Below are 70023 nucleotides of genomic sequence, written 5' to 3'. Positions count from 1 at the left end.
CGTAACTCTTGAAATGTTTACGCAATTCAAGTCATTCTGAAGCAGAGAAGCAGCCTAGTGCTGATTTGCAACACTTTAAACCATGATTTTCTTTGCTGATTCATGTTGATCGCATTAATGGAAAGTTATGTTGTCATGTTAACATTTTTATTTTGGTGTCGCTAGCGACATCTCCTGTGTTTAAGGGTTAAACGAGCTTGCCTGTGTAAAGATGGTACCCGAAAGTAATAGAAAATCAACAAAAGCGGTAAAACAACTGATTAGGAATACTAGCTTGAACCTCACCTCAAGCAGCCAAGTGTCTAATCATAAAAGTTTTTTAAAACACAAGTTGAGATATTCTTTTTTTTGTTTTGTTTTACAAAAGTCTTACCTGAAAAATAGATAATTTCAAGATTTAAAAAAAAGGTAGCTATTCTCAGTTTGTTGCTGATAAATTATTATTCAGAGAACTTATGCTTCTACTTAAAACTTAATCAGTTTATAAGCTTTGCAGTTAATAATTTAGCTAATGTGATTATTGCAGAAGTATTGTCATCTTTTGGATCCAAGGACATCATTATCCAGGGCTGGGTTGGTCGAGAATCAGCTAAAAGTCACGTGTAAATCGTTTGTAGCTAGCAAGCCACATCACCACCACAACACAGCTAACAGTATAACTTCTTAACGGTTAAAAATAAAGTTTTTTTCATGGACTGAATTTATATGTAGGCAGAGAAAGATTTTGATCAGTTTTAGACATTTCTTAATCATCAAAATAACGCCCTACACCAGTTTCAGACATTAGCATGTCTGCTACATCAGCACGCCAAAGATTCGTGCTCGCCACCTTGCGGTCGGTCGTGGAATTACAGCCCCAAATAAACAAGTAAAAGGTAAACACTGAGGCAACTGTCATTCAGACTGTTTTTTTTGTTTTTGTTTTTACAGCATGGCAGTTAATTTTTAGCATAAATGGGGCCAAGTTGAAACCTCTTTTGTTTTCATTCACAGCTGCTCTATGGAGAGCAGGTTCTGCTCCTCATCCCGCATCCTCCACAAAGATCTCCACCTTTGAATCCCTGAGAGAAAGTTAGGAGTGTTTGGAAACCATGGAACCACGTTCTGTAAACAGTTCTGAATGTTTGGGCGCTTCTGCTGAGATGTCGGTGCGGCAGTCAATGGTTAGGACGCGCAGGCCTTCTTCTCCTTCTGCCTGAGGTGGATCTTCATGTGCCTCCTCCTCTCGTCGCTGCGCGCAAACTTCCTCCCGCACTGCTGGCACGAGAAGGGCTTCTCCCCGGTGTGCGTGCGGATGTGCGTGGTGAGGTGGTCGCTGCGGCTGAAGTTCCTCATGCAGATGCGGCACTGGAAGGGCTTGTGGCCGGTGTGGATGCGCAGGTGGCGGCTCAGCTCGTCCGACCTGGAGAACCTGCGGTCGCAGCTCTCGGCCGGGCATGGGTACGGCCTCTGGTGCACGGGCGTCTTACTGGGTCGGTTCGGGTACTTTCTGGGTCTTAGGATGGGCCTGAGCGGGAGATTTTGGTGGGCGGGGAAGGCGGCGGCCATCGGGCCCTCTGCGGCGGAGGATGGCGCCGCGAGCGTGAAGTTCCTGATAGTGTTGAGCGGTGTGAGGGGCGGGGCCACCCTGAGAGACTCCAGCGGGTACGCCAGGGACTTCCTGTCGGGAAAAGCGGCCTGGATGTCCCTCTGGCAGCTCTGCTGATAAAAGCCTCCATATTCAGGTATGATGGAGAGCAGCGCGCCATCAACAGGTGGTTTGGGGGCGGAGTTATAGGGCTGGTGTTGGTGGTAGGGCCCTGCGCAGGTGGATGGAGCCAGGTAAGCCCCTGCTGTTTGGTCCTGGTACATGTCCCCGCCGCAGGAGTAGGGCGGGTCAGAATGTGGGTGGGGGTGAGGGGGCCCGTACATGTGGCTGATGCCTGGTTGTCCGTGCGCCATGCTGCTTTGCGCCTCTCCTCCTCCTCCTGGTGCGTAAATGCCAGGTGATGCTGCGGGAGATCCGGACACCGCTTCGGGCCCCGCGGTGGTGATGTCAGCGCTGAGAACGCAGACGTCCCCCGGCGTCCACTGCCCACCTGCACACCTGGAGTCCACCGAAAACTTTCCGCTGAACGCCACGGGGTGCGCGCGTAAAGTTGCAACGTACTGTGCCAAGTCGCTGTGGAGCTGCAGACGATCACCTGAGACACACAAACACACACACTCTGTCAGGTTCTGACCTTTTTCATTTTATCATCATCATTATCATCATCATCATCATCATCACATGGACCAAACAAAGGTGAGCCCCAGTAGCTGACAGCCGCTCACCGCCCGCCTCGTTCGGCCTCTCGTCATCCTCCTCCCCAGCAGGCTCCTCTTTGAAAACCACAGCTGTTTGGGGAGTGGGCCCCCCCTCCACCGCGTACGCATCCTTAGGAATGGCGTCTATGATGCTGCGTAAAGACGCGGCGACTTCATCCAGCGCTTTAGCGGCCATTCTGCTGACTGTGAGCTTGCGCTCCAGACGCGCCTCTCATCTCCTTCAAACAGCTCCCAGAAGGCGCTGCGAGGGTTTTAAAGGGAATCTCTGGGGTTCCCGTGACGTCATTCACCAAATATGGACTTGACTTTGGGAAAAAAGGAAAAGAAGGGGGAACTCTTTGGTGGAGATAACCATGACGACGGCCGAAAAAAAGTAATGCAAATGTATTCAAACTCATCCGTTTGGTGGAAATGGTTAATTCTCATCCTTCACTGTTTTTTTTTCTTTTTTGTTTGTGTTTTTAGAAAAAACGAGGAGCGGAGGCATGCGGAATTCCGGCCTCCATAAAAGGATGCTCCGGTGAGGTGACAGGAGCTCCGGCGGCATATATGGCCGTTATCCGGGTGATCGGGGCTGAACGGGGCCGTGTTTGTGCCAGCTGAGCCCACACACTGACTGCGCAGACCCATTTGTTATCCCTGCTGCTTGTCAGGAACAGATCGCTGCTCTGACTGCGCGCGGCTATTGTTGGCCGCCAGAGATAGATGAGGTGATTAGCGGGAGAATAATTATCCAAACAGCTCGTTTCCCCGGAAAGCTGCTTTCCTCGAGCAAAAATGGATCAAATAAAAGTGTTTAAACAGCATTTAGGTTTGATTTTCTTCCAGGATGGGGGGGGGGGGGGGTGTAATTTAATAAATGTAAGGAAAATAAAAAACACAAACTTAAATTTAAGAAAATGTGTATTTCTAGGTTTTTACATCTTGACCTATGTAATAGTTTTCATAGAGGAAACCCTAAAAAGGTTGGAAAACCATGTCTTTATAGGAGACACATTTATGCTTAATGACGCTACAATGGAGTCAAATTTAGTTTCTGAGTCACTGAAGTGAAGAGGTGGGAAAACGTGGATTCAGCTATATGTGCTGCTCTGTTTTTGCACCAAATATTGATGGTTTTTAAATGTGGAAGGAGGAAATATCTTCTCAGCATCAGTCCGTTATGGCTTTTTGAGAAGGAAAGCCATGTTTTCTACTTTTCTGAGAAAATCTGAAGCCATACTTTTTATGGCGACGCCAAAGTGACACACTCTTTGACCTACCATAACTCTTCAACCGTTCATGTGATCAACGTGAACCAGCTGGATTTGACATTTCATCTTGGTTTGGTGCAAAGCCGCTTTTCACCCAGTCAGATTCAAGACTTACTCAGTGCATCAGTGCCCACAACTCAGAGGTGAATTTCTAATGAACTCCTGCCGCTCTGCAGAAACTATGTCCAAGAAAATCACTTTTTTTTAATGTTGGCTAAAAACAGCATGGTCATAATTAATATACCGCTGCTTTTAAAACAGATCAAAAGACGATCAGAGTGAGTCTTTAGGCAATGAACACATTACTACTAAGTCTTGCATATCTGCACAAAGCTGCTTCATGTCTCTTCAGAATCTGCTGGAATTACAGTAATTGCATAAACAGTTGCTGAAGAGTTACAGTAATTGAAACTGTCAACACTGTGTTAAAGGGTTAAATCAGTGGTCATTCCAATTTTAGCTGGACATGACTTTGCGGATCCTCCAATTGGTAAATGGCGTATACTTGTTTGCGCTTTCTACCTTCCTCAAAGGCCCAAGCGCTTTACAGTCACAAACGCATTCACCCATTTACACACACGTTCACACACTGATGGCGGCTCCGCTTCTGAACACTGGCAGTCAGTGTCTTGCCCAATCTTCCAATTCAGAGGTCGACCGCCCTACGATTTGCAGGAAATTGCTTATTTCTCTGCTTGTTTTTGGGGGAAACGCCCAGAAAGGCATATTTGGAGACTAACCAAGACACTGGGTGATAATTTGGTGAACTGACCTGGTTGCTACTACTTTAGTTTTAAAATTGCTTCAATCCGGATGTCATAGAGCTGTGTCACGAGTTTCTGTGTGGACTTCTGGCTTGAACTCAAGAAATCCCATTGACTGTATAAGAAAACTATAGACTGAGTGACTCCTCCCCCAAATGTTCCAAGCAAGATACATACCTGCTGGCTCCAAGAAGCCAAAATCCCACAGACTTCTATAGAGAAATAACAGGCTGTTACTCAGTCATTCTGTTGGTCAGAATAATCCTTATTGCTCTTAATGGCATTTTTTCTGTTAGTTATTCAAGTTATAAACTGACTAATCAGATGTCTCAATAAAAGTATGTGGTCTCATGTTAAACATTCAAAATGTTTGATCAACAGATTCTCACACTACCGTCAGGAGAGGCTCAAGAGCAGATGGGAAACAGGAGTCACAGAGATATTGCTTCAGTTTCTGAAACTATCCTTTATGGCGAAGGCAGCAGGAATACATTTCCAGGTATGACTGAATGACCAAAAAGAGTCCAAGAACAGAACATGGAGATGTAGGAAGTCATCAAAGAAGCAGAAGGAGATGGGAAAAATTTCAGCGCTCCACAATCAGAAGCAGACTTTTTGATAAAACTGATTCCATGGAAGTGTTCAAGGAAAAAGACACTGCTGATAAAAAAACAAAAAACAAACAAACAAAGAAACATCTGGATTTTTACCAAAACTATTGGATTGATATCTAATGGGATAGAGATTGAACTTGCTGGAAGCTGTACGTCCACAAACATCTGGACTTAAACTAACACACAACTTAAAACAAAAAACAAACAAACATCTTTGTAGTTCACATGCATGCTGCTTTAGAGTTTAACAGATGGAAACATGAATTCCAAAATTCAGTTCCCTTTCTTTTCTTCAGCTGTAGCTCTAGAACATTTGGCAAAACAATGATCCAAACAAATGCCAATTTCTGTCCTTAACGGAGGTTCTGCTAGTGCTCTGACCAAACTTTGGACCTGACAAAACAAGTCTGCAATGAAACAATTCAGCAAAGCGTTTATATGCATCATGAGAAACTCTCAGTTATTACAAACACTAGATGTTACTGCAAAACAATTATTAGCTATATTATCGTTTTAAAGGCCCAGGAACATTTGGAAAGCTTTTATAAATAAAGGGCGTTTGCCTTTTATCCGATTGTCCTTAAAAATTACATTTTCTGGGGCGTTAGAATTTATTTTGTCTTGTTTTCACTGACACTTCTCCATCATGTGACTACCACCTCTGACCAGCAGGGGGAGCGCTCTCCCCGTGCACGTGCTGTTTTACGGTGACGTAGGCCCTGCACATGGTTTTAGTTTATTAAACATATCAAAATGAAACAGCTAGATTATAATTTGTCGGTTATTGCGCCAGCTTTATTAAATGTACCACACGGAGGAATTTGTATAAACCAGGAAAAACAGTTAATCGCGTTTTTCCGCCATCTTGGAAATCCCCCACTACTGCAGCGGGTTAGCATCATCACGGCTAGCAAAGAGCACGAGCTTCCCACAGCTTCCCAGATGCCAGGTAAATACTCTTTATTATGTGGTTATTTAGCTAATTAATCATTTTATTTGCATCAGGAACGTTATGAACTTTAATTTACTTTAACCTATTTTAAATGCTCTTTTATAACACTCCCAGACCCTTCTCCTGAATGTTAAAAATAATAATCAATGGTAAACTGCACATTTAGCCACGGATTTGTATATTGATTACTTTTTTTATTATTGCACATGCAAATAAAAAAAAATAGATTTGACACATGTAGAAATACCTTAAACTAAAATAAAATGACTTGTTATTTTAAGAAATATTCAATAAAACAATTTTAGATGCAAAACCCAAAAATAAATAAATAAAGCTGCTTGCAACTTTTTTGGAGAATAACACAAATTGACTAGTTGAGATCAAAAAAATGTCTGAAAGTTATTTATTGAGAATATGTTTAATTGGTTTCCCAATAAAAAATATAGTATCTATTTATCAATTTTTGTGATGTTAAATACTTTAAGTGTGTGTGTGTGTTTGTGTGTGTATTGACCATTAATGTTTAAGATGACAAAATATACTTTATAATAATATTTCATAACTGATGTTATAAATCTATTAAACTAGTGAAAAATCTAAAGCTGTGATCAGAGTCTGAACTTAACCAATTTTTATGATGAAAATGAAAGCCTTTTTAAGAGTCAAAGCTCTGGTAGACATTCGAGTCACTGAGTCAACCAAATAAAAGTCATTTTTCTCCATAAAATCCAAAACCTAAAGCCCTCTCCCATCATCTTTTGATCTGTTTTCAAAGCATTCCCAGTGGTCTTTTAATTATTGTTATGCCTGTTTTATCCAAAATAAAAAAAAGAAATCAGAAATCGACCTCTGAGTTGTGGACGGGACTGTCCTCATCCTGACGCTGATTACTAAGCGATCCCTGTTTACATGCCCTCTTGCTAGCTTACAGCCTCCACACCCCCAATCTAACATTAGGGGTGCAACAAAAATGCAGAGCAATATTGGAGCTATCCATCCGTACAGTTTAGATCCAGATTCCAGCTCAGACAAGGAAAACAAAGACGTTCATGGATCTATTTGTCTACAAGTGGATGCATCAGAATAGAGCAGAGCAGGAAGCTTGCAGCGTATTTTCTACGCTATAAATGTGCTCTGTTTCAAACATTTTTTGATCTGCTCCTGATATACATGGATTTGAATAAAGAAATACTCACGAATAAAATTTTAAGCTTAATTGTCTTTATATAAAACACCAAAAACACCATTTTCATCGCAGTGGGACTGACCAAAAATCCTTCAGTGTAATATGTTGGTCACTTTTAGGCAGTTATTAAAATCCAATTAGGTATTCATGTAATGATCTGGAGTGAAGTGGATTATCATGTCTTAAATAAATTTAGCTCGGTTTGATGGTTTTTGTGTCGTCTGGGCCTGAGACACCCTTATTTGTTGACTGTTTTTTTAAATAATTAAACTTAATAAATACAATAGACAATTTATAGGCACTGATGGAATCGACAGATCATCAGAAACTGAAGTTTACATTTCAAGTATAATAGTTATAATTATAATTATAAAATAGTTCTTTTTTAGTTGGTTTTCTCTTGGCCTGAACCAAATCAACAACGCTTTCAACAAACATGGGCTGAACCAAAATGAAGCCTTTTTGTGGATCATGATTCTGAGTTTAGAACTAGAGTGACGTCTCTGTGTGACCAGAATCGAGTTCTTCAGCTGGATGTGAGCTGGACCTGCTGTTCCTTCTTCATGGAGTTCCTCTGGAGATGTTCGGCACGGGGCCTCCTGTTTGCAGCGGCTTGTCCTGGCTCGGATCCCGTTGCATGTTTGGTCTGAGCGTCCTCCTGTGCGAGCGGTCGCGGCGAGGAAGAGGGCCGCAGCCCTGCGAGCCTTTTCAACGCCCACAGCGACAAAAATGTTGCAGTGCATTGTTGCTGTGTGGCGAGCCGCCCACCCTTGTGGCAGATGGGGGGTTTTTGCTTCACACATGCCCGGCAATCAAGCAGCTCAGCAAAACACACGCGCAGGACGCGTGCACGCCAACACTCCCACACGCACAATTATGCTCCAAACTTGATTTATTTGAGATTCTGCACGAATCGGAGGCACGGAGTCCTCCTTCCTCCCCGTCCTCGCTCTCGCGCTGCTCCGTGGGGACGGCGCCCTGCTTCCACCCTTCGCCCACGCTCCTCCAGGCCGCCGGGCTCTGGGGGGTTTCTGGTTTTGTGTTTGGCGACTCGGGGTGTCAGCCGGGGGTCCGGCAGCTCAGCAGAGCCCACCGTGCCGATTAATCATCTGTCATGTGTGTTTTTTGTTATTATGGATCTTTGTCCTGAAAGAACGCTCAGATTGTCTTTGCTCAGCGCCACTTAACTGAGTTTTTTTTTCTTTCCCGTTTTTCAAAAGCAAAACAATTTAAAACCGATTTTTTTTTTTCTCTTGGAGGTTTGGGCGGGCCTCATCTGCAGGCCGAGCAGCAGCCGTGACCTCTGCGACCCCACACCGACACCTCGCCTCTGAAGGTTTGGCAGAAGGAACAAAAGGAGAGCTCTTTTAAACACCCATTTGCTCCGTTATCAGCCCAGATTTTTCATGAACAACTTCCTGGTCATAGTTTGTTATCTGAATCACCAGAAAATAGCCACAGATTCTTACATTAAGATAGTCAGAATCATAATTTTCTGCCAAAATTAGGTTTTGTTCCATCAAATCAGTGATTCCTGTGAATCTCTATTATCCCTAAAGTGAGTCTTCCTCATTCTGGTCGGCATCTCTTCCTCCTCCAGCCGATGAGTTGGTATCCGGAGCTGCGGACTCGAACGCCTGCATATTCATGGGAAACGTATCGACTGCTGAGTGCCAGATAATAGACAGACACATCAATGAGCTGCAGCCAAAGGCTTCCACACGATCTGCAAAACTCCGGAGGAGTCGGCTTCACCTCAACACATAATGAGCTTTGTGTTTCCGTTTGAAAGACTTCAGAACATCCAAACTCGACTCCCAACGTTTCATTCAAAAACACAAGAAAACAAGTTTAATTTTTGAGCCCAGTTCTACTAACTCTACACTCAGAAAGCCTAAAGAAACCAACTAATATACACCAAAATCAAACCAAAAGCAGGAATTTCAAGGGGTGTTTGATGTGGCAAAAAGGTGCTATAAGTTAAATACACAATTTTATAACCCAATCAGGTTATAACGCCAGTTTTGTGTTCAAGTTTCTGCTTTTTAATGCAATTAAACACCTAGAAAGCTCAGTTTAAACTGAAAAAGGGGCTAAAATTGATATTGCGGGACTTGTTTTTTTTGTGAAAACTAATGTTTCTGACAAAAAAAATTACATTTAAACAACTTTTAAAAATAAAAAACAAATATTTTCTTTAAATTCGCTGTCAGGAAAGTGATGAGGTTCAAACATTTTGTGCATTTCTTCCAAAAAAGATTAAATAAATAAAAAAACAATTTTAAAAATCACCAACGCTAAAAAAAAAACACAATTAAACCACTAAAGTAACTCATTTTATCAAATAAAAATTAAATTAAGTCAACTAGAATAGCTTTCAGGCTTGTGGAAAGACCTTTAGGATCCAAAGCTTTGTGGTTCTTCAGATCCTGACCATGATTCAGCTGATCTGCTGAGATCTGTGAGCACAGCGCTGAGCTCGCACAGATCTGCAGGCCATCACGACAAAAGAGAAACTCACCGAAGGCTTCCTTTCGTCGGGCTGGTCCTCCGGGCCTCCTCCTCTCGCTCCACACGATGGACGGTCCGGATGAGGGACGAAGCAGAAGGGTGACAGGATCCCAAAGGCTCTTGGATGTGTTTCGGCTCGCTGTCGGACCACAAAGTCACCCGCTCCTCTGGATTTGTGGCTCGCCCCCGGAAGAGGGTCATCGTCACCCGGGGTCCGAGTGGGCTGCCAATCACAAAAAGACTCAGAGAACTGGGAGGGGGGATAGGATTGTTCCCACCTCACTTTCCGTCCACCCTCGCAGTTAAAATTGTCATGGTAATGAAGTGGATTTTTGCTGGACAGCAGATTGTAACGCAGAGATGCTTCTGGGGGGGATATGGAGGCGTCGCAAACACCATTCTATAAATCTGAACAAACAATTCCCAGTCAGCGTCCGAGTGTCTGAATCCGTGTTTGCTGAAGAAATCCAGATTGTGGAACATTTTGATGCATTTCCACAGAGATCCTTCACAGATCCGTAAAGAAAACCTGAACTCCAATCGTCCGGAAACACCAGGTCGTCATCAGCAAACCTTTTCTTATCCAGATTCCAGTGGAGTTCAGCTTCATCTTCCTTTAAGGGGGGGGTCCATCCCTGAAGATCACCTGTATCCATCTTTCTTTTTGTAGTCCACCAGCAGGAGATTCCTTTTAGACTTCAATGCCTCCTTTGTCTTTTTAGCTTCTTTGTTTGTTTGTCTGGATTTTTCTGCTCTGCAGTTAGATTTTGCTTAAGACTTGGTCCATAAGAAATAAACAACAGCGCCAAAAGAGTGTGAAACTGTAGAAATTATTTTGTTTAATCCTTTTCTTAATTTGACTCTTTAATTATGAACAAACTCTTGGGTAAACTTGAAACGGTACAAAAAAGTCGTCCAAATCGCAATGACTTCATAATGGGAGCAAAAGCTCTTCAGATGTTGTAGAGGAGAAGATTGGAGCTGTTTTTTTTCTGCACACGTATGGATCTCCATCAACAATCCAGTCAGGAAAAGCATCGATCAGAGGATTTCGTCCTGTCCTAAAGTGTGACATCACAGAGAAAAGGATGATTTTCTTTCCTTAAGGTTTTTGCTAGATTTCCTCAGAGGTAGACACGTGTCTTGTTGCATTTAGATGATTGACTGTATCCCTGGCGTTTCAAACAGGAAGTACTCGCTTGTTCCAAGAAGCCAAAATACCATAGGCTTCTAAAGAGAAAGAAACAGCTATTACTCAGTCAATGTAGTTATCAGAATAACCATTCTTGCTCTGATAATTTTTTTTAACATGCTGTGGATCCTAATTTATTTATTTTTCTGCAGTGAAAGTTATTCCAGTTATAAACTGACCCATCAGATGCCTCAATAAAAACATGTGGTCTCACGTTGAATGTTCAAAACGTTTGACAAATTCCTCAGCTCGCTTTCAAGTGGTAGTGGTGTGGCCTTCCACCAAGCTCACTCCTGTTTAGAGAGAGAGGTTGGAGCAGAAATGTAAACTCAGACCAAGTTGGACCGGTTGCTGCTTACTGGCATCTCACTCCAACATGTCGGCATCTGTGTCACAAAAAAATGGCAACGGAATTGACTTCATTTGGTTGGAAGTAAGTCATTTTCTATGGGTGACGTCGAATTCACTCAGTGGAGTTCTCTGATACAGTCAATGGTTTTGACCAGGGGTGCTCGTTACCTCAAAGATAAATGACCAAAAAAAACCAAAATAATATTTTTTTTAAACTGTCAGCGAATCATCATCCTCACTGTAAAGTACGGGACTTTATTGACATGATACACGCTTTAGAAATGTCATGTCACCCCATAACACGGTACACAGCAGAGCATGAAACGTGATTGCTGCAGCTTTCTGTTTTCATAATAAAATGCATTATTTGTTCCAATTATGTATTTCTACAAAAATAATTATGATACAAACAACAAATCTTTCTCCTTACAAAGATTTGCGTACTCTTACTGTGCTGTTTTTGAATTATTAGTATATAAACATAGCATTTTAGGCTAAAAATATATATGTATTTAAAGAATAAAAATAACGCCCCTCTCAACCTCCGCGGGTGGTTTCTCCTCCAAGCTCGGGTCCTCTACCAGAGGCCTGGGAGCTTGAGGGTCCTGCGTAGTATCTTAGCTGTTCCTAGCACTGAGCTTTTCTGGACTGAGAGGTCTGAGGTCTTTCCAGGTATCTGTTGTAGCCACTCCTCCAGCTTGGGGGTTACTGCCCCGAGTGCTCCAATTACCACAGGCACCACTGTCACCTTCACTTTCCAGGCTTTCTCCAGTTCTTCTCTGAGTCCCTGGTATTTCTCCAGTTTCTCATGTTCCTTCTTCCTGATGTTTCTATCACTTGGCACTGCCACATCCACCTCAACGGCTTTCCTCTGTTCTTTATCCACCACTACAATGTCTGGTTGGTTCGTCATTATCATCCTATCAGTCTGGATCTGGAAGTCCCACAGGATTTTTGCCCTCTCATTCTCTACCACCTTAGGAGGTGTTTCCCATTTTGACCTTGGGGTTTCCAGTCCATATTCTGCACACATGTTCCTGTATATTATTCCAGCCACTTGATTGTGGCGCTCCATGTATGCTTTACCTGCCAGCATCTTACACCCTGCAGTTATGTGCTGGATTGTTTCAGGCGCCTCTTTGCACAGCCTACACCTTGGGTCTTGTCTGGTGTGGCAGATCTGAGGCTCTATGTCTACGTTCACACTGCAGGGCTCAATTCCGATTTTTTGAAAAAAATCTATTTTTTTTGCAAGGCCGTTCACATTGCCAATTAAATGTGAACTTTTGTGATCTCCTGTGTGACCGTGAAATGACCCAGGAGTGACCCACATGCGCAGAAGAGTACTCAATGGTGAAGGACGTCACGCGTTGTTTGCGGAAGTAGCTAACGCTAACAATGGATGTCAACAACACTGTTGTCAACAGCGAAGCTCTTTTTGCATTATTAAATTCATTTTCATAAAGAAGCCGGCAAAATTGCAATCTTCTCATTTTAAGAAGAAAATTAAAAAGGAGTATAGCAAGGTTTTTGGCCATGGTGTTTTGTGGAGCAGTGTTAGCCAAGTCGGTACAGAGAAACGTGTGGGTGCGGAGTCGCAACCAGGAGTGGTGGGATACTGATGTGAGTGGCTTCACTGATACAGAATTCATCAGTAACTTTGGAATGACCAGATCCACCTTCGATTATGTTTGTGAGGGCCTTCAATTAACTCTGTCACGAGAAGAGACATGTCTGCTGCCATTTCGCTGGAAAGTCTTTCAAAACCTGCCCGGTTGCGATAAGAGCCCTTGAGTTTGGCCTGAATAGAGCTGTCACCCCAAATATTAATCCAACCGGTGACCTCACTTCCCTTCCACTGACTGATCTCAGCCGCATCATCCACCATGGTTGTTTATGTTCTCGTTCCCGCCTACTTCAACACAGAATAATGATGTTTGTAGTGTGTCAATGACGTACGGGTCGGATACATGTGGCCTGGCCGTTCAGACGGAGGTCGCATTTCAAAAGATTGGATACGTATCAGATTCAGGACCACATACCCAAGTGGCCTGGGTCACATTTGAAAAGATCGGACCTGTGTCGTTCAGACTGTCATGAAAAGATCAGATACAGGGTGAATAGGGGCAAAAAAATTGGAATTGGGTCGTTTCAGCCTGCAGTGTGAACGTAGCCTACTGCTCTGGTGCTCAAGGCTTTTTTCTGAGCTGCCAGGATGAGTGCCTCAGTGCTGTCCCTTCAGGCCAGCCCTTTCTAGCCATTGGTAGGACTTCTTGATATCGGCCACTTCAGTTATGGTCCGGTGGTACATCCCATGCATAATCTGTCAAATTAAAGCGACATGTTGACACTTAAACATGGCACTTTACACAATTTACACAGTTCTGTACACATCATAAAGAAAAAACTCTTTTGAAGACCCGCTCCAAGAAAAGGTTGAGTTTATGGTGTTTTGAACATGTTCTTGTAGCATTTTTCTAATGATTTAGGGCATATAGGAGGAGTATTTCTTTAATCTATTTATGTGAGATGCAGAGCAGATAAATAAAAATCCGGCATTTGAAGAAGCTCTCAGTTGTGGCGCAGCAGAAATGGGTGGGCCAAAGTCTCATTGATAGCAACTGCACAGCTCCAGGATTGCTCGCTGTTTATGTTGCTCCGCTACTGTTAGCTTGGGGCTGTGAGCGGGTGTAAGTTAGTGGGAGAAATGTAAAGAAAGGGATGATGGGGCATCAGCAGAGGTTTATTCCACACCAACAGTCACACCCACTACTCAGAATTGAATTTCTGATGAACTACTGATGCTCTGCAGAAAAAGTGACAGTTTTTTATTTTTTTTATGTAGTGTAAAAACAGCATAATCAGAATTAAACCGCTGGGAACAGTTTTACATTAAATATGTGCTCTTGTAAATCATATAGAATTTTTGTATGAACTCTTAAGCTGTTTCTTCTCATCAAATGCTAAAATCATCTTTGAAAATGTTGATTGTAGAATTATGTAGTATATTAGTAGTATGATTATAAAATTATGGCATAATATTATATTTCTATATTATGGCACAATATTATAGAAATATAATATTATGGCATTTTTTTGTCCTAACTTTGAGGCAGTTATGACGTGTCCCAATTCACCTTTTCTGTTGTGTTTTTAATTTTTTGCCAGTTACTGAAAAAACACATTTATGATAGAAAGATATCATAAATATTAGGAATATAGTTGTTTCTTATTTTTTAAAGTGCATCTTGTCCCACAGCTGTGTGATCACTTTTTCTTCAGACATCAGGTTAGAAAAGCTTAAAAACAATCAGGAATCATATCAGTTTGAGGCTAAAATGAACTTTCAGAAAGTGTTGAGCAGATATGTTGCATAACTGTTTTCTATGTGTGAGCATTTCAGGAATGGTAATGTGGGTATGACCCCTTTGTCTGAGGGGGGCGGGGCCTTTAGGTATCTGTGCCCTGGGGCCAGCTTCTTCAAAAGGTGGTTATGTCCAGCTTTACTCAAATGCTCGACATGACCTCCAGTAGGACAAATGAAACACTATGGTTGTTTGTTTACATCAATTACCCTATATTTCATCACAAATAAATTTCTCTCCTTAACGTAATTCTTGTGATTTCTTGAAGAAATCGCTGGCGGAAGAGCTCAATTGAAAGCTATAAACATTTGCAGAAAAAAAAAACATTAAGGAAAAAGAAAAACATCAACATTCATTTTGGGGACAATGTCGCCATCTAGTGGTATTCAATCAGAACTTCTGTCACAAGAGTTCCCATGATGCTCAGCGTTGGTTGCGTCACATGTCGGTCTATACCAATCATATGTCTTGCGTTTCCGTTAGTCTCACGGCATTGGCTGAAGGAAATTTAAAACCGCTGTTTGAATGCTTCTCTTTACAAGCGTTCAGAGCGCGAGAGGAAGTGAAATTATCCTGAATTGTTCTGTTGGAAGGAGCGGAATAAGCGGCATTTACAGTTGTTACGAAGGAAACTGTTGGAGTATTTATTATAGAAACTTTCATTAAAAGAGAGTTTGATCTGTGATTCGGTAAGTTGTGCTAGCTTATATTAACGATCGTTTTTTTTAGTGGTCGTCTACGTTGATGCTAGCAGCAGCACCCTGCTCGGCTAATCGTGCTCGGGTTCTGTGCGGGTTCTAAGTAATGGTGGTTGTGTTTGCAGGCTGCGTTTGCCGGTGAGCTCGTCTTTCTGCAGCCATGTTTGCGAACGGCGGGGTCGGAGCCAAGCGGGATGAGAAGGGAAGAAACATCCAGGTGGTCGTCAGGTGCAGGTGAGAAGAAATCTGCTTTTGTAGTTTTTGCAGACAAGCAGCTGATCATCAATTAAGGTCCAGTGACGTAATCGAGGATGCTTTTATTTTATTTTTAGGAGTGTATTCAGTAATGGAAGCTGTCGTGAGTTTAAACATGTCTACCAAAAGATTTGAGATGCCGGATCCAAACTGAGAACTATTTATCAATCAAGCCTGCATTGTTTATGAAATGGCCCAAATATTAATACAAATATGAAAATAGATATTTGTCATATTTTCCCAGGTTTAAAGCTCAATAAATGAGAAAATTTGTTGTATCAAATATAATCCAGATCGTCAAAAATGTCACCAATTTATTAACCTGTCTTCCTCCGAGATCTGAGACTATTTTAGTTAAAGGCCAGCATTTGAAAGCTGTGGTAAAATAAGAGTTGGAATACAGTATTATATCAATTTCTATTTTTCTAAAGTTTTCAGTTGTACTTTTAGTTTTAAAACTAAATCTGATTTGTGTTTTTCTAAGACCCACTCTTTGTTTTTAGCTTCTTTTTTTTCCTGATGGACACCCTTTAAGAAAATTAAGCCTACTTTTTCTGGGTTTTTCTTTACTTGAATAAATCAGGAGCAGATGAAAATATTCTGTCCGAAAAAGATCACATTTGTGACGTAAAAAATACGCCAGGTGGGCCACAAACTCCCTGTTCCATTCTGATGCATCCCGTTGACACATCCATGTTTATCTTTATTTTCCTCATCTGAGCTGAAATCTGGATCTAAACTGTACACCTGGATATCTCCAATATTGCTCCAATGTTGCACCGCTAATGATAGCTTGGGGCTTTGAAGGGCTGTAAGCTAGTGGGAGAGCATGTAAACGGATGGATGATGGGAAGGGGTGGCGGGCTTTCTCTGCTAATGGTGGCTTCCTAAACCTGGAGTCACCTTTTCTAATGAACTACTGCTGCTCTGCATGTCCTAGAAAACGACAGGTTTTATTAGACTAAAAACAACATAATTGTAATGAAAAGACCACTGGGAATGCTTTTACAACAAATCAAAAGATGATCAGAGTGGGACTTAAACATCTTGTAACCCTTAACATCTACATTTTCTTTTCTTCAAACGGTCTTCAAAACTTGATTACAATTTTTTAAAAGTGTGAACATCATCAGTGTTTAAAAGCTGTTTGCAATCATAGTGGGATTTTAATATGTCCTGGTTTTCAGTTGTTTTTGTGGCTCCAGACTAATTTTTTCTTGGGTTGGGAATCTTCCGCAGCCTATAAAGGATGCGTCTGCTTCAAAAGTTTCCACTCTCATCCTTTTAAACATTCTCAGACCTTTTAACACTGTGGAGCGAAAGTCGTCGTATGGCGTGATCGACTGCGATCAGAACAGGAAGGAGGTGAATGTGAAGACCGGGGGGCTGAATGACAAGGCGGCACGGAAAACATACACGTTTGACATGGTGAGTCCCATCCTGGTTCCTTCATTGTTGCAGGGAACTTCTGGAAGCTGGTGAAGAGGAAATTACATTTTAATGCTGTGCTTGGGACTGGATGGGGAAAGAGACTTTTACAGCTGTGTTTGTCAGTGAAGGTTATCGTTCATCCAGGTGGCCTAGTCTTGAGGTCAAGTCAGCCGCTTCATCATGAAGCCACTTTTTAAGAAATGTAAAAGTTTGGCTGTTGGTGCAGAATTTGTTTATGTAAATTTGATTAGCATCTTAATTTTTAGCAGCTCTGCTGACCTGAAAGTGGTGCAGTTGCCGTGGTTATGTCTGTGACGTTCTGTGAATATCTCCCCCTTGGTCCTAAAGTGTTGAATTCCCATCTTGGTGATTCTGTGCTGTCCTCTTTAGGTCTTTGGACCAGCTGCCAAACAGATCGATGTTTACAGGAGCGTGGTTTGTCCCATTCTGGACGAGGTCATCATGGGATACAACTGCACCGTTTTTGCGTGAGTTGCCGCTGCTCTCCGCTGCAGTTTTATTTTTCTTTTCCTTTTTAATCTTTCTCCTAAAGTAAAGTATTTTTGTTTTTAGCTACGGTCAGACTGGAACAGGAAAGACCTTCACCATGGAGGGAGAAAGAAGTCAAGATGAGCAATTCACCTGGGAGGAGGTTAGAATCACTAAATGGAGCAATAATTTAAAGTGATCTTAAGTCTTTGCTCATCTACAGGCCAAAAAAAGGGTAGCAGTGTGTCACTCTGTGGTTTGTTTTGTTTAGGATCCTCTGGCTGGCATCATCCCCCGAACTCTCCACCAGATTTTTGAGAAGCTCTCTGAAAACGGCACAGAGTTCTCCGTCAAAGTCTCTCTCCTGGAGATCTACAACGAGGAGCTGTTCGACCTCCTCAGCCCCACAGAGGATGTCACCGAGCGTCTCCAGTTGTTTGATGATCCTCGCAACAAGGTGTGTGCCGTGAGACGAGGGGAAGTGCGGCCCTGAAGCTACTCTCTGTGTTGACGTGTGCTTCGCTTGTGATGCAGCGAGGTGTGGTCGTGAGAGGCCTGGAGGAAGTGACGGTCCACAACAAAGACGAAGTCTACCACATCCTGGAGCGAGGATCGGCCAAGCGGAGGACTGCCTCCACGCTCATGAACGCCTACTCCAGGTACCCGTCCAGAGGAAACGCACAGTCTGAGGTCAATGTCATAATGGCACTCGCTGTTAACACACACACTTATGTCTGCAGTCGCTCCCACTCTGTGTTCTCGGTCACTATCCACATGAAGGAGATCACTCTAGACGGAGAGGAGCTGGTGAAGATCGGGAAACTCAATCTGGTACGGCCTCCTGGAAGCAGATGATCAATAGGTCTTTCAGAAGGAGGTTCATCAGTCCTCTCCTCTGCAGGTGGATCTCGCCGGCAGCGAGAACATCGGCCGCTCCGGAGCCGTGGACAAACGGGCTCGCGAGGCAGGAAACATCAACCAGTCTCTTCTGACCTTGGGGAGAGTGATCACAGCGTTGGTGGAGAAAAGGCCTCACATCCCATACAGGTCAGGAAAAACGCTGTTCTCAGGACGCCTGCCGAGTCTTCAAACCTGGAGTTTCTTCTCAGTTTGGAATCATTTATACCAGATTGGAACAAAGAATATACCGTATTTTCCAGATTATAAACCACTACTTTGTCACATGTTTTCAACCCTGTAGCTTATTTAAAGATGCGGCTAATTTGTGCATTTGTTTCTAACTGCCGCTAGAGGTGCTAGAGCAGACAGGGTTAGAGTGAGACAAAGGGAATGCAAGTTTTTTGTAAATTTCCGCTTTGAAAATGGATAGGACAAAACAAATAATCACAGGAAATTCAATAAGAACAGCAGACGGTTTAAACTGCCAGTCATCTGAGCTGACTCAGAACTGACAGCGATGGAAAATTATCTGTGAACCATGTACCTCCTGACTGAATAGTTGTAGGAGGAGGCTATGAGAGAAGCTGAATGCATTCTCACATTTCTTGCATCAATCCCATTCATTTTGACACACCCACAAGCAGCCAAACAGCACGAATGTCATTTCTGCTCTTAGTCCCCTTAGTCATGGTGCAAAAAAAAGAGAAATCCATGCTCAGCCATATCCCACAATCCCTTGCAGCTATTAGACCCAGCGTCCAGATGACCGCCAATACAATATGACGCAGCTTTCAAGTTGAAAGCAATCGTTAAAAGCGGTGTGAAAAAATCCACCATCACCAACGGGTTTGGAAAAGCCGGTCTGCTGCGTGATGGAGAGGACAGCGCAAGCTCAGGAGGGAATCTGCCTCAGGATGAGAGTGACACTGACAGCGACAACGAAGGAGAGACTGAGAGAGTGTGGCCAAGAATGTCTGACGCTATTCCAATCCGACACTGAGGAGATAGACTTCCATGGTTCAGTGCACAGGAGGAAGATGAAGAAAGCTCTCAGTGACTTTTCTGTTCATGTTTTTCAAACCAGCCCTGTTAGTGCTGTGTTACGGTATGTCACTGTTGTGGAAGAAAACTTACAGCACATGCAGAGGCTTTTTTTTTTTAAACCAGCTGTTACTACCATATTGCTGCCGTGTTACTGCCGTGTCACAGGCACTGTTTGGAAAGAAAAGCTCAGGTATATTATTAAAACTTTGAAAACTCTTTCTGTGTACCGTCTTTCTTTGTAAATATCACGTTTTGAACCTTCCCTGCAATTACTCTATTTTCTTTCTTTCCTCATCTTCTTTCATCTTCCTTCGGTTGTTCACTTCCTCGTTCAGACCCCCAGAGCCTCCCTCCTACTTCTTGCGCATGCGGTTTTGGCACATTCACATCCTCAATCTACAATACAGTGTGGCGACCTGGAGGTTAACCCCGCCTTCAGCCCCTAAGACTCATGGGAAGTGGGGAATCGTGGGTGTAAAGTTTTTCACCATGACTGAGGTGGCTGTGAGCAGAAGTGACATCCATGCTGTTTGGCTGTTTGTTAGTGTGTTGTAATAAATAGGCTATAATACTGGTAAGGTGAACATGCAACAGTATGTTTATTTCCCTCTCTGAGCTTGTTGGTGATGTGCAGAATGTATACATGTTCAAATAATGTGTTTAAACATAAGCGCATGCAGCCATATACGAATTTACGGTATTTTTCTGCAAAACAAAGAAGTACACTAAAACAACTGATAAATACTTTACGATTACGTAATCGTGGTCTAAGTTGGTTGAGATGGTGGTGATTGAGATTGTATGGGCCTTTCACTAATACCTAGCTGATAAAAGTTGTTGAATGGAAGTTTATTATTCAAAATGTGTTTTCTCTTTGCAGAGAGTCTAAGCTAACCAGAATTCTGCAGGATTCCCTGGGGGGTCGAACCAAAACGTCAATCATTGCCACAGTTTCTCCTTCCTCCAGCAATCTGGAAGTATGTATGCAGACTCTGACGACCATATAGCTTTTAAAACAATAAACGTTGAATTTCTCTATTTTAAACCAATAAAAGGTGGTTTTACTGCTTTATGGTTCCTCAGGGATTCCTCCTGCCCTATTAAAACATGTGTATTTGTCCGGCCTGTAGGAGACGCTGAGCACGCTGGAGTATGCCAGCAGAGCCAAGAACATCATGAACAAACCTGAGGTCAACCAGAAACTCACCAAGAGGACACTCATCAAGGTAGGGGGGGGGCATCCAAACTTTGCTGCAATTTAGAGCAGATGTTACATGTGGGATTCTTTAAAAAGCATCTGACTCTGAGGACAGACTCCATAATTTTTCTCCGTGTTGAACCGTAAACAAACACTCCCTGCTTCTTCTAGAAAACTTTACTTTTTCTCCGGTCAGGAATACACGGAGGAGATCGAGCGCCTGAAACGAGACCTGGCAGCCACCAGAGAAAAAAATGGAGTATTTTTGTCCTCCGAAAACTATGAGTGAGTGACAGATTTGAATTTACTTGATCTTACCAACACATTTTTTTAATTGCTTTAGCAGGGACTTTATTTGCTGCAAATGTACAGAATTTCCTTGATAAGGCTGTGATAATGTAATGCAATAAACCTTCAATTTGGGACATTTCTATTCTTTTTCTCCGTTATGGAGGAAAAGTCTCAGTTAAAGTGAGTCTGGAGGTGATGTTTGTTCTTCATCCAGCCGTCTTCAGGTCAGAGTTGGTTTGATGCAGCTGCTTTGTCCTTCAGGAGCATGATGTCACAGATCACAGCTCACGAGGAGCAGATCACCGAGTACACGGACAAGATCGCTGTCATGGAGGAGGAGCTTAAGAAGGTAGCAGCGCCCAACCAGGCTAGAGTCAACATCCAGATTTATCCTGACTTTGAATGAAAACTATGGCAGTAAATCACCAATAAGAGATGGATCTAGAGCTTTTATTGAGAAATAACAAAAAGATTTTTAGGTTTGTTTTTATTGAAGGTTTGTAATTAAATAAAACGAGGAGGAGGAGGTGGTCTCCAGCTGAAGATCCAAATGTATGCTTGTAGAAATTTCACTCAGGTTTATTACCAACACAAAGACGGCTGATGTGAGAATGTGTTACTGTTTTCATCTCCGTCAAGTCTGACAGGTGTGGTTCTCTGCCCTGCAGGTGACTGAGCTGTTCGAGGATAGCAAAACCCGCCTGGAGAAGTTCAGCGTGGATCTGGATGAGAAGCAGCAGAGGTAGAGTACCAGGACCCCTTTGGCTTTCACGCGAGGCAGATCAGAGGTTTGAATAAGTTAAAAAACAGATTTTTTTTTTGGTTTCCAGGCTGGAGGAGACTAGCAGAACCTTGGAGCAGACGAAGGAGAAGCTGGTCCATGAGGAGTTCATCAGCTCAGAGCTCAACACCGTCCAGGAAGCTCTGTACAACACAGCCGGACAGGTAGAGACCCCAAAAGCCGGTCCTTCCTCCAAACCCCCCTCCCTGAAGGAACTCCACATGACAGCATCAGATGCTTAATGTTTTCTGTTCTCCAGCTCCTGAGTACAGTTCATGCCAGCACCAGCGACGTGTCGGGTCTGCACGACAAACTGGACAGGAAGAAACAGGTCAGACACTCCACTCCACGGATTCAGGGGCGGAAAGTTTCTCAACAAAGAACTGAAACGGTTTCAAGGCTGGAAAACATGTTTGGTTTTGACAAAAGCTTTGTGCAACTGAGGTCAAATACACACTTTTGTCTTTTTTAATGCACATTTAAACAAAGAAAACCAGAATCCCAGTTCATAACAGAGACTGGATGTCTGTATTGTTGACACATAAAAGCCCCCATGTTTTTTCTGATGGGGTTGTGTGTCGGTTTACATGGTGCAAATCAGGTTGGGAGTTACTGGTCTTGTGAATACTCTAACATGGCTAACGAGTAGCGTTTTACAAACCAGTTGTAGAGTTACTATGAACACAGTTAATAAGTCTGTCAGTCAGACTCTGTCTGAATCTTGTCTCACTTAATGCAGCTTATCGTTCAATGTGCCTTAAATATGACCTGTTCAAAAACAGACCGTTCATTGAAGGAGTGTCATATAGTGTGGAAAAATACAAAACTTTTTTCACTAAAGTTTACAAAAACATTTAAAAGGTTTAACCAATTTAATTTTTAAGTGTTGCAGAAAAACCTAGAGACCAGTGGGAGGAAAACACATTGAGAGATCGAAGATACTAGTGTAAAAGTAGTATTTTAATTTTCTTTTTTAAACACATGTACTTTTCTGCAGTTCATTGGCTGCTGCTGTCCGCTCAGATAAAGATCCATTCATGTCTGTTCATCCAGCATTGACGTTGTTTGGCCAGACTGATGGTCTGCTCTTATCCTGCAGGTGGAGCAGCACAACCTGCAGATGCAGCAGAGCTTCGCTCAGAAGATGGACGGCGCCTTCAGCTCCATGCAGCTCTGCGTTGAGGAGCACCGAGCCAAACACAGCCGCATGCTGAGCAGCTGCTCTCAGGCCATCGGTGAGAGAACCAGAAACGGGGCTCTGACTGTCTGTGACACCTGAGCTTCTGTTCTGAAGCAACATGGACCATGTGACTGTGGAGCCATGATTTTACCGTGTTATTGTAGTGATGTTGGTACTTATGGAGAGATTTGAAAACACAGCAATGATGGGCTGAAAATGTCACAAATTTGAAATTTCAGAAACCTGTGGAACTCTACTGCAGAAAATGTGGAGGATTTTGGAAACCACTGAAACTCTGCACTTTTCCAGATGGCTTGATTGTCAAGAATGAGGCGGCAGTGAACGGCGCCGTGACCACCATTGAGTCGTTTGTGGGTGGAGTCAGATCGCTGGTCAGTGAGGGCGTGGGTCGCTTTCAGGAGAAGGTGCAGCAGCATGAGGCGCTGTGTCTGCAGGACAAAGAGAGTCTGCTGCAGCTGCTGGTGAGCCGCTCTCCTGACCTCAAAGCCACACGTTTGGTTGGAAAAGATCATTCTGGAGGTTAAAACCTGTATTGATGTTTAAATAAAAATAGTTTTAGGTTAGAAGACACATGAAATGTGAATTTCTACCCTAAACTCCTACAAAAGTGTTAAATATTGCATCAAATGTAAATGTGAAAATTGTGAAAGACGCTTTGTTTTCATTTGTCTATTCTTTTAACGGCAAAATGTTACAGATTGAACAGATTGAAATACGACATTTCCACTTAAAAACTGCTGAACGGGTGAAGAACATTTGGTTGAAAATGCAGCCTTGAACTGCATCTGCTCTCTTCAGGAGGAACATCGGCAGGACATGGAGGACGTCCTGATGACCCGGACTCTGATGGGGCTGACAGCCGTCAAAGAGCTCGGTGACTCTCTGAAATCCTCGGTGGAGACGCAGCGAGCTTTGGCCTCTCAGGTGAGTCCACATCCAGCATCTTTGTTTATTTTGACTGAAAAGCTGCATCTGAACTCCTCCTCTTCCTGCCAGGTGGAGGCCATGAAGGAGGTGGGTGGGTTCCTCGGCGGTCTGGTCCAGGAGCTGGTGGGTCTGCGGCAGACGGCCGTCCAGGGTCTGGGAGCGCTGCAGGCCGAGCACGACAAGCTGGAGAAGGAGATCCAACAAGTGCAGGAGCGACAGCAGGCGGTAAGACGCCGTGTGGAGCCCGCTTAGATCATAGTCTCAAAATCCAACCTCTCAGAGGAGGAGGAGCACTGATGCAGCCTTCTGTGTTTTCAGAGCATGAAGGACACCATCCAGTGTCTGCAGGACCAGCTCACCCTGCTGTCCATGCAGGCCCAGCAGGACTTGACCCAGCTGCACTCGGCCTCCAGAGCTCTGCAGACTCCAGTGCTGCAGCTCCAGGAGAACATCAGCAGGTGAGTTTGAAGGTTTGGAGGATTTCTCCTCTGCTGTCTGAACGTCTGTAACGTCGGGGTTCTCTGATCTGCAGCGGCTGCAGCTCTGTAGAGGATCAGCTTTCAGGACAGGCCCAAGTCCTCCACTCCTCCTCCTCCTCCATCGCCTCCTCTCTGCGTCTGACCGCCGAGGAGAACCTGCAGTTTCTGACGGAGATGGACGGCTACTGCTCCGACCTGCACAGCTCCGTGTCAGGTACCACTTTTTTGCAATCTTCAGATGTACAAGCTGATTCAACCGGGTTCTAAATTTTTGTTAAAATTTGAAGCCATGTCCTGCTGGAACAGACTGTTCTTCAAAATGATGTCTGGGTGGAGCAGGTGTTTCTAGAAGGACGTCCCGCCTCCTGAGGAGTTCAGGGTTGACATCAGTGTTGCTGTGACTGCAGGTCTGGTGGAGCGGGACGTCCAGTGGAGCCTCAGAGCCGGGCAGCATGCAGACCACCAGAACCAGGAGCTGCTGGCCGTGATGGGGTCCATCTCCACTGAAGCTCAGGCCCTGCAGCAGGTACAGACTGTTCAAGGAAACATGGAAATGTTGGCTTCCAAGATCCCGTTTGTGTTTCAGCAATAACTCAATTCTGTCTCTTTGCTTGTTGCAGAGTGTTCAGACGTTCTGCTCCCAGCAGCTCAGGACCAATGAGGAGCATCTGTCTGAGCGGCGGGAGGACATGAAGCAAGCCCTCGTAGCCGTGCAGAAGCAGAACTCTGTGGACTGGAGCGTCCTGGACAAGCAGCAGGAGGAGCTGCAGGAGAACATCAGCAGGAGCCAGCATCTGGTCAGCAGCTTCCTGCAGGAGGAGCTGCAGCAGGACGTTCCCACCGGTCAGACCTTTAACCCTGACATTTCAGTCGCTGCTTAATATTCTGTTTTCAAACTCGTCCTGATGTGGTCTCCAGGTAAAACGCCTCAGCGCCGGGAGTTCCTCTACCCCCGACAACTCGGCAAGTCTGTGAGCCGCCGCGAGCTGCTGGAAAGTCTGAGGAAACAGCAGGAGAAGCTGCAGGTTGCCATGGAGCTGGAGGAGGAGGAGCTGCAGGAGGTGGAAACAGAAGAGGAAGAAAAATCGAACGAGTCTGAGCATGTACGTGCACGCTCTTCTGGCTTCCTAAGTTAGCAGAATCTCCTGTTTCCAACTCGTATTCCTATCTTTTGTGTGCAGGAGGAAAGTTTGGCCACAGAGCCGTCCTTTGACGAGAACCTGGTCTTCAATGAGAGCAAACGTGTCCCGTTCTTCAAGGTGAGCCGCAGTTGAAACCGCTTAAAGTGGATCCATCACATAAGGCTTTTAAATCTTTTTAATAATTTTAAAATGATTATTTTGCACACATTCCAGCAGAAAAAAGGAAAGAAGGTGAAGATTCCAGGCAAGTCAAAAGTCTTTGAGAACGATGCTCCCTCTACTCCTCAGAAATCCAAGCTGCCGCTGCGATGTCAGAACTGAAGCTTCTAACTGGTCCCTATTTTCATGTCTGTCATTGTTTTATTTTTTTACTATTTGTTTAAGAATATTGTTTGTTGAAATGGTCTTTAAATAAAGTCATGTGTGCTTCGTCTTGTACGTCTTGTTGAAAAGAAAAAGGAACTCTTGTCTTTTTTTAGTGCAAAATTAAGAAATCAATTAAAAAAAAAAAAGCGGAAATCTGGTTTTAGATGTAATGGTGAATTCCCTCAATTTGCTGGATTTCCTTAAAGACCCACTTCAACTATCTTTTGTAAATGTTTCCCAGTGGGCTGTTATGATGCTATTTGTAGCCACAAAAAAAAAGCATCAGAGCCCAGTTGAATCTAGGACCGTTTCTGCAGAATGGCAGTCTGTTAGCCATGTCCTGTTATTACAAATTCACCCAAATGGGTGGGACTGTTGGCGTGGAGGGGCCCTGACTCTAAGTTTTTTGCTGCTAAGCACGCTGTTATTTATAGCCCCTCACACCCCAACCTAAAGTTGCGTGGGTGTCTTTGTTTTCTTAGTCTGAGCTGGCATCTGATTCTAAACTATACGGCTGGATAGCTCCAATGTTGCTCAGCTTTTCTGTCGCACTGTTAATGTTAGTGGGGTTGTGAGGGGCAGTAAGCTAGCAGGAGAGAATGTAAACAAATGGATGACGGGAAGTGGGGGGAGGCTTACTCTACATCCGTGGTCCCCATCAGTAAAGTAAAAAGTGAGATATACAGGTTTTTTTTCTGTTTGTTTCTTCTATGAAGAGTCCCACATTAACATATTTAGTGCACTACATGAACTACATTACCAAAAGTATTCTGTCACCCATCCAAATGATCAGAATCAGGTGTTCTAATCACTTGGCCTGGCCAAAGGTGTATAAACTCAGGCATGCAGACTGTTTATGAAAACCATTTGTGAAAGAATTTGAGTTTGGGAACAACAACTTAGCCACCAAGTGGTAGCTCCATGATGGAGAGAGGAGTCAGCAGATCCTAAGGCACAGAGAACAAAGGGGTCTCAGACTTTCTGCACAGTCAATTGCTACACAGCTTCAAACGTCATGTGACCTTCAGATTAGCCCAAGTACAGAATGCACAGAGCTTCCACGGGAACGAGTTTCCACGGCAGAGCAGCTGCATCCAAGCAAGGTGCTGGAAGCAGTAAGTAAAGCACGCCGCCACAGGACTCTAGAGCAGTGGAGACGCCTTCTCTGGAGTGATGAATCATACTTTTCCATCTGGAAATCTAGTTGAGTCTGGACAGTCTAAGTTTCCACACATTGGACTGTAAAGATTGTTTCATCATTTTTTGCTGCCATTACACGCTGCGATCTACTTGGGGTTTTTTGCGTTGTGCTAAAATTAACTTACTGTATCTCAATCCAAATAATATTTACTAAGATTGATTTGATTATCGATTTATTTCATTTTGAAACAATATTTTAATGGTTAGTTTGATTCTGCTTCAGACAGATGGATCTGGTTGGATCGTAGGAAAAGAAATCAATTGATTCAATGATTAATCGATGCACCCCTAATACCATCTCTATCAACTGATATTTGGTTTTTTCATTATTGGACCACAGAGAGAATCTGTCCATATTTTTTTTTTTTGCATTATGATTCCTTATGAAGTATTTTGGTCCAAAGATCCTGTCTTATTTCCCATTACTTTTTTTAGAGTATTATTTGTGGTTTTAATGTTTGTTTTTCAACTAAAATCTTAATATTCTTTATTTGCTTTTCTCCACCGGTTGTATTTTTGTCCACTACATTTATAAAAATATCATTTGACGTTGCAGTAATTCTACTTGGTTTTGTGATTAATGGATACAGCCTTCTACTGAACACTGACATGCATCCAAAAAGTCTGAAGATTGTTCATTAGGACTTATTTTTGATAGATCCATACTAGAATCCCCACAGATAATTAGCGTTTTATTTTCATTTAATCCATTTAAAAGGTTTTCTAAACTGTCTGTGAAGGTTTCCACATTCAAACATGGTTTCAAAACATGAAGGAGCAACATGTCAGTCATTGCTATTGTTCTTTATTGTTTCTCCCCAGCATCACTTTAGCTTGTCTCTGGTGGTCCATTTAAGTTAGAAACACTTTTCTGTTTCGCTTGAATTTTGTTTTGCTTCTTCGGGATCCAGCTTTTCCGAGCACTTTCGGCTTTAGTCTTTGTTAGATCCTCGTTTTGGTCCAGTGCCTTTCAGTTTCTTGGCTTGATTCAGGATATCCACTTTGAGCTTCTTGTTGGTGTGACCGAATGCCCTCTTACTTTTGCACACCACATGGAGACTGGATTTGATAGTGGTTAAAAATATACAATTTATTAAAAACTTGACACAAGTTCCATTAAAAAGGTTAAAATAAACTCAGACAGTTGGACCACACTCTAACACTGCATGAGGGCAGCTGCCTCCAGGATTGCTTCAGCCCCACTGCACCTGTGGGTAGCCCCAAACACCACCAAGGGAGATCTGACCCAAACCCTCACCAGAAGTACCTGCTCAGGGCCCAAATGCACACAAAAACACACCACAACCCAAACAGTGATTAAAAAAAAATACAAAAAATAAGAAGTGCACCTGAGCAGGACACCACTAATTTATGGGCCGAACACAAGGGGGTCCCCCTTACACAACACCACGTATGGCACCCACCAGCTACCATAAGGATAAAAGGAGGAGGCAGCCACCTTCAGCCAGGTCCAGACACTAAGATACTAAAAATGAGCACAAAACAGTTTAAAAATGGATAAAAGCAAGGGTGTCAAGCTTGATTAAAAGAAAATTAAAAACAATGACTAAAAACACTACAAGCAAAACAGCAGTGGCAACTCTGCTGGAAAAAGAAAAATAAGTTAGTTCTCCCCTGGGACAAACGCATGTTTTACAAACCCTTATATTACCTCTCATGCCCCAGGGTCAGAACTCATGCCACCACCTGTTAATATAAATAGAATTTAAAATGTTGCAAACTCAAATGCTTAAAAACTTTAGTAAAAGGACTCAAATCATTAAAAGCTTTAGTAAAAAAGGTTCACATGTCAAGCTCACCCACCAAGGCCAAACCAGGAAACCAGCATCTAGATGGAACTCCCACTGCTGCTATTTATCAGCCTTGTGAGCCAATCACAGCTCAACAGACAGGTGCTGGCCATGAATGTTAAACTATGGAACACCATGAGGGACAAACCACCACCCACAGCCCTGTCTGTCACATTTTACCCCCCCCCTTTTTGTACCCGTGCCCCACAGATAAAAAAAAAACAAATCTACCTACTTAACACCATGGTCGAAAAACGGCAGTAATGCAACCCTCTAAGCCCAGCTACCTGGGAGTTCGTAGCCCCATCTGCCGGATTTAACACTGATGCTGGGAGATGATGCAGGTTTCTATGTCTTCCTGCTGTGGCGCGTGTAGACCTCCTCGGCCCTTCTGCGTCAGACCCAGTGGGTAACACCGGAGCTTGGAAAGGTTCTGTAGCAGGGACGCACTCTTCCTGAGATGTAACATTGTCCACAAGGTCACCTTGAAAGGGGGTTTGTGCATAGGATAGTTCAGGTTGGCCTCCTCTGGAGACGAGCATGACCCATGCACCCTGGTCGTCCTCCTCACCACTAGACTGCATTCTGGTTACCTGAGGCTCTTCCTGTATGTGAGGCAGCTCTGAGGCCCGATCCACATTGGCTGCCTTCATCATGGTTCGGTGCACCAGGAGAATCCTACCCAGATCTTGAATGGGTGCAACTGAGTACACAACTCCATCTGGTCCAGGGGCCTGTATTACCTTATGTAAAATAGGACTCCAGGCATCCTGAATCTTGGTGCGTCCGCGCATGGTGCAGTTTTTCAGGTACACTAGCTGCCCCTCTGCCAATGGATCACAGAGGGTTCGTCGGTCATGCCTGTCTTTGCGCTTTAGGGCAGCTGCCTCCAGACGTTCCCTAGCGCCATGGAAGGCCACTGCAAGGCGCCGCTGATGTACTCGCACCCAGTCAGTTACTTGGCCCAGTTCTGGCTCTTCTATCCTGCCCAGAAGGAAATCGACAGGCAGTTGAGGTTCTTGGCCAAACATCAAGTAGTACGGTGACTCACTTGTCGACTGATGAATAGTGGTGTTGTGACAGAACACCAATTGAGGCAGGTATTCTGGCCAGTGTCTTTTCCTCTCTGCTGGCAGTGAGCGCAACAGGTCATGCATTTTCCGATTGAACCCCTCACACTGCCCATTTCCCTGGGGGTGGTATGGTGTAGTCCGGGATTTCTGCACTCCGTACAGGTTACACAGCTGACCGCCAACAGCATTTTCAAAGCTGCGTCCTTGGTCGGAGTGGAGGCGAGCGGGAACACCAAAATGGAAGAACCACTCCCGAACAAGGGCGCTGGCCACCGTTGCGGCTTTCTGGTCTCTGGTAGGCACCGCCTGTGTGAATTTAGAAAACACATCCTTCATTATCAAGACATGCTCTCTCCTGTCTGGCTCCAGAAGGGAAAAGTCCACTGCTAATATTTGGTTTGGGCAGGAAGCCAACAAATGCCCCATGGGTGCACTGAGTTTGGGCTGAGAGGTCTTTGCCAGGATACATCGTGTACAGTCTTTGCACCATTGTTTAATGTCATCGCTCATTCCTGGCCAATGACATCTCTGCCTTACTAGCTCAGTGGTGCGTTCAATCCCCTGGTGGCCATGGTCATCATGCAGCTGCTGCAGGACTTCTTCTTTGAGGCACATAGGCAACAGCAGTTGTAGGATCTCCTCCCCTCCATCTGGCCGCTGTACCTTTCGAAAGATCAAACCATCCTTACTTGTGATCTTGTCCCACTGCCGTAACAGTACTCGAACCGGTCCTGACGGTTTGTCCCGAGCACTGGAACTTGGGGCTTTCTGTTTCTTCCAAAATTGAAGAAACGCACCAATAATTGGGTCTGCTTCCTGTAACAGTTTGAGATCATTTACAGTATATGAGGAAAAAGCAAAGACGGCAGACTGGGTAACCTGCGGCTCCTGTCGAACATCTTGATGTATAGCAACCGGGATGGCTACTCCTTCCAACATTGACCCAGTGCTCATCCTTGTCATTGCTGTGGGTGGCTGCCTGGACAATGCATCTGTATTTGTGTTAGCCCGCCCTGGTCGATATCTTATATCATAGCTGAATGCCGACAGCTCGGCCACCCAACGATGCTCAGTTGCCCCCAGCTTGGCTGTTTCCAAATGACTTAATGGATTGTTATCAGTACACACAGTGCAATGTTGGCCCCACAAATACTCCCGAAACTTTTCAGTCATAGCCCACTTATTCCAAGAAACTCCAGTTTCATGGAACTATAGTTTTTCTCTGCAGGGCTGAGGCTTCGACTGGCATAGGCGATGGGTCTAACCCTGCCATCCTGCTCTTGAGACAAAACTGCTCCAAGGCCTGCATGGCTTGCATCCACTTCAAAAATAAACGGGAGGTTTAAATTGGCAAATGCCAGAGTGGGTGAACTCACCAGTCTCCTCCTAAGCTCATTGAAAGCTGCCTCACATGCATTGCTCCAGTGGCTCTCCAGGGGTGGTTCTTTTCCTTTTCTGCCTGCCAATTCAGCAACCAGGCGATGTAATGGTGCAGCCAGCTTTGAAAACCCCTCCACGAACCTCCTGTAATAACTGGCAAATCCAAGGAAGGACCGAAGCTCGGAGACAGTTGTGGGGTGTGGCCAATTGGCCACAGCTGACACCTTGGATGGATCCGTAGATACCCCTTCACGGGACACCAGATGGTCAAGGTAATTGACTTCCTTCCTGAAAAAACGACACTTTTCCAGCTTAACTTTTAGTCCTTCTCTCTGCAGTCGACTCAGCACCCGATCCAGATGATTTAAGTGGTCCTCCACACTGGAAGAGAACACAATAATATCATCCAGATATAGTAGGAGGGATTGACAATGCTCTGCCCCAAACATCCTCTCCATCAACCGCTGAAAAGTAGCTGGTGCGTTGCACAAACCAAAGGGCATCCGGTTGAACTCAAATAGCCCAAATGGTGTGCAGAAAGCAGTCTTTGGGCGATCTCTCTCAGTCACCGACACTTGGTTATAGCCGCTAGCCAGGTCGAGCGTGGAAAACCATTTGGCCCCACAAAGGGCATCCAGAGACTCCTCAATGCGGGGAAGAGGGAAGGCATCTTTCCTAGTCTTGCGATTAAGCTGCCGGTAATCGATGCACAGTCGGAGGGAACCATCCTTCTTTCGCACCAGCACAATAGGAGAGGCATAGGGGCTACTACTTTCCCGGATAACCTGACTATCCAACAGCTGTCTCAAGTGGACCTTCACTGCCTCATAATCAGAGGGGGGCAACCGCCTATATCGCTGTCTGACAGGCTTGTCATCGAGCAAAGGGATGTCATGTGAAATCAGGTTAGTACAGCCAAGATCACTTTCAGACGCAGAGAAAACTGACTCATGCCTCGACAGATATGTCCTTACTTGTTCCTGTTCGGTCTCCGATAGCTCAGACAGATCAATGTTCTGTAACTGTTAACCAACACTACTAACATGACCCTCATGGACCTTGATGGAGGCTGTAACCCCAGACTCCTCTGGAATCTCACAAAATCCCTGAAGGGAGCCCTTGAACTGCGGCTTGGATTAGATTACCCACGATGCTGCGGGGGTACAGTTTTGTCTGCGTGAGCGCTACATTCACAACTGGAATAAAGACCGTGCCATTCTCTACACGGACCATACAAGGTGAAACCAAGAGGCCATCCGGTAACGGGTTACTAGCTGGCTCCAGCAGAACAGACGAGACATTGCCAAAGTGTGGTGCGCAAGTGGCTGCTACCAACTTAACTGTACCTCCCGGTATTAGAATAGGTCTGCGGCCTCTGACCTTGGCCAGGCCTGTTCTGACTGGATGACGGCAGGATTGATGACAATACTTTACCGCCTGTTGCCATGGAGGTGAAGCATGCACTAGGGGTGGAAGATCAAACAAAGAAGGCCCATGCTGACCAAATAGTACATTATAGCACTGATTGATTACATTCATCCCTAAAACACCAGGCACCGCATGACGAGGCTGGCCTGGGGGATCTTTGACCACTAGCCACCATCGCTGAGGAATTACTTTTCCCAGCACCTCAACCGTGAACTCTGCGTAGCCTGTGTAGGGAATGTCCAAACCATTGGCCACACGTAGGTGCAACCAATGACAGTGCTGAAGGTCATCCTTAAAATGCTCCAGGAAAAAGCTCTCCACCATGTGGACACCATTAAACCTGTGTCTAACAGACAATTCACAATTACCCCTCCCACTCTAACAGCTACCTTAGGGCACTGTGCAACAAGTGAGGTCAAGTTAGGGTCAACTGAATTCTCACTCTTAAGGCCCGTACACACCGGGACGAATTTCGCGCGCGATATTCTCCGACATTTAACGCCTCGTGACTAAACAAAGGGCACCAATGTGAGTGTTCACACCGACGCGAAAAAACGCCACGCGTCAAAGCGTCACTTTTTAAAAAACGCCCGGGGTTCGTTTTTTTGGTTTGACGCTCCGCGTCGAAAACTATACGACCAATGAGAACAGCGCTTTTGCACACGTGTATGGAGCTTCTGAAGTTACAGTAAAACACAACTTGGGGGCGCTCAAACACAAAACTGCCTTTCTGAGCACACATACCAGCGAAGAAGATAGACGCCAAGTAGCGTCTACACTGCCGCGAAGAAATAATGACGGACATTCTAAAATATCCCCGAACCAAGCACCAGTTGAAATATTCATGTTTTCTTTGTATGATTCTGACAAGCGTGTAAATACTTGCTCTCTTCTACTGAGTGAAAAGCCCCTTTAAGAAGCGTAAAGTTGTGCAGCGCCACCTTGTGTACAGGAGTATTTCTGTTTTACATTAAGCGCCATCTAATGTCAGGGAATGAAATTGCATGATCGCTTGGCTCATCGTCAGTGAAAATAGCCTGGGTGTAAACACAAAAAACGTGGCGAAAAAAGCTGGCGAATAACGCCTGGCGAATATTCGTCCCGGTGTGTACGGGCCTTTAGAGCCAGTAAGGTCCCCTTCCAACGTGTGGCTCAGCATGCTGGAGGGAACTAGTTTCCCACAACCTGGGAATTAAGACCACTATCCGCCTGTTGGGGCGATAGGGTAGAAGGGCTCAGAGTGCGAACGCGTTCATTATCACATTCTTTTGCATAATGACCCACTTGCTGGCATCGTCTACAAATGATGGCTGCACGGTTTGGACAAGTTTGCCACGGTGCCCTCTGTAATGTCGCCATAGCATCAGTCAGCTTATTAAGCTGCTCTTGTTGCTTTAAGATTAGAGCACGCAACTCCACCAGTTCAGGGCCAATGACACCAACTGAGGGAGGAGGGGCGCCAGGCTTCACATTTGAACCTTGCATAGCACAAATAGAAGGGACTGGATAAAGGCCACCACGACGATCCTCCCCTGGTCTACCTTCACGTTCCCACTGAATTGCTGTAGTCCGTGCCTCCCACATAGACATTTGCGGGGTTAAACGCACCAGCCTTTTTAACTCCCAAGAAGGTCTGAATCCAGGACATGTTCAATAAACTGGTCGCGTAAGAGTTTGTCTGATTGAGGCACAGACTCAGGGGAGGTCTGCTTAATCTTGTCCATGACTGAGAGGAGGGCATGAGAATACTCTTGGAGGGATTCACCCTCCTGTTTTGTTCTGGAGAAAAATCTCTCCTGCAAGGCTACATAAGAACTTGAACATCCATACAGCTCCTTCAGAATATTGATAATCTTTTCTGGGTCTTCCCTCTCACGTCTCGGCCTATATCGTACCTCCTCTTTAGCCTCACCATCTAAATGGTCAAAGATGAAATAAGCTTTATCAAGAGCACCTAGGCGTCTAGCACGAACACAAGCTTCAACTTCCTCCACCCAGTCATCAATACCCACCCCCACATGCCCCCGGAACACCGGACACTTTCGCTCCCTAGGGAGGTACATCAATCTGTCCAACAAAGCCGGGCATGGTGGGTCCACAAAGTCTCCGGGATTAGCCGGGCCGGCTGAAGCTTGCTGCTATAGCAGGCGATCATTGACCTCCTGAAGCTGGCGAACCTGGTCTCTTAACTGCTCCACTTCATCTACCATTGCTGTGATGGAGTCTCTCTGAAGTGCTGGGCTTGCAGTGTAGCACCCTCGTTATTCAAGTCCCACGGTGTGCCCACCGCTGTTTTGCTTTTAAAACAAACAAATTAAAAAAGACATTAAAAAAAAAAATCCAGATCCAAGTCTTAAATTCAGTAGAAGAACCCGATCCTGCCAACAACGCCACTTTGTATGGTGGCCCTGAAGTGCAAAGCATTCAACAAATCACTCGATACAAAAACATTTTTAAGATCACAACAATTAAAAAAAAAAAATTGTTAAAAAGCAGCATTACATTTTAGAAAACAAAACAAAATTTCAGAAACCAAAACTTAAAAACAAAAAAGGTTAAGGAATAAAGGTTCTTTATTCTGGTTACTGCAGACCACAACAAAAGCCATACAATTAATTCAGCAACTCCTGAATCTCTCCCGCCGAGACGAGAGCGTTTCTCCCAACTTTATGTTCCCCTGCTCCCGCGTCAGCCCTCCCATTTCCCTTATTCGGCCCATAGCTGAACCCCATTGGTCCAAACTACCTAACAACAGGCTGAGTGACAGAACTGAGAGCCAATCAGATCTCTGCATGATGCGTTTAGTGAACTCCAGAACTTTTAACGCGGCCCAACAGCCACCCAGTTAAACTTTGTCCGCGACAATTTGTTTAAAACTAAATATACAAATAAATGTGTGCATTTGATGTAATTTCAACAGTTTTAAAGTACAATAAACATGTGGATTCTATTTAATAACATTGTTATGCTGTTGCTAATAAATGATGAGTATTTCTCGTGGTAGTTTTGCTGATGGTCTAGTCTGGTTTATATGTGGGGAGTTTCTGCTTCATGCAGGCGTTGAGACGTTAAACTTGATCGTAGGTCTGAATGTTCTGTAGATGTGAGACAGACTGCTCACATGCAGACATGGAGCCAAACACACACTCAAGGCCCGTACACACCGGGACGAATATTTGCCAGGCGTTATTCGCCAGCGTTTTTCGCCACGTTTTTTGTGTTCACACCCAGGCGATTTTCGCTGACGGTGAGCCGAGCGAACATGCAATTTCATTCCCTGACATTAGATGGCGCTTAATGTAAACAGAAATACTCCTGTACACAAGGTGGCGCTGCGCAACTTTACGCTTCTTAAAGTCGCTTTTCACTCAGAAGAAGAGAGCAAGTATTTACGCGCTTGTCAGAATCAAACAAAGAAAACATGAATATTTCAAGCATCAGTAGCTCCAACTGGTGCTTGGTAAGGGGATATTTTAGAATGTCCGTCATTATTTCTTTGCGGCAGTGTTGACGCTACTCGGCGTCTATCTTCTTCGCTGGTATGTGTGCTCAGCAAGGCAGTTTTGTGTTTGATCGCCCCCAAGTTGTGTTTTACTGTTACTTCAGAAGCTCCAGACACGTGTGCAAAAGCGCCATTCTCATTGGTCGAATAGATTTCGACGCGACGCGTCGAAAAAAAAAAACGAACCCGAGGCGTTTTTTTTTTTTTTGACGCTTTGGCGCGTGGCGTTTTTTCGCGTCGGTGTGCACACTCTCATTGGTGCCCTTTGTTTAGTCACGAGGCGTTAAACGTCGGCGAAAATCGTGAGTGACGGGCAGCGGGTTTTACGTTTTTACAATCCCTGCGCGATTCACTTGCTGGCCGTGCCCACTGTCAGGGTTCTGACTTTTTCCTTAATAAAGAGAAGAACCACACAGGAGATGAGAACTTTTGCTAGACTTCTGCAGAAGGAGAATCGGTCTGTGACAGCGCGAACTGTCACAGAGGAGTTCCGCCATCCTAGTGCATGGAGCCTTCTTTTATTGAAAACTGAAGGTTGCAGACATGAATGTGGGTCATTTAATCAGAAACAACAGGAACATCATATTCTCGTATAATCAGAGCTTTTCAAGTCATTGTTTTCTTACTGAAAGATAGAAATGAGACTAACATTTTATAGAGATTATAGTGTGCAAGCAAATGATAATTATTTAACTCTAACATCCCTCCCTTTTTATCATTTCAAACACGTCATGAACACTATAAGGGGAAGGTACAAACCTGAAGAAATGAGCATATCAGAGGTGGTAGGTGATACATGAGTGTTGATGCGAAAACCTCCAGGGCTAAACTTATACCGTCTGTGTGAAACATTCATTGAGCTGTCAGGGAGGGCAAAACTCATCAACGGCTCTGTGCCCCTCAGCAGCCACCACTAAGGATACGCATGCATCACCAGTCCAGACCTCGGCACAATTTCATTAATTAAAGTTACATAGAACAAGAAACAAATTAAGAAATAAAGAAAAATAAAAAAATCAAATCAAACAAAAGAAAAACAATAAAATAAATCTGTAAAGACCAGTTTCAACCACGAGCGGATGCGAATTAGGTTAATTGTGGGCATGGTGCTGATAGAGTCGGCCTGACAGCGATCATTCATTTGACACATGGAATCAAACAGGTGACGAAAAGAAAAAAAAGAAAAACAACACACAGAGGACCGGAGTGACTAGTTTTATCAGTACACTCCACCAGAAGTAAGCCAATAAAGTGGGGACCCAGACCAGTAGGCGTTAGTCATCTGAGAAGAAATGTGTGATTTAAGGGCCTTGACCTCACTGATGATGTGAATGATATCTCCAGAGGAAGAGGGAATAAAAGTAAAAGACGAAACCACGAGCAATAGCTGGACCCATGTTAGCTGGTTCGAAGCTCACTGTAGCTGGAAGAGAGGAGGGCTAGAGGAAACACACCAGGGAGCGCCCTTCGCCAGGAGTAGTGTCACACTTCGTAGTTGGACTTCAACCAGGGATGCGTCTCAAACTGTCAGTCTCATATGCTCTCAGCAATTTACAGTGGCTTACGTGAATCCAGGAGGGTCGCACAGCAATTCGTACTGCAGTTAGCATAGCGAGGAGAACCTTGAAGGGTCCCGTCCACCTCGGGTGTGACCAATCAGTCCGTTGAATGGCCTTCGAGTAAAGCAGGTCACCGACAGAGGTCTTCTGGTCGGGATGCAGAGTCTGTGGGGAGGAGAGAACTGGAGGCAGACTTAATGCGTTCCTTTGTTCTCACAGCTTTCTCCAAACAATCATGTAAATCATCAATGGTTTCAGTAGAGCCAGGCATGAGAGTAGGAAAAAATCAGAAAAAAAAATAAAATAAATAAAAATTAAAAAATAAAAATTGTGAAAAAAAAAACACATTGAAAGTCAAACAGACAAGAACTGCGTCTCATTTTAACAGCAGCATGAACAGGCTGATAACGGTTTGACAAATGGTAATGCTTGGACGGAAGGGAGTGGAGTGTCAGGGTTGTCCGTGATTCGGACCTTGTTTGTTGTTTGGGCATTCTGCTGACCAGTGGCCGTGGCCACCACAGCACCAACAGTCTTCTGAGCGATTAGGGCCTTTTCTTCCCCTGGGATTACCACGTCCTCTGCCTCGCCCACGCCCACGCCCTCGCCCGCGAGGTGTGGGTCCGTGGAAAAACACTGCAGAGTGTGGAAGAGCATCTGAGGTGAAAAACACATCAGGGTTTTTCTTTTCTTTTGTAATTCTTTCAGCGTGACGGGCCCATGTCATGGTTTGTGGTACTGAGCTGTCATCAGATTCAACGTGATGGGTACGAACCCATTCACTAATTTCTGGTCGCAATGCTTTCAGGAGACCATTTTTTAACTGTTGTTGGTAAGCTGAGGCCGGGTCCTCACTGTGTGTAATGCCACTGTGGATCTTAAATTCTTTTTCAAAGCGGAGAGCAAAATCGTCTACCAGCTCCCCTGTTTTTTGGTTTATCCCTGCAAGGTGGGAGTAGTTTGCTTTCTTCCTGAATATTGTTCTAATCCTGCCCTCCAAAACTGTCCAGGCTCTGTCATAGCTGCTAGACAGTGCATCGACAGGGGCAGGAAAAACTTCATTTTGACCATCTCTGCCTGTATAATCCCCTCTTACTCTAGCCCAATTTTTTCCCACTGATGTTTGGGCTGCTTGGCCAGCCTCATACCCATTTAGTCTGTACGAAAGTATAAGATCTCTCATATCTTCTATCCACTTCTCTACATCTTCATCAATGGGAGTCAGCCCTTCAACAGCCCTTCGAGCTTCTTCTAGGGTCCAGGGTCGGAACACATAAAGGTGTTCGGGCCCTCTATTGCCTGGATTTGGGTTAGCCACCTGAATCATTGGATATGTTTCTGTTCTCTCAGCCCGATATCTTAGCGGAGGCTTTAGCTCAGATCTGTCTCTAAAGTCGTAAGTAGGGGGCTCAGGTGGGGGTGGAGGTGGGGGCAGAGAGGTAAGGTCTGGGTATAATGAAAGGGAGACACGGGGACTGGTTAGGGACAAGCGTTTTACTGCGGGTGTTTCCTCAGTTTTTGACTGTAGCATGTCGGCTACTCCCGCAGCCTGATGGCGTCTGCCGCAGAGCTGGGTTTCGTTATCTTCTGGACGTACAAACATGGTGATAGGAGTCCCTGCTTCTTTTGACTTGCTTGCTTTTTTGTTTTTAGCAGCCTGGATATCTTTTTTACGTTTATCTGCTTCCTAAGCCAGTGTCTTGCACAGTCTAATTCTTTTTGTTTTTCATTTATTTCTGCTCCTTTTGATAACCACAATTTCTTTTCCTGCAGTGGAGCTGCTTTGCATGTCATGCAAGATGCTAGTGTCTATGAGTTGTGTGTTTTCTGTTTCTGCAGAGTATGTTCCTGTGTTGTGGTGTCCTCCTGCAGCTTGTTTTGCAATTTTATCAGCAAGCCTGTTCCCTATTGAGATTGTGTCTGTGTTTGCAGTGTGTGCAGCACATTTACAAACTGCTAACCTTGATGGGGCCTTTATGGCTTGTAAAAGGTTAAGTAAAAGTTGTGCGTGGGTAATGGGTTTGCCTGTGGAAGTTTTCATTCCTCTACGTTACCATTGTTTGGCAAAAAAAAAAAAACACACACACATGGTGGTAGACAGGATCAAGCTTTTTGGAGTAAAATGTAAGGGGCTGTCATATGGCTCTGTGTTTTTGCATTAAAATTTAAATTAATTTTATTTCTATAGAACCTAATTACATACACAAAAACAAACAAAAATAAAAGAGAAATTAATATAAAAAGCTTAAAGAAGAGAAGTAATAAGTAAAAGAGCTAAAATATAAAAAACAGCTAATATATGAAAATATGAATTAAAATAAATTAATGCTAAAAAGTGCATTAACATGTCTAAAACACCTAAAGTATAAATTGGAACAAGGTAAGACATAAAAAGTACAACATTAGCATTAAACAAATACTGTAAATATGTAATAAATTTTAATATAACATTTAATTAGGCCTATTCGTGGATTTTAGTTCTGACCTTCAGCAGGCCCGCGCCTGAGGACCTACGGGCTATGGGGGGTTCAAAAGCTAAAAGCAAGTCTGAAATAAAAAGGACCAAAAACATGAAAACTCTTATAAACTATCTAAAAATCTTAAAATTGATCCTAAAGCTGAGGGTGAGCCAGTGTAGTTATTCTAAGATTGGTGGAATGTGCTCCCTCTCGTCCTGGTTCTGGTTATAAGGCGTGCAGCAGAGTTCTGGACTAGCTGCATGTGATAAGAAGGGTTTTCTTTACACCAGAAAGGAGGGCATTACAGTATTCTGTTTTTGATGTGATAAAAGCATGAATTAAGATTTCAGCACTGGTCAAAGCTAAGGTCAGCATCTAACATCAAACCAAGGTTTCTTACTCTCACATACAGTTGGTTGACAGATAATAAAAACCTTATCTCTTTCTCTGCTTCAGAACCGATAACCAAGATTTCTTTTTTTTTTGTCTTCTGTTTTGTTTCTGAGCTACAAAAGTTCTCTCCAATTCACATTTTAATGTCTGAATTACAGTTTAAAAGCCTGTCCAACAAAAACACCATTCACACACCAAACCACAACTAGTTTGTTAACACACAGACAAAGCACAGGCTAACACATAAAATTACTTTTAACCAGTTCTCTCCTAAATAAAATAAAAGCAAAAAATGCACAACAACTAATGGTCAATTAACACTTAGCAAAATAAACCATTTCACTGAAATGAATCTTTTAATGTAAGACTAGTCATGTTTTCCTTATTTTATTTGAATTCCTCTTTTCTCTCTCTCTCATGGTCACACGCACACACACACACACACACACACCAACACACACACACACACACACATGCACGCCTACTGCGACAACAGAATTTCACTCAGGCACACGCAGCTGCATTATCTCACTCATACTGTCTCTAGTTTAACAACTACTTTTTTCTATTCTTTGTTTTTTAGTTGTCCTTTCACACCATACTTTATCTTTTATTTTAACATATATTGTAGGCTGTTTTGGGTCTTTTTGCACCATATATATTTTTCGTCCCCCTGTAAAGGAGCCCCGTCAGGGGATTTACTCAAGTTAATACCCATAGTCACAACTGTAGGCCGTTGAATTTAAACACAAATCAATTTTAACCGTCTGCAGTCCACACTTTTGAGGTTGTCGAAAAGATGCAAAAACTCTGAGATTACTTTGGTGACCTTGGCCAACCAGGAGGTATGGCACGCTATGTCCCGAGTTCCTGGTCCAGGGAGATCGAACTAGCTCAAAACTCCGACACCAAGGTCACTTGGATATTTATGCGAAAATATATAAATTTATTATACAATGACAGGAAAAAGATGCAAACAATCCGAGATTACTTTGGTGACCTTGGCCAACCAGGAGGTATGGCACGCTATGTCCCGAGTTCCTGGTCCAGGGAGATCGAACTAGCTTGAATCTCCGACACCAAGGTCACTTTGATATTTATGCGGTAAGGAAGGAAAAAAAAAAAATGGAAATAAAATGCATCTATAAATATGAGTGTGTATATAGTAATACAATTTTATATATTTTTCACTTTTAAAATTTTTATTTTTTAATGTTCCCTGCCACCTGTACTGCCTTTTTACAGGAGTACTCCAGAGAGGGTCTCTAAAATACCTCTCCTTCTTTTTAGTGCTTTTTTTTTTTTTTTTTTTTTTTTTTTTTTTTACTTTTGCATGCTGGGACTGGTTACCCGTAGCCAGAAACCTTTTCTGCTATTTTTACTTTTTGCGCTGGGACTGGTTACCCTTTTTAGCCAGAAACCTTTTCTGCTATTTTTACTTTTTGCGCTGGGACTGGTTACCCTTTTTAGCCAGAAACCTTGTCTGCTATTTTATTCTTTGCGCTTGGGACTGGTTACCCGTTTTAGCCAGAAACCTTTTTCTGCTATTTTATTTTTCAACACTGTGATCGTATGCAAAACTCACTCAGTCCTGTGGTTCATCACTTCCGGTCGGATCTCGTCAAGCCACCGCTGGCAGATGAGGGTTAGACCTATGACGCTGGCCCGGCGAAGAATTCACCTCCCGGGACTTTCTTCCGGACAGCCTATATTGTCCGGGCGTGATCACGGCTTCAGCGCGTCATCCTCAGTCCACCACCGGTGGGTATGTTGAGATCCGGGTCACGGCACCAAGATGTCAGGGTTCTGACTTTTTCCTTAATAAAGAGAAGAACCACACAGGAGATGAGAACTTTTGCTAGACTTCTGCAGAAGGAGAATCGGTCTGTGACAGCGCGAACTGTCACAGAGGAGTTCCGCCATCCTAGTGCATGGAGCCTTCTTTTATTGAAAACTGAAGGTTGCAGACATGAATGTGGGTCATTTAATCAGAAACAACAGGAACATCATATTCTCGTATAATCAGAGCTTTTCAAGTCATTGTTTTCTTACTGAAAGATAGAAATGAGACTAACATTTTATAGAGATTATAGTGTGCAAGCAAATGATAATTATTTAACTCTAACACCCACAACCCCCCACCCCCACCCCACTCTCTGCTTTCTTCCTCTAAATCCTGTCCCCGCAACTGCGCGCTCGTTCTCAGAGACGGGAATGCGCAGTTTTAGGCACGGCAATTCACAGGTTTCCAGTTGGTACAAACTCTGTGAAATAATAGATAATAGTAAATATTCAAAGATTAACGTTTAAGTTAACGTTTTATCATCCTTCCCTTTCATTGTTTACCTGCAGAACGGACGTCATCCACACAAACTACTTCCGGGTGAAAAGTTCTGCTTCAGACGAAATATTCAAAAAATAATTTAAACCTTCATTATCCGTTTGCTACATTTTTGATTTAATATGTAAATGGGAAATATGTGGATTATTATGGTACATTGTTGTTTGGACGATAAAATCCGGCATCGCTTCATTTAAAATACTTTTCAGTTCAAATGATTGACAAACATCATCATCCAATCAGCGTTCTCCCATAGTACCTGCCTCTTCCGGTTTGGAAATGTTTTTCATTTTTGAAGATTTCGTTTTGTTTTCTGGAAATTAATTTTGTGTTCTGAAATGTTTTTCATTTTTTAATATTTCATTTTTTCCTGAAATGTTTTCATTTTTTTGTATTTCATTTTGTTTTCTGGAAATTAATTTTGTTTTCTGAAATGTTTTCATTTTTTAATTTCTTTTCTTTTCTGGAAATGAATTTTGTTTTCTGAAATGTTTTTTTCTTTTTTAAGCTTTGGTTCCTGAAATTTTGTTTTGTTTTCTAAAATGTAATACTGCTTTTTAAATTGTTGCTGTGATCTTAAAAATGTTTTTGTATCGAGTGATTTGTTGAATGGTTTGCACTTCAGGGGCACAGTAACTTTGTGACCAAATGCCCTCTTACATTTGCACACCAAATGGAGACTGGATTTGATAGTGGTTAAAAATATACAATTTATTGAAAACTTGACACAAGTTCCATTAAAAAGGTTAAAATAAACTCAGACAGTTGGACCGCACTCTAACACTGCATGAGGGCGGCTGCCTCCAGGATCGCCTCAGCCCCACTGCATTGGTAAATTTGATCAATTCAAATTCAATTGCTAAATAATAATGTATGTACAAATAGAGCAGCTCTAAAAGTAAAGTCAATTGTGAACTACGCCATTACTTTTTTTATTTTTTTTATTTTTTTTATTGAGCAACAGGAGTACAGAACATGTACAAAAACAAGGTCACATGTCAGGCACTATACAAACAATGCTCTTTTTTTTTTTTTGTAAACAAGACAAACACATAGCTGAACCCCACTCCCACCCCATCCCACAGAACATGAGAGACGTCAGAAAAATAAATATAATAATTTTAAAAAATCTATATATATACATAAATATGAAAAATATGATAATAGAAAATCAAAAAATATTTGTAAAGTGCAATTACGCCATTGCTTATAGTCAGAAGAACCAAACTCGATTGACTGTTAAAGCTCATCATAGTACCCTGCCCCTTCATGCAGTAGAAAACTGAAGCTGAAAGCTTATTTTAGACGTACAGCAGACTAACTTCCTCTGACCAGACTATTAACACGCCTTTGTAGTGTCAAGTCTAATCAAGAAACTTGAGGTTTTTACTGCGGTTAACCAACTAAACACCTGGAAATCCCCAGGTCCTGGACAGTCTAGCTGCAGAGTATGTCTGTTGTGTTTTGATGATGTCTCTGATTGCCGTGTTTTTGTAATCTCTTCTTTTAAGCACCTTTTTTTTAATTCTCTCTATTTGTCTTTATTGCACAACATATTTTAAGAATAATTTTGTTTTGAGTCGGTCTGTTTTGTTTTTTCTGCATATTTCTAAACCTTTGAAAAAGAATTTAGAGGAACAAGAAGGTTTGGTTTGTACATGAAAACCGCAAAAAGAAAAAAAAGAAAGAGGAAGAAGCTGAAGCGGAAATTGTATACATTCAGTGATTTCTTTGAAACACCAGAAGACTATCGACGCGGTTCCGTAGCCATGGGTTCCTTGGTCGCTCTGTGTGTTCTGACTGTGGTCCTGGGATTCGTTAAAACCGAGCTTCAAAACAAGGAGTTCGCTCTTGGCGGCACTTTAACGCTGAAGCCTGCGGCCTTGACGTCCTCGATCACCAGCATAACATGGAAGCACGACGACAATCTGTTAGCGGAGCAGCTCACCAGCGACTCTAAGCCGGACTACTTCCCACCGAATGAGGTCAGATTCAGCCTGAACTTTAAAACTGGAGAATTATCGATAATCAAGCTAACCGAGAAAGACGCTGGAAAATACAACGTTGAGATCAACAATGTGATCCAAAATGTCGGATATCAAGTAAAAATCATCAAACCAGTTCCTGTCCCAACGGCTGTGGTGCAACCTTTGGCGTGCAACGAAACCACACCCAACTGTACGGTGGACTGTCAAGGAGATGTTACCGGTGCCGGAACCGTCCGCTACTTCTGGAAAGAAGACGACGGAGACTGGAAAGAGTCAGCGAAGAAAAAGGAGATAAAGAACGACGCGGACACTCAGACGATTAAAGAGTTCTTTTGCAAAGTCAAGAACTCTGTGAGTGACGAAGAAAGCCCGGCCACGAAGAACCCTTTCTACAAGGAGCCGAGCTCTTCTGTGGGCAAGGTGGCCAGGATTGTCGTCACAGCCATCATCATCATCATCATCATCATTGTATGTCTTAATTAATAAAAGGTTTTAGTACTTTGAGGTTACAAATTTGCATATTTTTGGCCACAATTTAGTTATAGGAGTTGATATGTAAATACTAATTTGTGCACACAAGATACTTATATTTTTGCACAAAGTGCTCATTTGTGCACACAAATTATAAAATGCAATAATTTTGTGCACAAATTATGAATTTTGAGTACTGTATTTTTCTTTTTTTAATGTCCTGGGTTCTGTAGGATCCTGGTGTCTTCTGTTGATATGTTTTCAACCATCTCCCATGGAATGGACTTTTGGAGAAAAAAGTTAAAAAATGTTTATTTTAACAAATCAGAAACATGTAGATACGATTTGTTTTTAACTTAGCTTGTCTTTTACCACCTCTGAAACCAGAATAAGTAAAGGGTTTTCCTTCGTCTGATTGTGCCTTTTACATGAGACCATCCTAAATCCACTGTTAGATTTAATTTGTGGTGCAGCGGTGCAAAACAATTGCTGTGTGTGTGTTTTAATAAATGAGCCCATTACTATTCAACAAATGTAAACTTCTTTCTAAATAAACATTTCAGACATTTCTATTCAAATCTTTGGCGTCCAAAAAGTGTCGGAGGAAGAAAAAAAGAAGTGAAAAGAAACAGAAGCTGAAAATAGTGAATCCTTTAAAGTTTGGATATAAAGTTCACCCACGCACACACATTCACACACTGATGGCAGCTCCACTGCCAAACACTTGCATCAACTTATAACCACCAGAGGAAAGGTAGGGCTCAGCGTCTTGCCAAGAGAAACTTGGACACATTGGCGGGCTAGTTGGGAATTGAACCCATAATCTTCTGATCAGAGGTCGACCGCCCCTACCACTGCACCATAGCCGCCAGGACAAGGGCTTACTTCACCCTTCAGGAAATATGTATAAAATGGATTTGGGTGCATCCACCCCTTCAGAGGTTCACTCGATAGAGCAGTCCAACCATTATCTGCTGAATCCCTTTTTGAAGTCATGAGGTTTTTGGAGCCAACCCAGTTACTGTTGAGCAAAGGCAGGGTACACCATGAACAGATCAGTCTTTTGCAGGACCACACACTCAGGAACAATTCAAAGAATCTATAAATCGGGCTTTTGATTTTTAGTGGTCTCAGAGAAAACCAACACATACATGAGAACATGCACAGAATGAATCCAGCTGGGATTTGAACCAGGACCTTCTCTCTGTGAGGCAAGACTACTAATAACTACCCTACTGTGCCACCTGCAGATAGAACAATACCATAATTAAAACCTCTTGCAAACTCTGAAGGACCTCGAGCTCAGCTTCTCCTGGGATCGTTGATCGGGGTATTTTTTGTTGTTGCCAAGCGACAACAGCGGATCATTGCAACAGCAAACCCTTCAGACCCAGAAGTGGTAGAAAATAGTCAACAACAAAAAAGAGCAGCTGGCATACCACAACACTTATGGTGTATAAATAGTCCATGACCATCAAATAAGGTTAATACAGAAGGATGAAACAAACACAAGTGAGCCAACATGGAGCTGTGTTGACTGGCAGCCCTAGTTACAAGCAAACAACTGTAAAGAACAATAAAGAAGAATAAAAACTATAAATTTATATACAAAACTATAGACAACTAAAGTGAATGCAGATTGCAAAATACTTGCAATGATTAAAATGAACAGACTTAGTGTTTTAGACCAAATAACTAATACAGAAAAAACATGTAGCTTTACAGAGCCCTGTTCCAGAAAGAAGGTTAAGGGAAGTGCCTCAGTAAGTTTGAGAGGAAGGAAGCGGAAAACCTCAGCTTTCGGTTCTAAAAACAGAGGTATGTCTTAAGATTGTTCATTAAGACTTATTTTTGATAGATCCATACTAGAATCCCCACAGATAATTAGTGTTTTATTTTCATTGAATCCATTTAAAAGGTTTTCGAAACTGTCTGTGAAGGTTTCCACATTCGAACATGGTTTCCTACATAGCAGTACTATTTTTACCTTTCTTGGAATTCTATTTCTGGGAGAACTCTCCATTAGGTCATCAATTACAGAAGTCAATCCTTCCACTGATCTACCCTTTAAGTCACTCTCCACGTAAATAACTCGACATCTATTCACTCTGTTGCTAAGATTCAAATCCATTTATATTTAAGTCAATCACTTTCCAACCGTAAATCTATGTCTCGGATAACGCAATTAACTTAAATTTATTTTTAAATGCGTCCAAACAATCATTGATTTTGGCAAAGTTCCTATTTAAACTTTGAGGGTTGACATGAATCAATGAAAATGATCAATACAAAGACGTATAAATAATACCACCATGGATTTGTTCATCTGCATTATATCTCCAAGAATCTTTTATATGATGAAAAACATCAAGCTCTGGATCCATATTGCAATCAAAATCAAAAATGCTGTGCTCCATACAGCTAACTCTTGAAAATGTTTGAGATTAAATTAAATTTGTCATTGAACAACAAGCCGAGGCTAATATAACGAGCAACAAATGGAACGAAGTTTCTCAAAAAAGGGAAGAGACGTAAATCAAACAAAACATGAATGAGCGACATGTCAGTCATTGCTATTGTTCTTTATTATTGTTTCTCCCCAGCATCACTTTAGCTTGTCCCTGGTGGTCCATTTAAGTTAGAAACACTTTTCTGTTTCGCTTGAATTTTGTTTTGCTTCTTCGGGATCCGGCTTTTCCGAGCACTTTCAGCTTGAGTCTTTGTTAGATCCTCGTTTTGGTCCAGTGCCTTTCAGTTTCTTGGCTTGATTCAGGATATCCACTTTGAGCTTCTTGTTGGTAAATTTGATCATAATTTCAGGTTTGAACTGACAATTATTAAACTGGGAATAAGTAAAACAACAGAGTAGATTTCTTATGTTGCATATTAAAACAGACTAAGAATGTATCTCAATGAAATTGATTATGTGGAACTGAATTGTAAGAAGAACAAAACAGTATGAAGAAAGCTAAGGCCTGGACTTAAAACCCCAGATGGACTGTTTATAATGAATTGCTAAATAATAATGTATGTACAAATAGAGCAGCTCTGACAGTAAAGTCAAGGTGAACTACGCCATTACTGACAGTCAGAAGAACCAAACTTGATTGACTGATAAATGTCATCATAGTATGCTGCACCTTCACGAAGACAAAATCTGTAGCTCAAAGTTTATTAAAGACAGACAGCAGACTAACTTCCTCTGACGAGACTATTAACACGCCTCTGTAGTGTCAAGTCTAATCAAGAAACATGAGGTTTTTACTGCGGTTAACCAACTAAACACCTGGAAATCCCCAGGTCCTGGACAGTCTAGCTGCAGAGTTTTTCTGTTGTGTCTGATCTTTTTCCGTGTTTTTGTGTTCGATTCTTTAAAGCATCTTCCTTTCATTGTTTTCCTCTGTTCTTTGTCTTTATTGCACAACATATTTAAGAATCATTTTGTCTTGACTCTGTCTGTTTTGTTTTTTACGCATTTTTCTAAACCTTCAAAAAATAATTTAGCAGAACAGAAAGGATGTGGTTTGTACATGAAAGCCTCAAAAGAGACAAAAAAATAAAGAAGAAGAAGCTGAAGCGGAAATTGTATACATCCAAAGATTTCTTTGAAACACCAGAAGACTATCGACACGGTTCCGTAGCCATGGGTTCCTTGGTCGCTCTGTGTGTTCTGACTGTGGTCCTGGGATTCGTTAAAACCGAGCTTCAAAACAAGGAGTTCACTCTTGGTGGAAATTTAACGCTGAAGCCTGCGGCCTTGACGTCCTCGATCACCAGCATAACATGGAAGCACGACGACAATCTGTTAGCGGAGCAGCTCACCAGCGACTCTAAGCCGGACTACTACCCACCGAATGAGGTTAGAATCAGCTTGAACTTTAAAACTGGAGAATTATCGATAATCAAGCTAACCGAGAAAGACGCTGGAAAATACTACGTTGAGATCAACAATGTGATCCAAAATGTCGGATATCAAGTAAAAATCATCAAACGAGTTACTGCCCCAACGGTTGTGGTACCACCTTTGGCGTGCAGCGAAACCTCTACCAACTGTACGGTGGACTGTCAAGGAGATGTTACCGGTGCCGGAACCGTCCGCTACTTCTGGAAAGAAGACGACGGAGACTGGAAAGAATCAGCGAAGAGAAAGGAGATAAAGAACGACGCGGACATGCAGACGATTAAAGAGTTCTTCTGCAAAGTCAAGAACTCTGTGAGTGACGAGGAAAGCCCGGCCACGAAGAACCCTTTCTACAAGGAGACGAGCTCTTCCGTGGGTTTGGTGCCGTCCGTGGTGGCCAGGATTGTTGTCACAGTCATCATCATCATCAGTGGTCTTGCAGTTGCATTGTATGATTTAATTAATAAAAGGCATTTGGTGCCCACAAATTAGCTTTTTTTGGCCGTAAATCATTTTTAGTATTTTGAGGGCACAAATCAGCATTTTTTTGGCCACAATTTAGTTATAGGAGTTGATATGTAAATACTAATTTGTGCACACAAAATACTTATATTTTTGCACAAAGTGCTCGTTTGTGCACACAAATTATAAAATGTAATAATTTTGTGCACAAATTATGAATTTGAGTGATGTATTTTTTCTTTTTTGAATGTCCTGGGTTCTGTAGGATCCTGGTGTCTTCTGTTGATATGTTTTCAACCATCTCCTATGGAATGGACTTTTGGAGAAAAAAGTTAAAAAAATGTTTATTTTAACAAATCAGGAACATGTAGATACGATTTGTTTTTAACTTAGCTTGTCTTTTACCACCTCTGAAACCAGAATAAGTAAAGGGTTTTCCTTCATCTGATTGTGCCTTTTACATGAGACCTTCCTGTATGCACTTTTAAATTTAATTGCATTTCTGCTTAAAAGATGCAAAACAGTTGCTGTGTGTGAGTTGTAACAAATGAGCTTACTATTATTCGACAAATGTAAACTTCTTTCTAAATAAACATTTCAGACATTTCTATTCAAATCTTTGGCGTCCAAAAAGTGTCGGAGGAAGAAAAGAAGAAGTGAAGAGAAACAGAAGCTCAAAATTGTGAATCCCTTAAAGTTTGGACATAAATTTTACCAACGCACACACATTCACACACTGATGGCAGCTCCACTGCCAAACACTTGCATCAACCTTTAACCACCAGAGTAAAGGTGGGGTTCTGTTTATTGCCATGGGACACTTTGATTCATTGGCGGGCAAAGCAGAAATTGAACCTATAATATTCTGATCAGAGGTCGACCCCCCTTCCACTGCACCATGGCCGCCAGGACAAGGGCTTACTTCACCCTTCAGGAAATATGTATAAAATGGATTTCGGTGCATCCACCCCTTCAGCAGCTCACTTAGTGTTTTAGACCAAGTAAGTGAAAAAGAATAAACATGTAGCTTTACAGAGCCCTGTTCCAGAAAGCAGGTCATAGGAGGTACCTCTGTAAATTTGAGGGAAAGGAAGCGGAAAACCTCAGCTTTGGGTTCCAAAAACAGAGGTATGTTTCAGGGTATATTATGTTGCCATAGCAACTTGTGCTCTGAACGGATCGATTCCTGCTAACCCCAGTCAACTGTCGTTGTGTCCTTTGGCAAGACACTTCACCCTCCCTGTGGCTCCACTGGTGTGTGAATGCGTAGAATGAATGCGTGAATGCGAGCCAAGCCTCTACCATCACCAAGTATACATGAGGAATGAATGAAAAATGGACACATTGTAGGCGCTTTGAGCATCTGGAAAAGCGCAGATAAACCTAATCCATTAATGTTTCTAATCATATTTCTAATCACAAATGTGATTGGGTCCTTTGATGGAACACACTTTCCTATTAAAATTCCTTCAGTCAATGAAGAAACTGTTAATAGGAATCTATTGCATCAATGTGCAGGTAATTTAATTTTTAAATCACACTGATTACTTTTCCCCACTATCTATGTAATGTGTGATGCCACCCACCTCATTAAAAACATTGAAGCCAAATGACTAGGATCTGTTCAGAATTTTTAGGAAGTCATCATTGTGTCCCAAATTTCACCAGCGTATAATTTGCCATACTTTCTTTTTTTATACAATGTCATCCATTTAATGTTATGTAAATTATACACTTTAACTGCCATTATAGTACATTTTCTATGGTTACTTGCTGGGGGACAGGGGGTATCCTTGTCTGCCATATCTGATGACCCCCTACCCAGAACCTCAGCCTGGACCACAGGCACAATTCAATCTGGCCCACAGCAGAACCCGGGTCAGGTTGGAGATGACCATCGGCATCCTGAAGGCAAGATTTTAGTACCAATGTGGGCTCAGGTTCACACCAGAGAGGGCATGTGACATTACAGCTACAGGTGTTCTTCACAACGTCGCCATGATGAGAGGTGAGAGGGCCCCGCCACCTCTTGATGAAGACGGCCAAGCCTCAGTAAACCCCGTTGACCAAAGAGATGGCAGGGTGGTACGGGACAGGATTTGCCTAAATTATTTCTAATAAAATCAAGAGTCAAAGGCTGATTGTTTTTTTATATTTGCTGTAATAAAAGGGATTTATTGCTTTATACTCCATTCAGCAACAGATTAAATGTTCACATACTGTTTCTCACCTTAAGCTTGTGCTCCAGTTTTAAGGCTGGTCTTTTTGGCATTAAGTTGTATGAGGTCCATCTCAAGATCATATTTTCTAATCTCCCTTAGAATATGGACCTTATACAGCTCTCTAGGCAGCTACTAAGACAAAGTAATTCCACATAGAATTAGACGTTTTCAATACAGACCAAATATTAACATGAGAAATTGTAGCTGCAGAAATGTTCTTTCACTGCTAAAATTCATGGTGGAGGTACACTGACCCTCATTTTCTTTTACATCTCCAGTATTATTCTGTAAAATTATGACAATTTTAAAAAAATAAAGAGGTGGGGCATCATATACCTCAATGAATCTCACGGTGTCAATTTCTGTTACAGCAGTGGTCTTTTCATCTTCATCCTACAGTGTAAAAATGTAAAGATGCTTGATCTACCAAACAAAGATCTACAGAAAATCACTTAAAGTTAGTGTGGTAATGGTAAGGAGGGTCCAGTAACACAAACTGACCATCAGCATCTGCAATACAATGAAACCAATAAGATTGGGTATTTTCACACTTAATAAGGAAAATCAGTATACATTATACATCTGCAGTAATATAAAATCAAATCTAAAATAAAAATGCATGACACATTTAGAATGCATTTGTCATTACTTCAATGCCTTATTTAAATGAGTGTTAATTTTCTTTAAACACTGATGCCCAGGGACATCAAAACAGCAGAACTTATGTGAAATACCTACATTTGACTAAGCCACTTGGGTTTGCAGCAGAGTCTGAACTGCTCCCTGGAATCCCATCAATTACAGGTAACCCTGGGGGGGGGGGGGGGGGGGGGGGGGGTATCCCTGTCTGTTTTACGGTAATGAAATACAGTAATATTACTGAAAAACTTTTTGCTGATGCAGCCGTATTACTTTTAGTCATAGGGGTAGACTCTTCATACACTTCAAAACTTATATTGATTTCATTCTCAGCTTTTGGCCATGACTAAACTTTCCTCTTCAAGGTTGTAAATGTCATAGCGCTCCCTGCAGGACAATGCCTGAAACCCAGTCATGGACAACCTCTAAACTTGTGAATCTCCACTAAGTGCTTTGTCCCTCTTGCTTGTTTATTTAAATTTTAGACTACAATAAAAGCATTCATCACTTTTCAATAAAACGTGAAAGAAAAAAAACATGACTTTATTTAATGACTACTTAAGTTTTGTAAAAAAAAAAAAAAAAAAAAATGAATCTGGGATCTTCATCCTCTTTCCAATCCACTGCTGTAGAAAATTCAGAAAAAATACTTTTTGATCAAAACTTGGTGTGATTGATCTTTGTCATTTTGACTTGTGTTGACTGAGATTCACCTAGAAGAACAATTGCTCTTGAAGACGATGTTCTCAAAGTTTGGCTCCATGACCAAACTTTCGTAGCAAGTGCTCATCTCGTCTTACAGGGAGTCCTGGACACAGGATAGGAAAAGCTGATGTAAACTGGGAGATCCTGTCACCTGCAGTGTTTGGGAAACCAGAAGAGCGTTCTTGTCTGAAGGTCTGACCGGTGGGAACGTCCTGCTGCAGCTCCTCCTGCAGGAAGCTGCTGACCAGATGCTGGCTCCTGCTGATGTTCTCCAGCAGCTCCTCCTGCTGCTTGTCCAGGACGCTCCAGTCTACAGAGTTCTGCTTCTGCACGGCTATGAGGGCTTGCTTCATGTCCTCCCGCCGCTCAGACAGATGCTCCTCATTGGTCCTGAGCTGCTGGGAGCAGAACGTCTGAACACTCTGCAACAAGCAAAGAGACAGAATTGAGTTATTGCTGAAACACAAACAGGATCTTGGATCTGGTTTGGAAGCCAACATTTCCATGTTTCCTTGAACAGTCTGTACCTGCTGCAGGGCCTGAGCTTCAGTGGAGATGGACCCCATCACGGCCAGCAGCTCCTGGTTCTGGTGGTCTGCATGCTGCCCGGCTCTGAGGCTCCACTGGACGTCCCGCTCCACCAGACCTGCAGTCACAGCAACACTGATGTCAACCCTGAACTCCTCAGGAGGAGGGACGTCCTTCTAGGTTTTAAACAGAAGGTCTTCAAAGTGTTGAGTTGAATGTGTTCTTTGAGATTTAGCTGTGAAGGAATATGAGTAAAGATGGACAGAAGTTCTCCAGATGGAGAGAAACACCTGCTCCCCCCAGACATCATTTTGAGCAACAGTCTGTTCCAGCAGGACATGGCTTCAAATTTTAACAAAAATTTAGAACCCGGTTGAATCAACTTGTACATCTGAAGATTGCAGAAAAGTGGTACCTGACACGGAGCTGTGCAGGTCGGAGCAGTAGCCGTCCATCTCCGTCAGAAACTGCAGGTTCTCCTCGGTGGTCAGACGCAGAGAGGAGGCGATGGAGGAGGAGGAGGATTGGAGGACTTGGGCCTGTCCTGAAAGCTGATCCTCTACAAAGCTGCAACCGCTGCAGATCAGAGAACCCCGACGTTACAGACGTTCAGACAGCAGAGGAGAAATCCTCCAAACTTTCAAACTCACCTGCTGATGTTCTCCTGGAGCTGCAGCACTGGAGTCTGCAGAGCTCTGGAGGCCGAGTGCAGCTGGGTCAAGTCCTGTTGGGCCTGCATGGACAGCAGGGTGAGCTGGTCCTGCAGACACTGGATGGTGTCCTTCATGCTCTGAAAACACAGAAGGCTGCATCAGTGCTCCTTCTCCTCTGAGAGGTTGGATTTTGAGACTATGACCCAAGCGGGCTCCACACGGCGTCTTACCGCCTGCTGTCGCTCCTGCACTTGTTGGATCTCCTTCTCCAGCTTGTCGTGCTCGGCCTGCAGCGCTCCCAGACCTTGGACGGCCGTCTGCCGCAGACCCACCAGCTCCTGGACCAGACCGCCGAGGAACCCACCCACCTCCTTCATGGCCTCCACCTGGCAGGAAGAGGAGGAGTTCAGATGCAGCTTTTCAGTCAAAATAAACAAAGATGCTGGATGTGGACTCACCTGAGAGGCCAAAGCTCGCTGCGTCTCCACCGAGGATTTCAGAGAGCCACTGAGCTCTTTGACGGCTGTCAGCCCCATCAGAGTCCGGGTCATCAGGACGTCCTCCATGTCCTGCCGATTTTCCTCCTGAAAAGAGCAGATGCAGTTCAAGGCTGCATTTTCAACCAAATGTTCTTCACCCGTTCAGCAGTTTTTAAGTGGAAATGTCGTTTTTAGCCTCTTCAATCTGAAACATTTTGCCGTTAAAAGAATAGACAAATGAAAACAAAGCGTCTTTCACAATTTTCACATTTACATTTGATGCAATAGTTAACACTTTTGTAGGAGTTTAGGGTAGAAATTCACACTTCATGCGTCTAACCTAAAACTATTTTATCTTAAACATCAATACAGGTTTTAACCTCCAGAATGATTTTTTCCAACCAAACGTGTGGCTTTGAGGTCAGGAGAGCGGCTCACCAGCAGCTGCAGCAGACTCTCTTTGTCCTGCAGACACAGCGCCTCATGCTGCTGCACCTTCTCCTGAAAGCGACCCACGCCCTCACTGACCAGCGATCTGACTCCACCCACAAACGACTCCATGGTGGTCACGGCGCCGTTCACTGCCGCCTCATTCTTCGCGATCAAACCATCTGGAAAAGTGCAGACAGAGTTTCAGTGGTTTCCAAAATCCTCCACATCTTCTGCAGTAGAGTTCCACAGGTTTCTGAAAATTCAAATTTGTGACATTTTCAGCCCATAACTGCTGTGTTTTCAAATCTCTCCAAAAGTACAAACATCACTACAATAACACGGTAAAATCATGGCTGCACAGTAACATGGTCCAGAAGCTCAGGTGTCACAGACAGTCAGAGACCCGTTTCTGGTTCTCTCACCGATGGCCTGAGAGCAGCTGCTCAGCATGCGGCTGTGTTTGGCTCGGTGCTCCTCAATGCAGAGCTGCATGGAGCTGAAGGCGCCGTCCATCCTCTGAGCGAAGCTCTGCTGCATCTGCAGGTTCAGAGCGGACCATCAGTCTTGCTGAAAGTCAATGCTGGATGAACAGACATGAATGGATCTTTATCTGAGCGGACGGCAGCAGCCAATGAACTGCAGGAAAATACATGTTTAAAAAAGAAATAAAGCTTCAAGTTTCACATTCATGTTCATAATATTTTCCCTTTTTATTTGATCATTTCCTAGTCTCCAGTTTGGAGAGGTTTCTATAGCAACTCTAAATGGTTAGTTAAACTCCTAAATGATCAGATGTCAAATTTAAATGGGTTTAAAACCAAAGATTCACTCGGTCACTAATTCAGGTATTCCTATAACAGAAGCAATAACTGGAACGCAGGTGCAGAGAGAACTCCAGCTTTGACTGATATGAAAAGACAAATACCAGGCAGACCTCAGTGTCAGATCAGAAGGAAGGTTTAGGAAGCATGAGGGACACTGAATTTTAAACAGCCACTGATTACTAAATGAAGGCAGCTGCAGACTTCTCCACCACAGCCACGGGGGGGGGGGGGGGGGGGGGGGGGGGGGGCAATAAAACCAACAGCCAACAGGGCATTTCCTGATTTTAATGTTTATTTTTTAAAATAAGGTTTATTGGACCTCAGTTAATCAAAACTTTAATAAAAATTAGACACATTATCCAGTCTTGAAACTGTTTTAGTTGCATTGAAAACAAACCTGAAACACGTTCTTTAATTCCCTAAATAATAATCTAAATCCTTCTCTCATTAATTTACTGCCATAGTTTTCGCAGAAACTCAAGATAAATCTGGATGATGAATTCAGCTTGGTAGAGCTCTGGTACCCTCCTTTTCTTCCTCCTTCTCCTATTCCTCCTCCTCCTCGTCCTCCTCCATGACAGCGATCTTGTCCATGTACTCCTCGTGAGCTGTGATCTGTGACATCATGCTCCTAACGGACAAAGCAGCTGCATCAAACCAACTTTGACCAGAAGACGGCTGGATGAAGAACAAACATCACCTCCAAACAGTCTGACTGAAAATCACAGCCTTCCTAAGGATTGACTGAAGCGTCAGCACCCCCTTCAGGCCAATAAGAAGAACTATAACTACTGTGTTTGTTGACCTCAAGATGCTGGAATTTCGTACAAGACTCATTGGTGTGACTTTAATTTGGACTTTTCCACAAATAAATTTTAAACAAATTAATAAAAATTATAATTAATAATAATTATAATAAAACGCTGCAGGCGAGCCGCAAGTTCCCAGCTCCATTCCAACCTGATCCATCCACTTGTAGACAACCAGATCCATGTTTTATTTGATTTTATTTTCATTTGATTACTTCTTACTCCCAGTACTTTGCGTTAATGTACATTATATTTAAAGATGTTTTTCTTTCATTTAAACAAAAATTTCAGTGCAAACGAACAAAAATTCTCTGAAAGATGTTTTAGTGTGAAAGTCTAGTAGCTCTGAAGAGGAGAACCAGGATGTAAAAAAAAACACTTTTTTTCCAAAACCTTTATTGTAAATGCCAGGTACAGTACAAAAATAGTAATATACATTGCACAGTAATAAAAACAAGGAATGAAACGTTCATTAAATACCGGGTCAGATGAATAAATGAAAGCACATAATGTTTATGTAAAGCTAAATTTGAGAAAATATTACACATTTTAAGCAATTTTATGTTCGTAAAAAATTCAAGAGATTTTAATGCTTTATTTTTCTTTTGAAAAATATCTTCAACATATGCCTGACCTCCCCCCAAAAAGAAATGTGGAAATTTTGAGATACTGCGCCAAAAGCTATACTCTCTAAAGTCATTGGGATGTTACATTGGCGAGAAATTTAACATCACAAAATATATGACCCTTTGTGTTAAAGTCCCACATTCAGATCATGTCTTGATCTATTTACAAAGCGCTCCCAGTGGTCTTTTAATTATGACTATGGTGTTTTTAGCCTAAATCAAAAGACCAGTGTCATTTCTAGGACATAGTTTCTTCAGTGCTGCAGGAAATCATCAGAAATTCCCCTCTGAGTCGTCTGCGGAACTGTTGGGGCAGAGAAAGCCTGTCCCTACTTCTTGTCATCCATCTGTTCACACTCTCTCCCACTAGCTTGCAGTCCCTCGCACCCCCTACTTAACATTACTGGTGCAACAAAAATGGCGAGCAATATCTGAGCTATCCAGCTGTTCTGATCCAAATTCCAGCTCAGAAGTGAAAAACAAAGACATTCATGGATTTATTTGTCTGCAAGTGGATGCATCAGAATGGAGCAGAGCAAAGAGCTTGTGAACTGCCGATTATCATTGCAACGTCACAACTACGATATTTGTCTTCTGCTCCTCACAACGAATTATATAAAGAAAAACGTAGAAATGCAGGTTTGAGCTTAATTTTTCTCGATTCGCCAAAATCTTACTATTTTGAAACCTATCTATCTATATACCCAGGCTGTGTCCCACCAAAGTGGGGTAGCCTAGACAGGGCTCACATTCTTAAATCCCTCCTTCTCTTCCCCAAACCCTCCTCCTTCAGTGTGTGCATGTGTGTGTGCGCGTGTGTGTGATTTTGAAACCTAAAAACAAAAAATGGGGATTTATAGAGAATACCCTTGTTTCAGATTAAACCATTATGAGGAGAGATGTGTTCGTATCAGCAACCATGAGAGAAAAATATTCCGTTGGCATGGTGGTTGAAGCGACACGCTTTAACTAAGCTCACCAGAACTCGCCCTGATAAAATAATTATTTTGGGACTGAGATACTTATCCCATCGAGGAAAATATTTTTGATTGGATTATTTTACTTCAAGCGAATCTTCCGGTGTTGCTGAGACAGTGTTTTAAAAATGAAAAAAGGCGACGCTAAGCTGGCAACAGCACCACAGACGAGCACCACTGACCACGACTACACACCGATGGAGGCAAGAAGTAACATGAAAAGGAAACCTGGTTCAAGTACCCCTATTAAAGCTTCAGCTCCGCCTTCCAAGATGAACACAGTTCAAGAGCCTGCTGCATCTCTTAACAAAATTCTAATCACTGCCATTGAAAACGTAACCAGCAATATTTAAGACTTTGGACATCAGCTAAAAGAAAACTCCTTCATGGTGGCAAACATCTCCCGACTCGTGGAAATGAATGCAGCTGAGATCAAAGAATGCAAGGTGAAGATTAAAGAGATGGAAAAAGAAATTCCACAACTTGTTAAAGAAAACAAGGAGCTAAAAGAAAAAGTAGCTGAAATGGGAAGATACAAACGGCGATGGAACCTAAAAATTCAATGATTAAAAGAAAGAGGTGACGAGAACATCCGAGAAGTCCTCATAGGAATCCTGTCCCAGATCGCTCCGGATTGGAATTGGAATTGGATTGGAATTAATGATGAAACATACTGTCAAAGCATTATTAATACAATTACTAAAATGAACAGGGAGGCTCAATTCACATCTTATAGAGATAGATGGGAGTTTTTTTTAAATATAAAGTAAGACAAATTTCAATATCTAGAGGTAAGCAGAGGAGTAAGCAATATAAACTGAAGGAAGAAGAAATTATCAAAGAAATAAACTCAATATGTCACAATTTGGACTCAGATGAAAATCATAAACAAAAAATGATCATCTTGCAATCCTCCTTGGATAAAATGTACATAAATAAGGCCAAAGGTGCATATATCAGATCGAGAGCAAGATGGATTGAGGAATTTGAAAAAAAGCTCTTGCTTATTTCTGTAGACTAGAAAAAAGAAGGCAAGAGCGAAACAGTGTAAAAGCGTTGTTAATTAAAAAGGTGCAGCGCACAGATCCTACAACAATTACAAAATAATTTTTTCAGTTCTACGGTGAGCTATACTCATTTTCATACTCCCTTCATGATGCTGAAGCCTTTTTTAAAACAAATCAAACATTTGGTCCCTAAAATAGATGATGGCAGAGATCACCATGTCAGAGGTAGAAGATGCTATAAGATGCTTAGCTTTGGACAAATTTCCAGGTTCAGATGGGCTGAATGTTGATTTTTATAGACATTTCTGGGAACATGTGAAAGACCTGCTTTATCTGACAATGAAGGAAATAACTAACACGCACACTCTACCAACAACTATGAAGCAAGGCAACATAACTCTTATACCTTAGTCTGGCAAAGATCCTCGACTGATTGATAATCTGAGACTAATTACCCTACTTAATAACGACTATAAAATCTTGACCCACATATTTGCCAACAGAATGAAAACTGAAATGTCCCAGATTATTTCTGACACTCAGTCTGGCTTTCTGAAAGGCCGATCCATTCATAATAACATCCACCTCATATGGGATCTGTTAGATTACAATCATCTGATCGAAGACAATGGCTTCATTATGTTTCTTAATTTTTTTAAAGCCTTTGACAGTCCAGAACATCAATTCATGTTTCAAACTTTAGATTTATTTGCTTTCAGACCCAACTTTATCAATCTCACCAAAACACTAAAAGAGATAGAAACAGTGTCATTTCATTGCCACATTGGACCTCGTCGAGATTCTCCATTAACAAAGGAGTTAAACAAGGTTGTCCAATCTCTCCTTAACTTTTCATCATAGCAGCTGAAATGTTATCCATTTGGATAAAAAAAAATCAAAATTTGAGAAACTAAATGCTTTAGGCTCCCAAATAATTTATAAGCAGAACTTTAGTCCGCACACCACGCCTCTTTGGAACTGCTGTTATGTGTTACAAAGAAACAAATTCTTGTTTTACAATACCTGGCTGACCAAAGCAGTGTTTTTCAACCAGTGTGCCACGGCACACTAGTGTACCGTGGGAGATGGTCAAGTGTGCCGTGGGAAATTGCCCTCATTAACTGATTTAACAACATTTTCCATCTCCAGGATTTCAGTTCTTTGTTCATCCCTACAGGCCCTGATAAAACACTAAGAAATTAGGAATATGAAAGATCATAAAATACTTCCTGTCTCCGGCTCGACTCGCGCCTTTGACTGTCCCCACAACCACGGCTGGATGAAGCTTGTCTGCTGGACTTTTATATATGTAGTTGTAGATTTAGATAAGTTAATTCTTCTCTAAGAGTTCTGGTAAATCGCCTGTCCGTCCTGGGGGAGGATCCCTCCTTCATGTGGGCACCCCTGAGGTTTCTTCGTTTTTTCCGGAATCCGTTTTTTTTGGGAGTTTTTCCTTACCGCGAAGGGGGGTCTAAGGGCAGGGATGCCAGTATAGCTTAGTCAGTTTGTTAGTTCATTTTAGTATTTTTCTATTGAACTCTTTGTATTCGTGATCCTTTTGATTTCATGTTTTACTTCGAAGCCCATCGAGACAACTGTTGTTGTGATTTTGGGCTATACAAATAAAATTGAATTGAATTGAATTGAACTCTGTGAGTGACGAGGAAAGCCCGGCTACGAAGAACCCTTTCTACAAGCCGGAGACGAGCTCTTCCGTGGGTTATATTGTGGCCGGGATCTTGATTATCCTCGGAGTCATTGTCATCGGCGCCGCAGTTGCATATAAAAAGGGATTCTTCTGGAAATGTGTTCAGAAGACCTACAAGACAACCGGAAAATCTTATGCTGAGGCTGCAAAGCTGCTGATTAAGCCGAAAGAGTCCAACTCGCCAGCTACGGGTGCCGACGGTGGTTCCGCCACTGAACCAGCCATCAAAAGTGACCCAGCTCCGACGCCCAGCCCTGAACCACTCTAACAGCACATACAAGAGTATGGACATAATCTGTACGTTTTAAGGTGGATCTGGAAAGTAACATGCTGTTGAATGTTTTGCTGCTATTTGGAAGGTTCCCACAAGGCTGTCATCTGTTGTTTTTATGCATGGATTCACTTCTGGGCCATGCAACAAACTGGTGAACCAGACTTTGCCCAACATCAAACCCTGTGATCCCAAATGGATACAGCAGGGTCTGAAGATGGATGGATTCATGGCTTCACCTTGGCTCTGAACTGGTAATAACAGAGAGACAAGACTCTAAATGCACCATTCCTGTGGATGCTGCAGCTCGTGGAAAGATCCTCCTCTGACTGCCTTCTGTGGATGCATGAAGCCGTCTCCTGTGGAAACATCTGAGACTCGCGTTTGGACTTTTAGGGAGAAAATTTTTTTAATGAAAAACTCAAACATGAACAGGTTGGAGGATTTCACTTTCATCTGATTGTGCCTTTAGTTTACATCAGGGGTCTCAAATTCGTGGCCCGCGGGTTAGTTGCGGCCCCCCAAGATGGTATTTTGTGGCCCCCGCCTTATTATGAAAGTGTAATATTAATGTGTCCCAGCAGTTTGTATGGCTGAGGTCACCAGCCACCACCAGTAGGCCTGTTTTTGACTTGTGTTCTCTTTTCTTTCTGTATTGTTGGTTTTTGCTCCTCCCCCTGCAAAAGAGTGCAGACGCTTTTTCCCCTTCTCCTGCCGCTTCCTGCTTTATTTGCTTTTTAATAATTTAATTAATCATTTTTAATTATTTTACCTCATCCACAACTCCTGGAATATCAGACTGGTCATTTTTTTTTGTGACTTCCACCTATACAAATCAATATTTTTACGTCTGACAAGCCAGCGACATGTCCGGAAGAGGAAGAAAAACAAACTCCCACTGTGAACGCTGTCGGATCTACCAACAAGAAATAAAAGAGCTACAAACACGGATATTTACTTTGGAAACTGAAAATGGACTTCACAAGACCCTTCCAGTAACATCGGGTGGTAAGAAGCCTGCTCTTACTACAAATGAGAAGAATAACAGTGACATAGACCTGAGTGATGTTGTGTCCTTTCCGAAACTTTGTGCGGAGGAACTCTGTGTCAAGCCAAAGCGTAAAGATGACATAACATCCGAAATAAAGCTCACAAACAGATTTTTACCCCTAACACAATGTGATGTTAAAGAACAAAGTGAAATTGGACCACAGAATAGGAGTCATAATGTTGGCAACAAAGCACAGGCAGAAAGAAAATCTGTGCCAAACGTCAAGGTCAGAGATACGCTGCTGCTTGGAGATGGCGCTATCAGTGGAGTCAGCCACAGAAGAATGCAAACTTTATGTTGCCCAAGTTCTACTGTTCCAGTGATTACAGGACTCTTATCTAAAGTCTTGTACCAAGGAGTCAAACGAATAATCATCCATGTAGGTGCTGTCAATATCAAAAAAGAACAATCTGAACGTTTGAAAAAATTGAAGAGATTGACAAGGTAGAGGTTGAAGCATTCATCAGTGGACCTCTTCCTAACATTGATGGGGTGTCACTCAAGTTCAGCCGTCTGTTTCAGCTGAACAATTGGCTCTCCAGAGAGTGTGCTTCCAGAGGATTTCATTACATTGAGAACTTCAATACATTCTGGAAACGAAAGGACCTATTCATGGGAAGAGGCCCACACCTGAACAGAGGTGGAGCAAGAGAGTTAGTGAAGAACCTCCTCCACGCTCTGGGGCAAAGAGGCCAAGGCCCTGAAAAGGCAGTAAGGAAGGACCGAGCCAGTGTCCCAGGAACCACAGCACAACGGCAACAACAACTACCTCCACCACCACCACCGGTCAAAGACTTGGATCCGGCAGCACCAGCACCACAACCACCTCCATCTAAGGACCCAGCTGCACCAGCATCACAACAACAACAACCAGCTAAGGACCCAACCGCAGAACCACAACAACAACCACCAGATTTGGCCCCAGAAATACCACCATCTGACCAGCTGTGGGCGCCCCCTGCTACATCTACTCCCAGTGAAGACTCACTTTCCTTTTCGTCCCCCCCACTTTCACCCATGGCCCTACCTAGCCATTTTGATAGCTTCATTAAGTCAGGAATTAAGATGGCTCCCCTAACACCTGTGAGCCTCACACCACACAGGAGCTCACCTACCCCTCCAGCGCCCCCTCCTTATCCTTCACCCAAAGTCCCTCCAACACGTCCTTCATCCAAAGCCCCTCCAACACGCCCCCTCCGTCATTCACCCAAATCCCATCCAGCTCCCGCTCCTCCTGGTCCATCACCCAAACTACCCTCAACTCGACCTCCCCTGCGCGCCTCTAGACGTGCTATCCCCCAGAGCTAGGATGAAACGGGCCCCCAGTGTCCTAGGAAAGGTTATGTCAAACTGGGGCCCTGTGATGAACAGCTTCCTTCTGGTGCTATACCTGTAGTTGCACCACTTAGAATGCAAAAAAGGGCAGTTAGACTGTCCAATCAAAGAAATCTAGTTGATATCCCTTGCAAGAAAGTTTTGACCAGTCCCAAGGAAACTAATCTCAAACTTGCTGCACTCAATGTCAGATCTTTATGCAACAAATCATTTTTAATCAATAATCTTATCTCTTCTTTTAATCTTGATTTTATGTTTTTAACTGAAACATGGCTTGACAAAAACACAGGAAACATAGTTCTAGTCGAATCAACTCCCCCCAACTACAAACATGTATCGGAAATACGAGAAAATAAAAAGGGTGGAGGCGTTTCTGCACTGTTTAGAGATAATATTGCAACCCGCAGACTATCATTTGGTGTGTTTTCATCATTTGAGTATGTGTCCTTTAAGATTGAGTTAAAACGAACTCCTCCCTTACTCTGCATAGTCATGTACAAACCTCCTCAGCACAGCCAAAGTTTCATTGATGATTTCACTGAAATGCTCTCAGTTGTGTGCACAGACTTTGATGGTCTAGTCATTACAGGTGATTTTAATGTTCATGTTGATAATGTCAATTACAGAAATGCAAAAGAGCTCAATGCTGTCCTTGAAACCTTTGATCTAATTCAGCATGTAAGTTGCCCCACCCACAGCAGAGGGCACACTCTGGACCTGCTCATCACAAAGGGGGTTAATATTTACAATGTCAGTGTGGTTGATGTCGCCCTCTCTGATCATTTCTGTGTATTCTTTGACCTGTCTGTTGCTCCCAAACCACCGCCTGGCCCTGAAGTTGTCCAAAGGAGACAAATAAATGAGAGCACTAGGGCACAGTTTGTAGAAATGATAAACCCTGAAAACGCCTCTGGTGCCAATGTTGATGAAATGCTGAATTCTGTTACTTCTAGCATCTTGAATGTTCTGGATGCCATTGCCCCTATGAAGGTTAAATTGAGAAAACATAGACAGAAAGCTCCCTGGAGGAACGATGATCTAGTCAGGGCACAGAAACAACAGTGTCGCAGAGCTGAGCGAAACTGGCGCAAGTCAAAACTCCAGGTTCATTGTGAAATGTATAAGGGGGAGTTGTACGCTTACAACCAGATCTTATGCAGAACAAGGGAAAGGTACTTCTCTGAAATCATTGGAAGTTGCAGCAGCAACTCTCGTGTCCTGTTCACAACAGTAAACAAATTAACCGGCTTCCGGTTCCGGGTTATACAGCAGGACGCGTGGCGTGCCTCTCTGCGAATACAACTATCTTCAAATTACTTAAAAAGTTGATTTTTCTCCAAAAAAGAGAGCTGACCATGCCCCCGAAGAAACCCCAGGAATATGAAGAGCTCAAAAAGTCTCTTGATATTATTCAAGAAACGCTGAAAAGTTTTATGGATCAAGTGTCGGCTAAGCTAACACCGCTCTGGGAGATGATGGAAGAGTTCCGAAGATTTCGGGCTCAAAACGAGCAGCGAGAAAACCGGGTCGAGATTCTGGAGAAAAGACTGGACGATGTGGAACAGCAAGTAAGGATGAATAATGTCATTCTCACTGGAGTACCAATCAAGCCTCGAGCGAAGCTGAATGCAGCTGGAGCTAGCACTGCTAATGCTAGCGCTAGCGTAGCTAGCAGTTCTAATACGGAGTTCGGTGCAGCGTCGCTGGAACAGCAAATACATTCATTTCTCACATCTAAAGGGATTTCCCTGGATCTCAATACCATCGAGACCTGCCACCTGCTCCCCAGGAGAAAGGAGACGGATAAACCAGCGATCCTCATCAGGTTTGTGAATCTCAAACACAAGCTAGCTCTGATGAATCAACGCAAAAATGTCAGAGGATCTGCTGTTTATCTGAACGACCATCTGACCAGAAGGAATGCTGAAATCTCAAAACATGCACGGCTTCTCAGGAAGCGTAAGCAGATTGAGAACACTTGGGTTAAAGGCTGCAGGATTTACGTCAAACCACTCGGTCCAGAGGACCGGGCCAAGGTTCTGGTCGTGAACACCATGAAGGACTTTGAGAAGTGCTTGATTACTGTTGTCTGAAACAACGTGGAGTAATAAATCAAAGAGCCAAATAATTTCAGATGCAGACAACTTGACCTCAACTTTCACCGCAGCTGATATCAGCTGAAGAAGGATATGGACCTGAATCTAATGTCTGCAGACATAACATGGAAGAAAACTATTAACTGTTTAAACCAAGAAAATCGGCTGTTATCAGTAAAAGAAGAAATGCCAGCCTTGGACAATTCGACAATTTATGGACCCTTTTTATTTTTCCCCTACAGCATTACTTTATTATATAAATTTTTTTTAAAAAAAATACACAAAAAAATATAAAAAGAGTAAAACAAATGATTAATCACTTTTGAAAATTGTTAAATTGATTGACTTTTGATGATATTACTTCAGTAGCTCCTAAAATTGATAAATTGATTCAAAAATCTTTCCTAATGTAGCATAACTGCACATGTTTTTAACTTTTGATACTTGATGAAATTTTTGCTATGAAAATTCCTGAAACAGGGTTGTGTCTATTTTACTGATATAGTATTATGTTTTAAAGCATATGAATGACTTTTAAAAGTAACATAATTTGCATATATTTCAGATGCTGCATTTGCCACGTTGATTTCTAAAATAGTTATTTTTGACGTAATACTTAAGTAATTCATCTTTGTCATGTGCTTTATCGATATCTTAAGATTTTTAATTCTGTCTGATAAAAACTGGGAACCGGATATTGATAAATCATGTAATAAAATGGTTATAGTATAACGGGGTGGGATTATATAAGTTCGCTTCCTTCCACTCCCTTTCAAGCAATATTTATTAATTATGTCTAATTATCCAAAGTTTGATTAGTTACTGTATGAATGTATAACTGATGATTATATTGTTTTTGTGTATTATTTCTATTTGATTGCTTGAAATAAACCATTTCAAATCAAATCAAATCAAAACTAACCCTCCAACCCAGCTACCAATAGAACTGGTTTGCACACCTAAATGTAATGAGTTTGCTGTATTTTTTAATGACAAGGTTCAGGGCATTAAAAAAGCCATCAACTCCACAACACATATAACTATCGAACGGCCACCTACTCACTCTAAGCTGACTCACTTTATACCTGTCACTGACCAAACTGTCCAAGAGACCATCACCCGTCTGAGCTCATCTACATGCTGCCTTGATGTGTTACCCACTAGATTTCTAAAGTCTGTCCTGAACAGTGTGTTGCCATCAATTACTCAAATAGTTAACATTTCTCTTCAATCTGGAATATTTCCAGAGGCCTTAAAAACTGCAGTCATTAAACCTCTCCTGAAGAAAAGCGGTCTTGATCCCACTGTACTGAATAATTACAGACCTATCTCTAATCTGCCATTTTTAGGAAAAGTCCTTGAAAAAGTTGTCTACCAACAGCTCACTGATTTTCTCTTATTAAACAATTCATTTGATGTTTTCCAGTCAGGTTTTAGACCCCATCATAGCACAGAAACTGCTCTTATCAAGGTAACCAACGACATCCGCCTGAACACTGATGATGGCAAAGTCACTGTCTTAATCCTGCTAGACCTGAGTGCTGCCTTTGATACTGTTGATCATGGGATCCTTTTGCACAGACTCCAAGACTGGGTTGGCATCTCTGGATCTGCCCTAAGTTGGCTCAAGTCTTATCTGGAAGACAGGAAATATTTTGTTGAAATTGGGAGTTGTGTCTCAGACTACATGGCCTTGACTTGTGGTGTGCCCCAAGGATCGATCCTGGGACCCCTTCTGTTCAACCTCTAAATGCTGCCACTAGGGCAGTTAATACGCAGTAATAACATATCTTATCACAACTATGCAGATGATACTCAGATCTATGTGTCACTGACAACAGGTGAATATGGGCCGATGGATTCACTCAGCCACTGCCTCCAACAGATCAGTGCGTGGATGCAGAACAACTTTCTCCAGCTAAACTCAAACAAGACCGGAGTTATTATTTTTGGCCCACAGAAACAAAGAGAAAGTGTCAGCAGCTACCTTCATTCTCTGTCTCTAAAACCCTCAAATCAAGTCAGAAATATAGGGGTAATCATGGACTATGACCTGAACTTTAACAGCCATATCAAGTCAGTAACATCAGCAGCATTTTACCATCTGAAAAACATTGCCAAAATCAAAAACATACTGTCAAAGCCAGACCTGGAGATACTTATTCATGCATTTGTCTCCAGTAGGTTAGACTACTGTAACGGCCTGCTCACCGGCCTCTCCAAACGAGCTGTAAAACAGCTTCAGTACATCCAGAATGCTGCTGCTCGAGTCCTGACCAGAACCAGGAAGTATGATCACATTAGTCCTGTGCTCAGGTCTCTGCACTGGCTCCCTGTACCTCAAAGAATAGACTTCAAAGCAGCTCTGCTTGTGTACAAGTCTCTCCATGGCCGAGCACCAAAGTACATCTCTGACATGTTAGTGCCATATGAACTATCTCCTACTCTGAGGACCACAGGGGCCGGCCTCCTGTTCATTCCCAGAGTCAGAACTAAACAAGGGGAATCAGCGTTTCAATATTCTGCAGCTAAAATCTGGAACAGCCTCCCTGAAGTCGTAAGACAGGCCTCTTCTGTGTTCATGTTCAAATCTAGACTTAAAACATTTCTGTTTAGCCGTGTATATGACTGAAAGGTCCTATCTGCACTTTTCTTTCCTTTCCTTCCTTTATTTTGAAATCAATTTTCAATTATTATTATTTTTTTTTCTTTTCTTTTAAAGTAAATTTTACGTTGATTATTTCTATGATGTATTGTGATTTTAATGCATTTTTCTGTTTTGTGAAGCACCATGAATTACTTTGTGTACGAATTGTGCTATACAAATAAACTTGCCTTGCCTTGCCTTACTGGAGTGTTTATGGAGACACAACACCTGCAATGCTGACTAGACAAAAACACACCATTCTAATGATGTATTTTGTATGTTTTCATCTTCCCTTACTGAATAATAAAAAAGTCTTTTTGCCTTGAGGACGGAGAGAGTGGACAACCACAGAGCCTAACAGGTCGCGTTTCTCCACCTCTCCCCTTTTGCAAAAGGTTTGAAAATTCATGCAGACTCTTGTGTGTCTTTTCATTTCCCAACTGCACATTTCATTTTTGGACATCCTGAACCACCTGAATCTGTGAAGGCCGGACAAGATGGCAACAATTTGGAGGCACGGACGGAGTGGTTGAGGATGGTTTTTCCTGAGTAAATATGGCCTGGATGAAGGGTTTCTCACGAGTGGACTGACAACATCGGTGCACCCTACAAAGGTAAGCAGAAACCTATTAATCAAATTCTGCACTGGGCGTAGACAAATCTAGTGTCTGATGTCCACAAAGTGAGTAACTCAGTAAAATTGTAGAATTGTGCATTTGGGAAGATTAGTAAAGTATTTAAGAAAAGTGAAAATAAGGTTTACAGAATAAGAGAAAAAAGTGATTAAGTATCCTTGAGTTTGTAACTCAAGATACTAAAGATTGGTGAGGGGCCAAAGTCGCGCAGTAGGACTGAGCGACCAAAATACCATGGTGTTGTAAATAAACGCATATAGGCTAGTATAGGTTCTGCAGTGCTGTCTGTTCTGCTATGTGGTTTTGGTGTGAATTTGATGTGAGTTTGGAAGCCATGATTGTGCTGTGAAGCAGCAGCTCTGCTGGAAACGTGACGCTGTCAATACAAGGCAGGAGTCTATTGGAGTAGGAGCACAAACCTCTGGATTAGGATATAGTATTAATAAACACACAAGTATTATAGTTTAATGATAAATCTTATACTATATTAGTATTAGGATATAGATGTCAGGGTTCTGACTTTTTCCTTAATAAAGAGAAGAACCACACAGGAGATGAGAACTTTTGCTAGACTTCTGCAGAAGGAGAATCGGTCTGTGACAGCGCGAACTGTCGCAGAGGAGTTCTGCCATCCTAGTGCATGGAGCCTTCTTTTATTGAAAACTGAAGGTTGCAGACATGAATGTGGGTCATTTAATCAGAAACAACAAGAAC

The 70023-nt window shown here is 42.7% G+C and overlaps 5 protein-coding genes across 10 annotated transcripts; 3 read left to right on the top strand and 2 right to left on the bottom strand.

The window, feature by feature from the left end:
* Positions 1–892: 892 nt before the first annotated feature.
* Positions 893–2686, bottom strand: LOC101164744 (early growth response protein 2b). Its single transcript, XM_004076982.4, has 2 exons — positions 2314–2686; positions 893–2183 (listed from the first exon to the last, which is right to left on the bottom strand). Exons 1-2 carry the CDS (start codon positions 2480–2482, stop codon positions 1165–1167), a joined length of 1188 nt encoding a protein of 395 aa, XP_004077030.1. The 5' UTR covers positions 2483–2686; the 3' UTR covers positions 893–1164.
* Positions 2687–5687: 3001 nt separating this feature from the next.
* kif11 (kinesin family member 11) lies at positions 5688–25789 on the top strand. Of its 4 annotated transcripts, XM_023963166.1 has the most exons (28): positions 5688–5887; positions 8336–8412; positions 15319–15427; positions 16747–16876; positions 17270–17367; positions 17453–17531; positions 17640–17825; positions 17903–18027; positions 18109–18199; positions 18270–18415; positions 20193–20289; positions 20443–20538; positions 20707–20795; positions 21063–21150; positions 21470–21543; positions 21632–21746; positions 21842–21913; positions 22682–22817; positions 23072–23244; positions 23582–23707; positions 23780–23935; positions 24029–24168; positions 24243–24403; positions 24597–24715; positions 24810–25032; positions 25108–25292; positions 25371–25448; positions 25545–25789. In XM_023963166.1, exons 3-28 carry the CDS (start codon positions 15354–15356, stop codon positions 25650–25652), a joined length of 3165 nt encoding a protein of 1054 aa, XP_023818934.1. In that variant the 5' UTR covers positions 5688–5887; positions 8336–8412; positions 15319–15353; the 3' UTR covers positions 25653–25789. The 4 variants fall into 4 exon arrangements, with proteins under 4 accessions (XP_023818934.1, XP_023818935.1, XP_023818936.1 ...); XM_023963167.1 differs by lacking the exon at positions 8336–8412; XM_023963168.1 differs by lacking the exons at positions 5688–5887; positions 8336–8412 and adding an exon at positions 14982–15184 and having other exon boundaries at positions 25548–25789.
* An 18761-nt stretch (positions 25790–44550) lies between these two features.
* LOC110016495 lies at positions 44551–45870 on the top strand. Its single transcript, XM_020709336.2, has one exon. The coding sequence runs from the start codon at positions 44613–44615 to the stop codon at positions 45312–45314; it is 702 nt and encodes a 233-aa protein (XP_020564995.1). The 5' UTR covers positions 44551–44612; the 3' UTR covers positions 45315–45870.
* A 3074-nt stretch (positions 45871–48944) lies between these two features.
* On the top strand, positions 48945–61944 carry LOC110016571. The gene is made up of 2 exons (XM_020709832.2): positions 48945–49560; positions 61264–61944. The coding sequence occupies exons 1-2, from the start codon at positions 48946–48948 to the stop codon at positions 61540–61542; spliced, it is 894 nt and encodes a 297-aa protein (XP_020565491.2). The 5' UTR covers position 48945; the 3' UTR covers positions 61543–61944.
* On the bottom strand, positions 52971–56303 carry LOC101164498 (kinesin-like protein KIF11-B). Of its 3 annotated transcripts, none has more exons than XM_020709335.2 (10): positions 56258–56303; positions 55746–55860; positions 55330–55502; positions 54871–54996; positions 54643–54798; positions 54410–54549; positions 54175–54335; positions 53759–53877; positions 53431–53653; positions 52971–53334 (listed from the first exon to the last, which is right to left on the bottom strand). In XM_020709335.2, the coding sequence occupies exons 2-10, from the start codon at positions 55858–55860 to the stop codon at positions 53273–53275; spliced, it is 1275 nt and encodes a 424-aa protein (XP_020564994.2). In that variant the 5' UTR covers positions 56258–56303; the 3' UTR covers positions 52971–53272. The 3 variants fall into 3 exon arrangements, with proteins under 3 accessions (XP_020564994.2, XP_023819486.1, XP_023819487.1); XM_023963718.1 differs by lacking the exon at positions 56258–56303 and having other exon boundaries at positions 52971–53152; positions 53240–53334; positions 55746–55896; XM_023963719.1 differs by lacking the exon at positions 56258–56303 and having other exon boundaries at positions 52971–53149; positions 53240–53334; positions 55746–55896.
* Positions 61945–70023: the final 8079 nt, after the last annotated feature.

The sequence above is a fragment of the Oryzias latipes genome, chromosome 15 (genome assembly GCF_002234675.1).
Source record: "Oryzias latipes chromosome 15, ASM223467v1".
In the NCBI taxonomy this organism is placed as follows: Eukaryota; Metazoa; Chordata; class Actinopteri; order Beloniformes; family Adrianichthyidae; genus Oryzias; species Oryzias latipes.
The sequence above is the reverse complement of the archived record's forward strand: the minus strand, read 5'-3'. Positions and strand labels throughout refer to the sequence as shown.

Coding starts and splice junctions, on each gene's coding strand:
- LOC101164744 (XM_004076982.4), bottom strand. CDS start 2,482: ATGGCCGCTAAAGCGCTGGATGAAGTCGCCGCGTCTTTACGCAGCATC. Junction 2,184..2,313: donor GAGGCCGAACGAGGCGGGCG/GTGAGCGGCTGT, acceptor TGTGTGTCTCAG/GTGATCGTCTGCAGCTCCAC.
- kif11 (XM_023963167.1), top strand. CDS start 15,354: ATGTTTGCGAACGGCGGGGTCGGAGCCAAGCGGGATGAGAAGGGAAGA. Junction 18,200..18,269: donor AGATCGGGAAACTCAATCTG/GTACGGCCTCCT, acceptor TCTCCTCTGCAG/GTGGATCTCGCCGGCAGCGA. Junction 25,033..25,107: donor GCAGCAGGACGTTCCCACCG/GTCAGACCTTTA, acceptor TGTGGTCTCCAG/GTAAAACGCCTCAGCGCCGG.
- LOC110016495 (XM_020709336.2), top strand. CDS start 44,613: ATGGGTTCCTTGGTCGCTCTGTGTGTTCTGACTGTGGTCCTGGGATTC.
- LOC110016571 (XM_020709832.2), top strand. CDS start 48,946: ATGGGTTCCTTGGTCGCTCTGTGTGTTCTGACTGTGGTCCTGGGATTC. Junction 49,561..61,263: donor CGAAGAACCCTTTCTACAAG/GAGACGAGCTCT, acceptor CCTTTCTACAAG/CCGGAGACGAGCTCTTCCGT.
- LOC101164498 (XM_020709335.2), bottom strand. CDS start 55,860: ATGCAGCAGAGCTTCGCTCAGAGGATGGACGGCGCCTTCAGCTCCATG. Junction 54,997..55,329: donor AGAGTCTGCTGCAGCTGCTG/GTGAGCCGCTCT, acceptor TGCTCTTTTCAG/GAGGAAAATCGGCAGGACAT. Junction 53,654..53,758: donor AAGCTCAGGCCCTGCAGCAG/GTACAGACTGTT, acceptor TGCTTGTTGCAG/AGTGTTCAGACGTTCTGCTC.